This window comes from Castor canadensis, chromosome 12 (assembly GCF_047511655.1).
Source record: "Castor canadensis chromosome 12, mCasCan1.hap1v2, whole genome shotgun sequence".
Taxonomy (NCBI): Eukaryota; Metazoa; Chordata; class Mammalia; order Rodentia; family Castoridae; genus Castor; species Castor canadensis.
Genome location: NC_133397.1, coordinates 114137782 through 114209070, shown reverse-complemented (window position 1 = coordinate 114209070; position 71289 = coordinate 114137782). Strand labels below are relative to the sequence as shown.

Sequence of the window (71289 nt, the reverse complement as noted above, 5' to 3'; positions counted from 1 at the left end):
TTGGAAGGCAGAAATAAGGCGGATTGCCATTCAAAGCCAACCTAGGCAAACAGTTCCCAAGTCCCTATCTTGAAAATACACAACATAAAAAAGAGCTGGTGACTTGAGTGGTAGAACATCTACCTAGCAAGCATGAGGTCCTGAGTTCTACCCCCAGTAACAGTAAAAAAACAAAACAACAAAAATCAGTATGCTTAACTGATCCTGTTAATAAAGAAAAAGAAAAACCCCATGCACCCCATGCACCCCATGCATTCATTTCAGTTGTTACAGAAAAAAAAAAACTGGGTCAAAGCATTAAGACCTGAAACCATGAAACCATAGGAGAAAACAAAGGGGGAACACTTCAGGATATTGGAATAGGCAATTAAAGAGATATGCACACAACTCACAATACGTAAGACATAGAGTCAGTGGAGATGTCCATTGGCAGATGAATGGGTAAAGAAAATGTGGTATATGCATATATACAATAATATTATTCAGTCATAATGATGAAATCTTGTCAGTTGTGGCAAGAGGTATATGACAGGAGGACTTTCTGTTAAAAGAAATGTTAGAGCCGGGTGCTGGTAGCTGAAATCAGGAGGATCATAGTTTGAGAACCGCCTCGGCAGCACCCCAAGATTCCATCTACAAAAGAAGCAGAGCAGAATAGAGTGGAGGTTTGCCTCAAGTGATAGAGCACCTCCTTTGCAAGCACAAAGCCCTGAGTTCAAACTCAGTCTCACCCAAAAAACAACAAAAAAACCCAAAACAAAACAAAAAAACAAAGAAATAAATTAGGTACAGAAGGACAAATATGACATGTTCTCACTTCTATGTAGAAGCTAAAAAACATTCATTTGTGATGCTGAAAGTAGGCTAGTGGTCACTAGATGCTGAGACAGAACAGGAAATAGAGGGAGATCAGATAAAGGAAGGCACGATATATTAGACATGAGAAAGGTGCTCTGATTTCCATTGTACAGTAGAGCGACTAGAGAAAACAATAATGTACTGTACACTTCACAAATTCTAAAAGTAGGATTTTGAAAGTTTTCACCACAAGGAAATGATAAATGTTTGAGGAGATACTTTTGCTTCCTCAAATTTGATCATTTCATATTAGACACATATATCAAACCATCACATGGTGTCCCAGAAACACATACAGTTTTTATGTCAAGAAATAAAATTTATTGTTCAGCCTCATAAATAACACTCAGCAACTTAGATAAACAAGAACAAGCCAAATCTAAAGTTAGTAGGTGGAAAGAAATAATAAACTAATGAAATGGAGACTAAAAAACCAACACAAAGAACCAATGAAACAAAAAAGTGGTTCTTTGAAAAGATAGATGAGGTTGACGAACCCTTAACCACAGTAACTAAAGAGAGTAAGAAGATCCAAATTAATAAAATTAAAGATGAAGAGGAAGAAACTGAGCAGAGATGGCTGGAGGAGGAGAGGGTAAAGATCTCTGAGAAGGCAGCATCTCCAGGACATAACAACACTTCCTTGAAGAATGGAGACCAGGAGGAAGGGAAGGGGAATAAAGGGATTAAGAAATGACCTGGAGCTTCTCAGAGCAGGTCTGCTGGGGAAAGACCTTAAAGAGCTGAAGTGGGTGGGCTGTTCTTGGGTTGGAGAGGGAGGTATGGGGAAGGACACAGCTGTGCTTGCAGGGGGATCAGAGGCCCCATTACAACTTTAGTGTAGTCTTGGTTTGGTCCTGGAAAATAATCCAAGGAGAATGGCTGATTGGACAAAGAGCCACTCTGAGTGGAGAGCAGTACCTTGGAGGTGTGGGAGGAGCAGCAGCTGTGAAGTAGGAAACCAGGACTGAATCCAGCTGGGTGGGGGTCATATACTGTACTGAGATCAGGGACCCTCAGGAAGGTGGGGAGGTAGTGGAAAGGGGATTGTGCGGAGGACTGGATGGGGGATACCCTGCATGGGATTTCTAAAACACGGAAGTATGGGACAAGGCTGAGGAGTCAGGAAAGGGACTGTAAAGTGATACACTGTCACCTGCTGACCACTTCCTGAGGCCTGAGGTCCGAGGTCCCCTGGTCAGGTGTCTACATTGTAGGAGGACCAAGGCAGTGGCCAGAGAGCATCCTCTCAGGTGCTCCAATAACTAGAACTCTGTAAAGGACGCCATGAGCCATTGCCTTGAAAGCTGTGCACAGGCACCCAGGGAGACCTGCCCCACCCCCACCCTCAGTGGGTGGGTGAGGTTGGGGCAGGGGCTGCACCTGTTCTCATTGTGACCCTGCCCATCCCTCACAAACCCTTTCTCCTGCATCTTACTCACCCACCAATGGCGTGCGAGGATTCAGGCCACGCCCACATTCTACATTCCATGCTGCCTAGCATCCCCTGCATCTGCCTCTTCTGGCTCACACCGCTGCGAGCTGTTGGAGTAGGAGGATGCGGTGCTGGCTAGAGGCGGAGGAACGTGGTGCGCTGAGTGTTTCTAGTGATTGTGGTGTGTGTGTGTGTGTGGGAGAAGACTGTTTCTGTGTGTGGGAGTTGATTGTGGTGTGTGTGGGAGTTGATTGTGGTGTGTGTGGGAGTTGATTGTGGTGTGTGTGGGAGTTGATTGTGGCGTGTGTGGGAGGAAGATTGGGGTGTATGGACGATTGAGGTGTGTGGAAGGAAGATTGGGGTTTTGTGGTGGAGACGAAAGATCGTGGTGTGTGAAGACCGTGTTGTGTGTTAGAGGAAGATTGGTGTGAATATTCAAGAAAGATCGTGATAAGAGGTGGAGGAAGATTGTGGAGAGTGGTAGAAACATCGTGATAAGTGGAGGAAGACTGTCGATTGTGGTAGACATATATCGTGATAACTGGTGGAGGAAGATGGTTGTGTGTGGTGGACAAAGATCTTGAGTGTTTGAGAAAGAGCTGGTAGATTGTGTGGTCATGTGGACCCACCACCTTCCTCCTCCTAGACCAGCTATTTCTGAAGAAGTCAGACTTCAGAAACTGGCCTCGGCCAAGAAAATGCTGAGAGCCTTCCAGCTCGGGAACAACCTTAGCGTGCCTGTAGGGGGAAAGAAAAAGCAAAAGATAAAAAATGGTAACCCTGAGCTCCCCACTATTTGTGAGGATGTGCCCCCAAACTGCAGTGCTCCTGCACCAACAGCTTGTGAGGGTGCATTACCTGCCAGTGTCCCTTCACCAGACACTGGCACCAATAGTAGCAAAAAGCTTGCATATGAGGATTTTCCCGTCATAAGCTGGGAGGCCGTGGTCACATCCAGGAAGAATGATGTGGAGCGAGATGCCTTCAACGTGTGCAACAACAAAACCGAAGATCTGAAAGAGAAGAACTTGCAGCTGGAGAAGAAGCTTCAAATCCTCTTGGCAAAAAAAGAAGCCATGCAGCTGAGCAGGGAGGAGCTTGAGAAGAAGCTGGAACTGTCTGAGGCCAGGCTGCTGCAGTCCTCCAGCCAGCTGCAGCAGACCTTAGCAGCTATGCTTATCCTGCAGGAAGAGAAGGAGCGCAGCGCCCAAGAGATTCTCACCCTGAAGACCACCTTGGAGGAACTGAGGGGCCAGCTGGATGAGCCGTCGCCCCCACAGCCCCCAGCTGGGCCCAGTGCAGCAGAACAGCAACTGGAGGAGGAGGCCCGGCAGCTGAGAAAAGAGCTAGAGTGCCTGGAGGGTCAATTAGAGGCCCAAGTGAGGGAGAATGACAGGCTGAGTCGCCTCAAAGAGGACCAGGAGGAGTGGCTCCTGGCGCTGGAGCAGGCAGCCAGAATCCCGGGTGAGCAGGCAGAGGATGAAGAGGAGAATATGAAGAACATGGAGAACCAGGAGACCTTGACTGGCCCGAACCTGGTGCTCAAGGAGCAGCTGGCCCAGCTTCAGCAGGAGAACATGAAGTTGACATCCGCCCTGCTGGCAGAGCAGAATGTGAAGAAGCAGCTTGTCCAGAAGCTGGGCCAGCTGCAGAAAAACCTAGACGACCTCAAGGTTATCATGGAGGTGAATAGCCAGGAGGCTCCCAGCTGGCAGGAGGAGGGAGAGCATGGGTCTGCTGACCCGAACCCAACTGGCGGGACAGAGCCTCCAAAAGACACAGAGGCATCGAAAGACTGCCTCCTGTAGGTGATGGCAGAAGACCTGGAGCCTCAAGGTGTACCAGTGGGGGCCATTGGAGAATGCGTTGCTCTCAATGCACTGTTGAAGGAAATTGAAGACAAGAAGGCGGAGACCATCAGCACACTGGCCAGAGACAACGTGGAATTAACCTGGGAGCTTCAGGATCTGAAGTTCCAGCAAAATGTGGCAAGGCAAGTTCTGACATCACCCACAGCTGTGCTGCTGAGCCCACCTCGGCCCCAGGGCCCCCAGGGGGAATGTTTTTTTCTTTTTTAAATTGTATTCTTTTTAAAATCATATTACTGGTGTACTATGTGTTTATTGTGACACAAAAATTCTTAGTGTTTCATAGTTGAATGCAGTTTCAACACTTTTCATTTTTCCATTTTCATACATGAGTACATAACATTTCTACCATATTCACCCTCCTGCACCCTTTCCTTATGTCCTCCCCCTCCCACTGGAACCAACTCCCCAGACAGCACCTGTTTTACCTTCCTGTTCTCTGTTTTTGAAAAAAAAAGTTTGTTTAATAGAGCTATAAGAGGGAGATTTGCTGTGACATTTCTATGTATATGTGTGTTACAATCCAAATTGGTTCATCTCCTCTATTTTTCTCTTTCTACATTAGTCCCCTTCTTATGGTGGCTTCATAAGATATAAAAATTGTATATTCATTCTTGTAAAGTACATCAGCCATATTCACCTTCTTAACTTCCTTCTTTTACTCTCATGTCCCGTTAGCATGACCTGTTTTCATAATATTGCTTGTATTTGCATTGGATCTGTTTTCCACATATGAGAGAAAATATTTGACCTTTGGCTTTCTGAACCTGGCTATTTTCACTTTTGAAAGTGTGATGAGGGGGAGTTTGAAGACGTCAGCCTCACTGATGACGTGCACGTTGAGGAACGAGACATTGGAGCAACTTTGCCACTGCAAATGCAGCAGAACCTGCGTATGTGGTGCAACTTCCCAAACCAGCAGGAGTGTGTAGAATTGAAGGATGACCTCTGCCTCCCCTTGTTTTACAGGGGTGATAGAAATGGTCAAGTGACCGAAATGTGTGTTTAAAGCAGGGCCGGGGCTCTGCCCCACCTGTGTCCCTGCCACCCCAGTCCCTGCCACTCCTTCCCAATCACCCTTTCATGTTAAGATTCGACCCATTTAAAAAGAGGCCACAAAAATGTGCAAAGACATTGCTGTCTTTGTAAGTTGAGAAAATAGAACAAAATGTAATAAACATCAATATTTTATTAAAGTTGAAAACTTCATTAGAATTTGATGCACTCTTTTCTTTCCACCAATCATCCAAAATGCTAGAGTCCACCACCATGGTGATGAAGGGAGGTATGATGAGATGTACGTGTATGTGAATCTATCACTAAAAAGAATGTTTATCTGCAAGACCCAAATTAAACTACATGAAGGATGCCTACATGGCTGATCATTCACCAAACTTATATTTTTGCATAAACTGCAAGTATTATTTGAGTAGCTAATATAAATTGAACTTTTCTCCTTACAGTATTTGAGAGGAAAACCTAATGTGTAGAAGAACTACTAATAGATTAGAGTCTTAGATATATCTGAATTTCTAAGCCTGAAAGATGCTGTTGACATGTAATTCCCTGGGTTCATCCCCCATTACCCAAAACCAAAACCAAAGGGAGATAGGCCAGGACTGAGCCCTGCAGCTGGACCTGCTCTTGTGTCCCAGGTTGTCTTTGAAAAGCCCAGTAGGTGCATCTGCCAGTGAATTCTTCCCAGTGCTCCCACACTCGTGTCATCCAACTTCCAGGAAGGCTGAGTGGGCTGCTTCTGAGCTAAAATTCCTTAACCTTTTTTTTTTCAATGTAAAATGGGAAGGACAATTTAAAAGCTAAGAAATGACTTTCAGGCTGATTTTAATATTTTTTCTACTCTACTAGATGTAAATAAATGATCTAGTTCCTCCACCCCAGCCTTAGCAACCCTATGCATTCTCAGCTATACTCATTTGTATCAGATATTTTTGGTGGAGGTGGGCTAAAGTATCCTACAATAATTTTAAACAGTATCCACCAGTTTGAGTTTGGGTGAGTTCTGATTTAGGCAAAACAGAAATGTGCAGTTGTGTCAGCCATTCTACTAGCACATGAATATGTTAGAACAGACATACACAGTAATTCGTGAGTAAGTTGTACTTTGCTCCCTCCAGAATTTGTGACCAGGGTCTCACATTTAGAAGATATCTTCTAGTAATGCTTTTCAGCTGGGGAGAATATAGGGCCCAGGCATAGAAAATGTCACAAAATTTTATTTAAATTTAAAGGTACCTTTCTCTTGATTTAGATGGTTGCCATAAGCATTTATATATGTTCCAGGGTCTGAAACAGTAGGTTCTAAAAGTCATTGCTGGATTTTTAGAGCTCCTATAGGAAAGAGGACCTTGGAGATGTCTATTGCACCAATTTGTTGGTGTCACTGCAGAAAAAATTTGCTGAACATAGTAAAGGAGGCAGTAATGGAGGAAAATAATAAGCAAAATGACACAAGATATATAGAAATCAAATAGCAAGCTAACAGACGTAAATCTAATGTCACTAATGCATTTTATATAGTGTTTATACAGTCCAATTAAAAGATTAGCAAAAGAGATCTAAAGCTTGTCCTACTACAAGACGACTAGAAGACATATTCAGTGACACGAGCAGATTGTAAATAATATGAGAGTTAAGACATAACAAAAAAATAAAATAGAGTTGAAAGGGCCATGTTAACTTCAGAAAAAGTGTTCTTTACAACACAAGGACACAGATAATGAAAGTTATCATGGTTCTGGTGCTAGTCCATCCAGAATACATAACAAAGGCTGGCAGAGTGGCTCAAGTGGTAGAGTGCCTGCTTAGCCAACATGAGGCTTTTAGTTCAAACCTCAGTACCATCTAAACAACAACAAAAAAAATACATAGCAGATATAAAAGTACCCCCAAACCCAGCCCCAGATAAATTTTTTTAAAAACTTACAGATCTAAAGAGAGAAAGACAGATTTAGCAATAGAATGTTGTGATGTAATATTTCTCTTCCAGTAACAGACAGAAAATGACACAGAAGACCAAGGAAGCAGAATAAAGAAGCATGGAAAAATGAGCAGATTCATCCATCTACAACACAATCCACAAAACATCCAACTAATAACAGAACCAGCATTCTTCTCAAGTAAGTGTTCATGGAATATCTTTCAGGAAAAACTTTAGGTTTAGCCATGAAATGAGTATCAAAAAACTGAATAAGAATTGAGATCAAAGTATCCTCTCTGCTCACAGTGAGGTGAAATTGGAAATAAATAACTGAAAAAAATATGAAAATGTGTGGTAATTAATGATACTTTTAAATGCTCAAAGAGTCAAAGAAGAAATCCCCAGTAAAATTAGAAACCAATATAAAATAAATTGAACTAAAAATGTCACTGTAGTTATAACAATGGTTAGGGAGAAACTTCTGGTAATAAAATGTGTACTTAAAATATAAAGGTCTAAATCAAACCTAAAATTCTACCTTAAAACTAGATAAATAACAAAACTAGACTGAGTGCAATCAGAAAGTAAGATATGATAAATGTTAAATTTAGAGAATGTCATTTAAGCCAAAATACTTGAGTGAACAGGAAACAAATCTCTAGCTAGTTCAACTAATGAAAAGAAGACTCAGATTACTACAGTGATGAATGAAAGAAGGGCTTCATGACTGATGTTACAAAAATGAAAGGGATTATAAAGGAACTTAATTGCAATTGTATACCAATATATAAAACAGCCTAAATGACACAACAAATATAACCTTCAAAAATACAAACTAACTAGAGGGGACTATAAATGCAAATGAACATATAACAAGTAAAAAGAACTAATAAACAAAAAAAAAAACATACAAAGAAAACATAGAAACAGATGTCTTCACTCAAATATTTAAAGAATTAATGACACTCTTTCGCAAAATCTTCCAAAATAAAAAATGAAAACCGAAACACTTCTCAGCTCATTCTATGAAGTTGGTATTATCTGAATTTCAAAACCAAAGACATCACATTAAAATAAAGCTACAAATCAATATTATTTATTAATACAGATGCAAATATACTCAACACAAGTAGGATTTGTCCTAATAACACAAGTTAGGCTCAACATATGAAGATGAATCAGTAAAACATGTGATATTAGTTAAATAAGACAACAAAGCACATGACAACCACACACACAAATATTTAAGAAGATGCTGTGCTTATTAATCATAGACACACTCAGAGAAGGGAACTGCTGCATGTGACAAAGGGCACTTACGAAAACCTCACAGGTGGCATCACAATTCACGGTTAAAAACTAATTATTAATAGGATACCTATTCTCATCTTTTATATTTACATTTTACATAAAAATTATGAAAGCCACTTAGATGGCAAAGCAAAGACTGACTCTGATTTTATTTGCAAGCAATCATATACAAAAAGTCCCAGGGAGTCAATAACAAAATGATTAGAGTTAATTAAGTTGTGGGGTACAAAACAACATACACCAACAAGTTCTGTTTCTCTGTGCCTGTAATGAACAATCCAAAAATTAAATTCAGAAAATAATTTCATTCATAAGATAAGAAAAATTAAAAATATTAGTGATGGAATAAATTTAACAAACTGCCAATCTCATATACTGATAACCAGAAAACATTACTGAAATAAATGGAAGAGGACCGAAGGAAAGAGGACCTATGGAAAAACATCTCACATTCATCGGGTGGAAAACTTAATATATTAAGGTGGTAATAATCTCCAAATTTTCCTACAGATTCAATTTAATCCCTATTGAAATTCCAGCTGCATTTTATACATATTTGCAGTCTGATTCTAAAATTCATCTGAAAATATAAGAACACAAGAATAGCCAAGATGATCTCATAAAAAAAGAAAAAATGTGAGGATTCATACCTTCCAGTTTAAAAGCTTCATCTTAATATTATAATGGCATAAGGATACACATGTAATTCAATGGAATGGAATTCAAAGACTAGGTATAAATCCACACCGCTCTGTGCAAGTGACTTTCATAAATCTCTCAAGATCATTCAATAGAGAAATGAGAGTGTTTCCAACAATGGCTCTGGGATAAAAGATTATCCGAATACAGCAGAGTGAATTTGTTCTTTTACATCACATCACATGCAAAAATTACTCAAAATGGATCAAAGACTTAAGTGAGGAGGTAAGCCTATAAACCTTGTAGAGGAAAATGTAGGCATTGATCCTCATGAATTTAGATTATTGGCTTCTTAGATATGACACCAAAATCACAAAACAAAACAAGAATTCAGATTTCTGCAGGATGAGAGCAGACATCCCAGCTAGTGACAAGGTTGGCTCACAGAATGGGAGAAAACATGTGTTCCTGCTTAGCAAAGTTTAAAAGTGAAACCTGAAAGAAACAACGTGTTTCTAGGAAATTTAACTGTGTTCCCCAAAAAAGCTCAGGAATATTTATGGGAATGCAAAACATGTCTAGCACCCAAAAAATCACATTGTCTGACTTATAATAAAATAACCCAGCATGCAAAGAAGAAAGAAAATCAGATCCACAAAGAAGACAAAAATCAAACATAAACCCAATCACTTAAAACTAATCCAGAAATAATGTAGGTGATAGAATTAGCAAACAAGAACATTAGCACAGTTATTATAATTGCCTGTGATATGTTCAAGAGCCTAGATGAAGGATTGAGTATGCTACGTATAGGTGAAAGGAAGGAGACTCCAATTAACTTTCACAAATAGAGACTGTAATGTATGAGATGAAAAGTAACATTGATGGGATTAGGAACTAATAGGAATTTATCCTAACTGAATAGGACTGGATAGCAGAATGGACACCACATAGTGAACTTGAAGACATAGCAATAGAAAACATTCAAAATGAAAAAACAGAAAAAAAGAGCAATAAACTAGTGGGTGGGGGGGTGAGGGGTGGGGTGGAGGGGGCTCTTCAAGTTAGAAAAGATTGCTCTTGTCTGACTCCCTCTGAGCTGGGATATTGGTTTTCCCCTGTCATCAGTCTGAAACTGAAATACAATTTCTTCCTGGGTCTTAAACCTGTCGCCTTCCGACTGGGACACATCACCTGCTCTCTTGGGTACCCTGCTTGCTTACACATCCTGTAGATCTTGGGGATTTGCTTTCCTCCATAGTCATGTGAGCCCATTCCTTATTGCAAATATCTTTAAATATATTTCTACCTCTACCTCTATGGATCTCCTGCATGGTTCTGTTTTTCTGAAACAGAGAAACAAGAAACATTTATGGTATCCATTTATGTCTCTTCAATAATACTCAATAATACTTAGTAGTTTCAATGTACCTTTGATATTTTAATTGTTTTGTCCAATTATAAATAACATTTTATGCCATTTTATTTCCAATAGAAATATAAGTATGAAAATATACAATGTGAAATAATATAATGAAATTTAAAATACATATAAAACCAATTAATTTTTATACTGATCTTAGGTTCTGAAACAGTGTGAAGCACATGTATCAAATTTCATAGCTCTTTTTATTCTCCTCAGTCTTTGGAAAGGAATATAGCCCTGTCAAAATTTTGATATTTTTTTATTCCATGAGACCCGTTTCAGACTTCTGACCTCAAGAGAGGTATGATAATAAATATGTGCTGTTTTAAGCTACTAAATTTCAGTCTGTTTACTATGATAGAAATTAGAAACTAATACATTGATATAAAATTTTAATCCACGAAATATGTGTAATTGTCAATGATTAGTAATAAGAATACAAGCATTTCAATAAAAAGTCATCAAAATATTTGGACAGATACTTCAGCAACAAAGGGAACACATGGAGGAATAACCACTTAAGAAGATGTCCCCATCATTAAACATTAAGGAAATGCAAATAAAAATCATAGTAAGACACAACTACATGCCCATTAGAAAGTCTAAAATTAAAAAGAAACAACTGCAACAAATGCTGGCGAGGATGCAGATCAACTGCAATTCTCATTTGCTGCTGGTGGGACTGCAAATGAGTACAACTAGTTCTGAAAATGGTTGGGCAGTTTCACAAAAAGTTGAGTATACACCTATCTCATGACCCAGCTTTTCTATTCCTACATATGTATTCAAGAGAATTAAAAGTATATGCTCACACGAGATCTGAATATTAATAGAAATTTTATTTGTAGTAGTCTAACTAAGAAAAAATCCTATTGCCCCCCATCAAGTGACTGGATAAATAGACCATGGAAATCCATATACGATGACCCAGGTGTGGTGTGAGTGTCCCCGAAGGACCCATTGTTCGTGCAGGCTTGGCTCACAGGGTGGTAATATTAAGAGGTGATGGAAATATTGAGATTTGGGGTCTAGTGGGACTTGGGTCATTGAGAGTGTGCCCTCAGAAGGGATTGTGGGACCTGTCTCTGAATTCCTGTTTGGTAAAGTGACTCTTCCACACACATAAGCCTCAGAACTGAGCTGATGCAGGCACCATCAGGTCTGAACCTCCAAAGCTGTGATATGCTGTATGATTTCATCTTATGAAATTGCAGAAAATGCAAATGTAGCTACAGGGGCAGCAGATTAATGACTGCCAGGTGATAGGAGGGTATGGCGAGATAAATTAAAAACGGTCATGAGAAACTCGAGGACAATGGATATACTGTCTTGATTGAAACTATCAAACTGTACAGTTGAAATACATGCTGCTTATTTTGCAACAATTCTATCTTAATAGAATGGTTAAAATCTAAAGATACAAAATAGTTTAAAAAAGGATGGAATAAGCTGTGCTATGCAACAGTGTTCAAAGCAAGTTGACTTTAGACAGCAAGTAGGAAATGCTGAAGATAAAGGAGTATATTTATCAGGAAGACAAAATCATTCTGCATTTGTGTTTCCTCACACTTAGCCTTGAAGTAAGTACAGAAAAAATTTATAGAACTGTAAAGAAAAAAGGCAAGATGCAGGATTATGTGGTATCTTTTCTTTTCTGGATGCAGGTTCTTGGTATTGTAGCCCAACCAGGCCTGGAACTCATGGTGTGTCTCCACCTTTCAAGTGCTGGCATTACAGGCATGAGCCACCATGCCCCACTTATGTGCGGTGTTTTCGACAGAGTCCAGCTGGTCATTGAGAACTCAATCATTAACTTTATGGAAGATTTTCTTTTCTTGTAGTTCTGGGGATTGAATCCAGGGTCTTGCACATGCCAGGAAGTGCTCTACCACTGAGGTACATCCCAGTCATTTTTAAATTGGAGACAGGGTCTTGATAAGTTGCTCAGGCTGGCCAGGAACTTGAAATCTTCCTGCTTCAGCCTCCTGAGTAGCTGAGATTACAAACGTATGCTGTCATACCTGAGTAAATTTATGGATTATTTGACATGATTTGCAAACTTGCTCTAAAGGTAATATCTCTATCTATCACTCTATAGCATATGCACCAACAAGAGCAGAAGGAAAATTTATTGGAAGTCATCACAGATCATTTACCATTGAGCATGTGTTCTGTCCACAGTGGAGTTAAGCTTGCCATCAATAACAAAGTAATTAGAAAATTATCAGATCTGAGCTGGGGGTACATGTAGCTTAGCGTGGAGCAGTGGCTTATCTTGTGCCAGGCCCTGGGTTCCACCCCAAAGAGTGCAAAACAACAACCAAAACCCCAGAAAGCCAAAATAAAGAAAGAAAACCATTATATTAGAAATTACACAATATGTGTGTACATACCTTTGAGATAATGGAAATACCACACTACAAAGTGAAAATATTTTGATCGAATGACAATGGAAATGCTATATTAAAATATTCGGGATGCAGCAGAAACAGTGCATTGAGTAAAATGTACAGACTCAAATACATTCATTAGAAATTAAGAAAAACTGAAAGCTAGTCATCTTAAAATCCATCTCAAGAACTTACAGTGAAAAGGAAACTCGCAAGGAAAGTAGAATGGAAAAAATGAGACAGGTAAAAAAAGAAATGATGAATAGAAAAGATGTTCTAGAGAACCAGGGACAAATCAAAGTTCAGCTCTTTGATAAGATTTCTAAAGTCAGCAATCCCTATCAATATTTATCAAGGAAAGAAGAGAGAGGACATGTAATATCAGGATAACAAAGAAGAAATCACTAGAGACCCTGTGCTGTCAAGGCGCTATAGAATAATCCAAAACGTTCTTGTTCACAAGCTATTTTAACCAATTTTTTTTGGGCAGGGTTTCACACTGCATCTCAGACTGTCCTGAAACTCACAATCCTCTGCCTCTGCCTCCCACATGCTTGGATTACAGGCATGCAACACCATGCTCTGCAATACTGAGTGGATTTTTACACACCTTCTTTGTGCACAGGCCCATTTTGGTGAGCAGTATGGTAAGCATACTCTCAGCAAGGCCTGTCCTCTGAGGGTAATATCACTGGAATGGGCATGCTTCCTTGGATAAATAGATGAGGGAACCTGAGTGGGACTGGCCGAACCTGAGCCTTTATGCAAATTTTAGAAAGGAACAGCTTCCTTAAGGGGAATGAACAACCAAATATCATTGCCCAAGCTGGTGCTGATAGCCCGGGCTGCACCATCCAGAGCTGCTCCCCCAGGCTCTTGGCTGCACCTCACTCTCAGGAGTCCACTAAGAGCCCGGCTGGAGTCACCTTGGAGGAAGCAGGGCAGCTGGGGCATCTGGTTGTGGTAGGAGAGGGCACTCTGCATGTATGTGTTTCCTGGTGTATGCGTGGCAATGGGTGCCATGTGTTTGGAAGAACACCGACCAAGAAACATCTGTCTCCAACTAGAGCTGTACCCAGGCAGTGGTACCAGCCTCCCATTGGTAATGGGAACCACAGCTGACTGGGACGGGGTGGCATAGCCCTGGAAGGGATGGCTTTGGTCGCCTGAGCTGCAGTCTCACTATACTGCCCAGTTGGCCTCAAACTCTTCAGCCTTCTGAGTAGCTGAGACTACAGGGGTGCACCAGCACACCTCTCCTGGTGAAGAGTTTTTACAGGGAAGGTTCTGTCCTGGACAGCCTAGGGCATTGTCTGGCACAGAGGTGAGAGGCAGGGAGTGGGCAGGGTTGTAAGTTTGTGTGCCCATCTGAGACGCCACACCTGTCCCTGCAGGATTAGCAGGTTAGACTGGAGAGAAATTTGCCTCGCTTACATGTGCGGTCCCATCTCAGGCACTTGAAGTCTCTGGGTTTAGAACTCAATGTGGCTTCTGTTCCAGACACCAACTGGCTCAATCCCAGCTGGGGACCCTGGGATCTTTGGGAGACAAGGATTCAGCTGCCTTTCCTTTTGGAGGTTTTGCTAGGGACATGGCTAAAGTGGTAGAGTGCCTACATAGCTAGCGGGTGGCCATGAGTTCAAACCCCAGTACTGCCAAAACGAAAACAAAATAAAAAACCCTTTGGGAAGTCTTGCTACCTCTCACTGTGCTTGGACTCAAACACCTCTTGCTGTCCTCCACATGCAGAAAATCTTTTTCTTTATCTGGGACACCAATCTCTCTTTTCATACGCTCTACAGACACACTGTGAGAGTCTCTCCACTTCCCTTGCTATGGGATCAGAACACTGAGTGGACTCTTCCAAAACCCCTGGCTCTCAGGGATCCAGTGAGCAGAGTCCAGTGACAGATGTGACTGCACTGGCACAATGCAGATTTACCTGCAAAGAAGGTAAGGGCCGCAAGGTCTGGGGTGGATAGGAGTCCCAGCAAGCCTGCGGTGCCCCTGCACCATGCACACCGAGACCTTTGGTGTGTTTATCTCTGAACGACAGCTCTTCTTGCCATTGGACCTTACAGATAGCACTCACATCCTGCAGGATCCAGTTCTCATGCCTCTACCTATTGGAATCCCCTTCAGTCTTAATCTGCTACCAAATTTTCATCGGATGATGGAACCTTCCCCAAGTGGCCTCCACTGCCAAGGCGCTGGTGCAGTGGCTCCAGGCATCAGGAATGGTTTAGCCAGAACTCAAGTCAGTTCATGGGGTCTGACACCATGCCCTGTGTCTCAGTGACCATGCCCACTGGAACTCGAGCCTGGTGCCAGGGGCGGGCAGGATGAGAAACTGCACAGTTTTCCTCCAGGAAAACATTCATAGTAATTTAATCATGCTCTGAAATCCCAATTTTAACCTAGATACTTGTAAGACACTAGACTCATTTTTAATATTAGTAAATGGCTTCTAAACACCATTCTATACTTAAAAACAAAACCTCCAGTCCCTAGCGACTTGGAGAAGTCTGTTCTTGTTGTGTTTACATACTTCAAGCAACATAAGAGGATAATATGTGTAATGCTCTGTGCCTTGCTTCTTTCTTAAACCTGTCAATGTGTTTTACCAGCTTTTCCATGTTGACACTGATGTGTCTGTCACCTGCTTTAAGTGGCTGTGTTATAATCATTTTGAGCCCCCACATTCAGGTTAACATTTAGTTTTCCCCATTACTACAATGCTGCGAAGAATATCTTTGTATGAACATGTGTGTATGTGTGGCTATTTCTGTAGGAAAGGTATATGTATGAAAACTTGTATCTTATTAAGATTCAATCTGTATTTCCCAAATGATTGGTGATTTTTGAGCTCCTTTTCCTATGTTTATCATCCACTTGCATTTCTTCAAGGACTTTACTTTTTTGGTGGGGGGAATATTTTTCCCTATTAATTTTATAGGAACTGTTTATAAATTCTGGATATTAATCCTTTGGCTTTAAGCACACTGAAAGTAGTTTCTCTCAGTTTTTTTTTATTTTTCTTATAATCCATTTCATCACTCAGAAGATACTAGTCATCTGTCCACAGGTAAGGTAAGAGTTGTCTTTCTTTCCAGTGTGCTTTCTTTCCCTGTCTACTATGATGGAAGTGATGGTGGTGGTGGATATCTTGTCTTGTTCCCACTCCATCAAGAGTACACTTTTAATTGGTGGCATCTGCTGATTGCCTCCATCAAGTTACCTTCCACTTTAGGAAGCTTCTAGTCTTACAGTGTTTTCTTGGCAATGGTTTTTATCAGGAGCAGGTGAGACTTTCATGTCCCTAACGGAAGATCTGTATTTGGTGTGTCTTTTGCTTCCCAAGCCACTGGAACTTGAATCAGATGCTCAGGAATAAGTGAGGTTGCTCATGTCTTCAGCTCTGCCTGGGCATCTTTTCAAGTGGACTTTCATCCTCTCCACACCCTGCTCTCTGTCCCCAGCATGGAGGCAGCTCTAGGCTGGATGTCATTTACTTACAGACATTGGTTGCTTTTCCAACATGTTCCCATAGCATCCTGGGGATAATCTTGTTCAGCTTTGGGCTCTCTTTCCATCCAGAAGCCAAATCACATGTGCTTCTTATTGACCAGGATCCCTCACACATCCCCATTGGAGTTGGAGGGTGGAATTGGCCACATCCAGATGACATGGAATGAGGTTGGGAGAGGGGTGTGTTTCCAAGAGAACTGCTGTGTTTGACAGACAAGCACACAAGTGTTAATGACAGTCTTCTTTCTATTAACAGTCTTGTTGACAACACAGGCTCCTGGACTCTCATGCCCATTTCTCATTTCCTCTTGCAAAGCACTGTCTTTCCTATTATTTATGGACGTCCTCAACGAGAAGCTTACATGTACTCACAAACATGTCCATACTTATTTCTCTTTAGAGCACATGCTGGCGTGTACGAAGAGTAGCCACCTCAGTTCCTGCACAGCTATCATCTGCCAATGCTGGATCTGTCCAGGAATGTACAGAATGGCCCCTTCCTGCTGTGTTGTCTGCCTCAAGAGTAGGTGGCATCACATGGCTGCATGAGTCACCTGTCAGGAAATCAAGAAACCAAATGACCAGTCTTTAAGGCTTTGCTGCCAAAAGTTGTCTTCCCTAATACAAATTCTGAGACCATATGGGCTATGTTCTCCATCATCTTAGGGACTTGAAGACAAAATGCGACAAACTGAAGGATGGTGTCTTTGATGTTAAACTGGACTGGGTAGATGCCAACATTGGTAACTGATGTTAGGGACTTTCCCAGCTACTACCTCCAATCCCTTGTTTGATGTCTAGTTTCTCTCTCTTTATTAATATGGGAGAGGGGGAAGGAGATAATTTGAAGTAGTCACAAAAACTATGTTTGCACTATTAATCTAGGTCCTCCACAGAGACAAAACCAAGAGGAAACAGGTATTATTTACTATAAGGAATTGCTCATGGGATTATGGAGGCTGAAAAATCCCAAGATCTGCAGTTGGAAAGTTGGCAGGAGGGCTGATGATATAGTTCTTATCTGGCTCCAGATCTGCAGGCAGAAAAGCAATGTCCCAGTTTGAAAACAGGCAGAGAGACAGGTTTTTTCCTTAGTCATGCTTTTATTCTACTCAGGTCTTCAACAGATTGGATGAGTCCACTCACATTGAGAGGGCAATCTGCTTGACTTAGTCAACGGATTCAGATATTGATCTCATCCAGAAATACTCTCACGGGAAACCCAGAACTATGGACAAACATATGGGCACCCTGCAACCCAGTCAAATTGACACTGTACCAATCAACCATCACCTGCACCATTCACATTTTTATGTGAGGGGTAAGAGGACGTCCCTTAGCTGCCCCTTAGTAGGTCTGTTTCTCACAGTTCTCCTGACTTCCTCAGACAGCCTTTTTTTTTCCATTTTTCTTTTATTATTCATATGTGCATACAAGGCTTGGTTCATTTCTCCCCCCTGCCCCCACCCCCTCCCTTACCACCCACTCCCCCCCTCCCTCTCCCCCCTCAATACCCAGCAGAAACTATTTTGCCCTTATTTCTAATTTTGTTGTAGAAAGAGTATAAGCAGTAATAGGAAGGAACAAGGGTTTTTGCTGGTTGAGATAAGGATAGCTATACAGGGCATTGACTCACATTGATTTCCTGTGCGTGGGTGTTACCTTCTAGGTTAATTCTTTTTGATCTAACCTTTTCTCTAGTACTTGTTCCCCTTCTCCTATTGGCCTCAGTTGCTTTAAGGTATCTGCTTTAGTTTCTCTGCGTTAAGGGCAACAAATGCTAGCTAGTTTTTTAGGTGTCTTACCTATCCTCATCCCTCCCTTGTGTGCTCTTGCTTTTATCATGTGCTCATAGTCCAATCCCCTTGTTGTGTTTGCCCTTGATCTAATGTCCACATATGAGGGAGAACATACGATTTTTGGTCTTTTGGGCCAGGCTAACCTCACTCAGAATGATGTTCTCCAATTCCATCCATTTACCAGCGAATGATAACATTTCGTTCTTCTTCATGGCTGCATAAAATTCCATTGTGTATAGATACTACATTTTCTTAATCCATTCGTCAGTGCTGGGGCATCTTGGCTGTTTCCATAACTTGGCTATTGTGAATAGTGCTGCAATAAACATGGATGTGCAGGTGCCTCTGGAGTAACAGTCTTTTGGGTACATCCCCAAGAGTGGTATTGCTGGATCAAATGGTAGATCGATGTCCAGCTTTTTAAGTAGCCTCCAAATTTTTTTCCAGAGTGGTTGTACTAGTCTACATTCCCACCAACAGTGTAAGAGGGTTCCCTTTTCCTCGCATCCTCGCCAACACCTGTTGTTGGTGGTGTTGCTGATGATGGCTATTCTAACAGGGGTGAGGTGGAATCTTAGCGTGGTTTTAATTTGCATTTCCTTTATTGCTAGAGATGGTGAGCATTTTTTCATGTGTTTTCTGGCCATTTGAATTTCTTCTTTTGAGAAAGTTCTGTTTAGTTCACATGCCCATTTCTTTATTGGCTCATTAGTTTTGGGAGAATTTAGTTTTTTAAGTTCCCTATATATTCTGGTTATCAGTCCTTTGTCTGATGTATAGTTGGCAAATATTTTCTCCCACTCTGTGGGTGTTCTCTTCAGTTTAGAGACCATTTCTTTTGATGAACAGAAGCTTTTTAGTTTTATGAGGTCCCATTTATCTATGCTATCTCTTAGTTGCTGTGCTGCTGGGGTTTCGTTGAGAAAGTTCTTACCTCTACCTACTAACTCCAGAGTATTTTCTACTCTTTCTTGTATCAACTTAAGAGTTTGGGGTCTGATATTAAGATCCTTGATCCATTTTGAGTTAATCTTGGTATAGGGTGATATACATGGATCTAGTTTCAGTTTTTTGCAGACTGCTAACCAGTTTTCCCAGCAGTTTTTGTTGAAGAGGCTGCTATTTCTCCATCGTATATTTTTAGCTCCTTTGTCAAAGATAAGTTGCTCATAGCTGTGTGGCTTCATATCTGGGTCCTCTATTCTGTTCCACTGGTCTTCATGTCTGTTTTTGTGCCAGTACCATGCTGTTTTTATTGTTATTGCTTTGTAATATAGTTTGAAGTCAGGTATTGTGATACCTCCTGCATTGTTCTTTTGACTGAGTATTGCCTTGGCTATTCGTGGCCTCTTGTGTTTCCATATAAATTTAACAGTAGATTTTTCAATCTCTTTAATGAATGTCATTGGAATTTTGATGGGAATTGCATTAAACATGTAGATTACTTTTGGGAGTATCGACATTTTTACTATGTTGATTCTACCAATCCATGAGCATGGGAGATCTCTCCACTTTCTATAGTCTTCCTCAATCTCTTTCTTCAGAAGTGTATAGTTTTCCTTGTAGAGGTCTTTCACATCTTTTGTTAGGTTTACACCTAGGTATTTGATTTTGTTTGAGGCTATTGTAAATGGAATTGTTTTCATACATTCTTTTTCCGTTTGCTCATTGTTAGTGTATAGAAATGCTAATGATTTTTCTATGTTGATTTTATATCCTGTTACCTTGCTATAGCTATTGATGATGTCTAGAAGCTTCTGAGTAGAGTTTTTTGGGTCTTTAAGGTATAGGATCATGTCGCTCAGACAGCCTTTATAGCCATGGACCACCCTGTGGACATTAGAGCAACTTATTCTAGAACACCTAGATGCCTAGAAACAGAGGGAACAGACTTGTCTGGCTAAATCTAGACAAAACAATACTTAATTGAAGATGAAAGTGAACCATGAAGGAGATTATGTGCATAATTGGAAGACTTGTTAAAAAGATGCCACTTCTCCCTGATTTATCAATGTGGTGGTAATCAAAATATCGACAGGCTTTTGTTAAAGCTAATCCTAAAATTTGATGAAAAAGGTAAAACCCCAATCTAGAGAGGCAATACAAGGAGAACCAGGTGTCAACTTCTTTTTATAAACCTATGTAATTAAGAAACAGGAATAGGAAGTAGCTCAATTAAACAGAAGAGACAGAGCCCAGAAACTCTGTGTGTGTGTGTGTGTGTGTGTGAACTTGCTGAGGAAGAGGCATCTTTGGAAACTGGTTCAGAAGGATGGACTTTCTCCTACAAGATACTAGATCTTATACAGACCAAAAAAATGCAGAAGGTGTTCCTGAGTTTATCTGTGTACCGTAGACCCCTGGCTCCTAAGTGTGTGGCTCCAAGAAGATTATCCTTGAGGAAAGCCTGCAAACGCTCAGGATGCAGAGTTCAATGCAATGGGTGACAACACTCAACTGGGCAGTATAATGCACGCATGGGAATTTTTTTACTGTTTGGCCAAAGCTTTGGGTAATAAATCACAAATAAGGTGGATTGCTTTACTCCTAACCCTCATCCTCAGAATGTGATCTCATTGGGAACAGGGTCTTTACAGAGGAAATCAAGGTATGATGAAGACATGAGGGTGGACCCTAAACTAATGTGACTGTGTTTTTATAAAATGGGCAAATTTTGACACAGACAACATAAAGAGGGAAAAGAATGTGAAGATACAGGGAGACAAAGGCCATGTGGCCAGGGAACAGCAGAAGCTGGGGTAGGTATGTGGGGGAGAAAGTAGGAAGGTCCTTCCCTAGGGCCACCAGAGGGAGCACAGACCTGTTGATGCCTTGATTTCAGACTTTTGACTTACTGAAATGTGAGAATAAATGTGTATTTTTAAACATTGGTGTCAGACAGCTTTCCATCACCATGATGAAAAACCTGAAATCAACAGGTTTATGGCCTGTTTATGGCCGGTTGGCTCACTGCTTTTTAGGCGGGTGATGAGGTAGCACAGCATGTCAGGGAATGTGTAGTGAGCAAAGCTGCTCACCTCACAGTGGCTAGGAAGTGAAGAAAAGACAGGAAGGGACTGTGTTCCTAATATCCCCCTCAAGGATATTTCCCCAATGACCTAACTTTCTTCTACTAGGCCCCACCTCCTAAATGTTCTACCACCTTCCAGTAGCGCCAACCTTAGGACCAAGCCTTCAACACATGGGCCTCTGAGGAACATAATGTTTAAAGTGGTTTCTCGATGTATCCCCCCATGAATATACTTTACTTTGGTCATTTCATCCCCTTCCATTGCTCTCCCTTACCCCTTCCCTCCACCCCCCATTATTCAACAGCCTTCAGTACATATTGTTACATCGTCTACCTGCACAGATGTGAAGTATTAAGATATTGGTGACTCTTTATCATTCTCTTTTTCCCTCTTCCCCCAAGTTCCATAGTGTAGTTCCACCATTACCAACATGTACATGCAGATGTGTATTTGATCATGTTTGTTTTGTGTGTACATCTATCTTTTGGATCTCTGTTCCACATATGAGAGAAAACATGCAGCTTTTGTCTTTCTGAGCCTGGCTTACTTCACTTAACATCATGTCCTCCAATTGCATCCATTTACCTTCAAACCACATGGTAGTACATTTTACTACATTAAAGGAAAAAGTTTTTTTTAATTCAAAGATCACCAAATTGTAAAAAGTCAACCCAAAAAGTGGGAGAAAAATTGCCACTCAACACAGATGTACCCAGGAATGCATAAAATTGGAAAACTTGTGGGATATTCATCCACATACACAGAAATGAAAATGAATAAATGAGACACACACACACTGCATGGGTAAATCTTCAATGTAACATAAAGCCCCAAAAGTCCAGCTTATAGGAAATGTGTTCTCTGACATTTGGTCAAAGTTTAAGACCTTGTGAAATAATGTAATGCTGAGTGTAACCTTTGTAAACACACAGCAAGTAACAGCATGTTTGGGGTGATGGAAATGAAGCTGAGGTTTCTTCTGGGGAGGAAGAGAGGTATGCAATGTCACCTTGATCTGTGACATTTTGTTTATTAGAAAATGTAGAAATACAGACCAAAAATATTTATCTTACTCTCCATGCTCTTTATGCTTAGAATAGTTCAGTGAGCAAGCAATGGACTGTTTTGAATAGGGATGGAAGCAGTTAGCCTGGCTGATCAGGGAAGGAGAGAAAGGGGCTGGGATGCACCTGGACACAAGGCTGCACTTCATCTGGGGAGAGACAGCATCTCCTAGATGCAGCTATGGATCATGGTAGGGGGTGGTAAGGGCTATGGGAATAAATGGAGTGGGAGCAAGAAACTTGTTGGACTTCACCTTTAAAGAGGAGACCAGGTGGGACTTGGTGAAGGTGAGGGAGGAGCTGGATGGAGAGTTGGGAGAAGCCACAGACCTCATGCAGGAGGACCAGGGAACATGATGGAGCAGAGGTCAGAGATCATGGCTACAGGTCTCTGGGGGAAATGGGAGCTGAGGAGGGACATCTATAGACATACATTTTAACACTGTCTCTCTGGCTGCAGCTTTGAGGAAAGACTAAGCACTGAGGGGAGGCCTGCAGCCATCCGAGGGCAAGGATGAGGGGAAGTACTCAATGTCATGGAGGACTCCTGCCAACTGACCTTGTCCATGTGGCAAAAGAGACTCAAAGCCAAGGCAGACACCTCTTATGGATGTGAAGAATGTACCTAACTTGGGCTGTATTCCTTTCTGCCCAATTTGTGCTTCATTTTCTCAAAGACCAGGGTCTGTAGGATAGCATAAGCTGATGGGCTCTGCAACTCCACAGAGTTCTGGAAAATTGCTAGTGGCTTTTTGTGTGGCTGTGGCCAAATGATTCTCTTCAGGATCTTGAGTTTAAGATGAATTTTTACAACACTTAGATTTGAATTTTGGCTCTGCATTATGAAGAGGGCTGAAGGGTGAACTTCTTGCTGGAGTGTTTTCCTATGGAGGTCTGGCTTCTGGCTCCCACAGGACACCTTCCCAAGTTTAGCTGGTGGCAGGGCTCAGGCATAGGGTGCATGTTACCATATACAGTCCCCGAGTTCATTCCCCTCCAGCTTCTGCATGTTTTACAGAAAAGGTTGGTGTAATTTTTAGAACTCGTAAGCATCATTTTTGTCTCTTATTTTTCAGTGGGAGTATCAATAAATTGAGCTTTACTTACATTTTTTATCATATATTAATTGTACAAAGTGATGGTTTTAATTGTACAAAGTGATGGTTTTCATTGTGATATTTCCATACATACACATAATGTACTTTGATCAAATTCAGTCCCACTATTACTCTTCTTAGTCCCTGTTCACCAATCCTTCTTTTAAAATACAAACTTTTTATATGGGTTTCATTATGACCTTTACATATAATGTACTTCAATCATATAATCTCTCCCTCCCTCCCAATTTTTCCCCTCCCACTTCCTGCTGGTTCCCAGCCCCAAATATTTTCCTTTTATGTTCATGTCCTTCTGTTTATTTTCAGAATATAGATTCTGGTATTTGTCTTTCTCAGTCTGGCTTATTTTGCATAGTATGATGATCTCTAGGACCATCCATTTTCTTGAACATGGCATGATTTCATTCTTTAAGGCTGAATAATACTCCATTGTGCATTGGATCCTTCATAGTACTGCAAAAGTACCTTGAACTTAGGAGGTATGCAATCCAAATTTGCCTGGATAATAATTAATTCTACCAATCAAGCAGTAAATACATAAATAAAATTGTTTTTTGGGACATCTACAGTACTACCTTTGTCCTAAGCAAAAAAAATATCTACTGAGACCAACTGACCTTGATCTAGTATTTAAATACCATAGTTATAAAGCTATTTATTAGATTAACACTCATTCTTTTATAAGAAGTTACAATATGCATTAAACCATAACTTTAGTTAAAATTTTATAATAATACAGACCTCTATTGCCGTTGGGTAAATATAGGTCTGGGCAGTTGCACTAGCCTATGAACCATATATAAATCTTTCAAGAATTCTTAAATAAGTACCATCAAAACTAAGCCATTTCTTATACTGCAAAAAAATATTGAAATATATAGTATCACTGAAATATATGTTTTTCCATATGACATAAAATAATGCTATAAAAGTATATTACCAATGGGTGGGAGGAGAGGAAAAGGAGAAGGGTGACAGGGGGTGAATATTATAGAGTAATATATATAATAGCATAATAAAACTCACCAAAAACTGAAAAGTAATATAGATGGGGTGGATTTGATCAAAGTACATTATATGCATGTTGTAAATATCACAATGAAACCTCTTATACAATTACTTCAGGCTAATGAAAATTTTAAATTATATTAAAACATATACCAGATGCCCAGTATTAAATGCACAACCTAGTAACTTTAATTTCTATGTGATGGTACCATAAGTAAAAGCCCTCTATTCAGTCTTCTTTTCCTTACTTGTTTTTTGAAAAGTAAGTTAATAGCAACATTAAATTACTGAAGTCCATTCAAAAATGTGTTATTTCATAAGAGACATGCAAATGAGACAAGGGGGGCAGTAACTATATCTTTTATCTCTTTTTAGCACTATGCCTTACACATGGAAGACAATATTGTTTGGTTACTGGGTAATCAAGAATAGTAACGTAATATAAGAGGCTCTTTTTGTTTCAGGGAGCATGGTAACAGGAACAGAACAATGAAGGCTATGCTGATGAGGTTTCAAATGGACATGCAGACTATATCGGGAATTGTCCAAAAGTCATTCTAGTTAACTGAGGAAAAGAATTTGAAATGCATTTTGTCCATGCCCTAGGACTCTGTGAGGTCAAGCTTAAAGGTAATGAAGCAGTTTACATGGCAGAGGAAATTTCAAACAGCAAATTATTCAAACCAGAGCATGGGTTAGCTGCTTTTAACCAAATTTGTAGTGGGAATTGGAAGCATAAGAGAACAGAGTAAGAGGATGTGGATATTTTACAGATTGGCCAGAAAAGAAGGATGTAGGGAAGTTGCTAAAGAGATCAGTGTTCATCTGTCAGCCCATTGATCGCCAGGGTTGATTCGGCTGATCTGGCTGGCTAGGCCGGTGTCCCCTTCCTCCCTCACCGCTCCATGTGCGTCCCTCCTGAAGGTGCGTGCTCGGTCGAAGAGGACGACCATCCGCGATAGAGGAGGACCGTTCTTCGGTCAAGGGTATAAGAGTAGCTGCGCTCCCCTGCTAGAACCTCCAAACAAGCTCTCAAGAGATCAGCAGTGTTTAAAGAAAGCAAAGAGACTGGGTACAGTGGTACATGCTTGTAATCCCATATACATGGAGGCTAGGCAGGAGGATCATGAGTCCAAGGCCAGCCTACACAGCATAACAAAGCCCTTGTCAAAAAAAAAATGGGAAGCAAGAGAAGACTTAATTAATTAAAACTAGAAACAAAATGGGACATTACAACTAATGTCACAGAAGTAAGTATGATTAGAAAAGAGTACTGTGCATAATTATATGCCCACAAACTAGATAACCTAGAGGAAGTAGGTAAATTCCCAAAAAGATAAATACTAGTTGAATCAAGAGGAGATAGAAAGTCTGACCAGACCAATAACAACAAATAAGGAGCCTGAATCATCATCAAAAGCTTTCCAAAAAAGGAATGCCAATGACCAGATGGCTTCCTGCATGAATTCTACTAAATATTAAAAAAATTAATGTCAATCTTTGTCAAACTCTTTCAAAAAATAGAAAAGGAAGTAGTCCCAAATTCTTTTTATGAGACCAGCATCACACTAATTCCAAACCACAAAGATACCACAAAAAATACAACTACAGACAAATATCCCTAATGATCATAGGAAAAAATCCTCAATAAAATGCCAGCAAACCAAACTCATCAGCACATTAAAAGGATCTACACCATGATCAAATGGTATTTATCTTTGGAGTGCAAAAATGTCTCGATAGACTCAAAGCAATCAAAGTGATATAACACTAAAAAAATGAAAGAAAAACCATTATCATCTCAGTAGATACACAAGTATTCAATAAAATTCAACATGCATTCATGATTAAAACTTTGAAAAAAAACAGGTGTACAAGGAACTTATCTCAGGGCACAGATGAAAAGCTGCAGCTATGGTTTGAGTGTCCCCTCCGACACTCATGTTGAAATTTAATTGCCTTTATAAGACTATCAAGAAGTGGTATCTATAAGAAATGACTAGATCTCTACAGCTATGCAAGATGCTGAAAGGGAAGAAAGCCAAGGGTAGAGAGTGGCCCTATCCCTTGCTATTGTGAAGAAGCAAGAGGCAAGAAGGTGGTGAAGAAGAAGACTAAGAGCTCTAGCTTTGGACAGGATCCAACCTGAAAGACCTCACCTACTTTATCAAATGGCCCGTTACATTTGGCAGCAGCAGCACAAGGCCATCTTCCATAAGCAGCTAATGCCTCCTGGGATTAACCAGTTCACCCAGGCCTTGGGCCACCAAACAGCTACACACATGCTGAAGCTTGCCCACAAGTACAGGGCAGATGAAGCAGAGGTCAGGGCTGAGAAGAAAGCTGCTGGGAAAGATGTCTCCACTAAGACAGCCAGTTCTCCAAGCAGAGGTCAATGCTGTCAATACCTTGGTGGAGAACAAGGCTCAGCTCGTGGTGACTGCACATGACGTGGATCCCATCAAGCTGATTTTATTCCTGACTACCCTGTGTTGCAAAGTAGGGGTCCCCTACTGCATCATCAAGGGAAAAGCTAGGCTGGGACAGCTAGTCCTCAGGAAGATATGCACTACTGTTGCTTTCGTACAGGTAAACTCGGAAGACAGAGGAGCTCTGGCTAAGCTGGTGGAAGCTGTCAGAACCAATTACAATGACAGATATGAAGAGATCTGCCATGACGGATGGCATTGTCCTGGGTCCAAAATCTGTGGCTTGAATAGCTGAGCTAGAAAAGGCAAAAGCTAAAGAGCTTGCCACTAAACTGGATTGAAGGTGTGATGTTGAGTTCTTTGTACTTGAGGAGGAGGAAGAAGATGAAGAGGAGGACAAGTGATTAGGTCATGGGCATTCTGCTTTTATTTGTGGATTAATGTTATTATCACAAAAGTGGGTTCATTATTGCTACAGTGGGTTATAATAGAGTGAGTTCCACCCTTTTGCTTCCTCTTTCACATATGTTCTTTTGTCATTTCACCTTCTACCAAGGCTGTTTGTAGCACGAAAGCCTTCACCAGACACTAGTCCCTTGACCGTGGACCTCACAGCCTCTAGAAATGTGATGAACAAACCCAGTCTGTTAAATTTGCTATACAGCAGAAAATGGATTAAAAGAAACATCATCATCAATGTAGAAAAAGTAAAACATTTCCCTCTAAGATCCAGGTCAACACAAAAATGCCCACTCTTGCTATTTCTGGTCAACATGACACTGGAAGACATAATCAGAGCAATCAGACAAGAAAAACAATAAAAAGCATCAACAAAAGAAAAAGTGAAATTGTCTGTTTCCAGGTGACACGATCATCTATATAGAAAAACCTCAAGACTCATCCTAACCCCCCCAAAAAAAACAAAAAAAAAACCTGTTAGAATAAACAAATTCAGGATAAAATTGCAAGATAAAAAATTAACAACAAAAAAAAACCAGTCACATTTCTGTACACAAGCAACAAACTATCTGGAAAGCAAATTAAGAACAAAATCCCATTCACAACAGCAACAAAAAGAAGAAAATACTGAGAAATAAAACTAACTAGAGGAAAAAGACTTGTACCCTGAAAATCATTAAGTACTGATAAAGGAAATTAAACAAAACAAATAAACAGAAAGACATCCCATATTCATGGACTGGAAGAATTAAAATCGTTCCAATGCTCACACTACTTAAAACTATCTACAGAGTCAATGCAAGCCCTATCAAAATTTTAGTATTATTCTTTATACAAAAATAGAAAAAAGTTTCTAAAATTCATATGGAACCTAAAAAGCCCCTGAATAGCCAAATCAATCTTGAGCAAGAACAAAACTTAAAGCATACTTCCTGATTTCAAAATATATTACAAAGCTACAGTAATCCAATAGTATGATAAAGACAGATCAATGCAACATAATACACAGCCTAGAAATAAACCCATACCTCTTCAGTCAATTGTTCATTGACAAGGGTGCCAAGAACATGCAATTGGAAAAGGATAGTCTCTTCAATAAATGATGCTGAGAAAACAAGATATCCACATGCTGAAAAATGAAACAGCTCTTATCTCAAACCATATACAAGAATCAACTCAAAACTGATTGAAGATGTAAGACCTGAAACTGTAAAATTACTAGAAGAAAACAGAAGAAAAGCTTAACATCCATCAGGGAAATGATTTTCAGATATGACCCAAAAAGCACAGGCAACAAAAACAAAAATAAACAAGTGGGACTTCATCAAACTATAAAGATTCTGCACAGCAAAAGAAACAATTGACAGAGGAGTTTGAGAAAAGTGACCTACACAATGGGAGAAAAATTTGTACACCATTTATCTGATAAAGAGTTAATATTATAGATAATATATGTACATATAGCTCATAAGCAAAAAAGATGTGCAGAAAAGGGAACCCTCACTGTTGATAGATCCATATGGAAAACAAAATGGGATGGTCCTCAAATAGTTAAAAATGATGATTCAGCAATCCCATTTCTGGGCATATATCCAAAAGAAAACAAAATCAATATTTCAAAAAGATATCTGTACTCCTCTGTTTATTTCAGCATTATTCACAAGAGCCAAGATATGAAAACAGCCTAAATGTCTATTGATGGATGATGAATGGCTAAAGAAAATGTGGCATATGTATGCACAATTATATGATCTTATTTGGTCTTTAAAAAGAAGTAAATCCTGCCTTTTTCAACAATACAGATGAGCCTAGAGACACCATGCTAATTAACATAAGCCAAATGTAGAAGGACAATACTGCATGATCTCATTTACATGTGGAATCTACGATGGTCAAATTTATAGTTGCAGAAACTAGAATGTAAACTAGAATGGTGGCTGCAAAGGAGGAGGGAGAAATGGGGAGAGATTAACAAGGGGATAAGAAGTTTCAGATAATGTATAACACTGTAAATATAATTAATAGTACTATATTGTACACTTGATAAGGATAGATCTTAAGGGTTCTCTTCTCTCCTCTCAAAAGAAGATGGTAAATATTGAAAGATGATCATTAATTAGATTGACTGTGCACTGATCAAGCCTCTACCTTGGAGAAACCAGTAGAAAGCTGAAACTAACAGCTTCCCTACAGAAGAGCTTTTGACCAAACAGCTCAACTCCAGCCCCCAGGCTTGGCCAGCAGGCAGGAGGGGCTGGTCACTACTCACAGATCAGCTCCTTACAGGACTACTTTGGAGAACCTGCTTACTTAAACAAGCTGACCCCTGACTGTCCACCCCACCCCCAAGAGGAGCCTGGATTTAAATATCTTAAGTGGATACCCTCCCATTAACCTGTCCAGTAGAGAGAGGCACCAGTGATTGCCACCCAGCCCAATATATCAATCCTAAGGAGGGGCAGGAACCCAGAGAAAGCCCTTTCAAGAGGGACAGCACCTAGATTAGAAATCATAGGGAAGCACACAGTGCCCTCATTGAACTCAAAGAAAACCCACTTCTCTCATAACAAGGAAGAAATTTGAATTATAAATACATTTTTTCTTTTAGGATTTTTTACTTATCTTTTTTCATTCTGTTTGAATTTTATTTTGCTCAGCCCACTTTTGTTCCATTTTCTTTTCTTTCCTCTGTTTTCTTTTCTCCTTTTTTCTTTCTTCCCATCCTTTCCTCCCCTTCCTTTTGTTCCCATTATCCCAATCTCCTCCACACTAACCATTCACTCAATAGTCTATTACACCAACTTTACACATTACTACCATTCTTCCTATATGTCTGCAATCCCTCCACAATGACTGAACTATACATTAGGTCTTTATTACCTCATAGCTCACACACCTCATACCTCTCTTCTGCCCCTTTCCCTACTGCCATTCCTCCCCATCTCCTCTTCTATCCCAATCATTGTTATTACTTAAGTTTAATCTCTATGCAAACAATTTTTATTTCACCAATAACCACTGTTTATAGATAATACTGCCAAGGGTTTTATATACTATGTAAATAACTGGTTCAGCATTGATTCTGTGAATTTGTTATTGCTAAGTTATACCTCCAGGTCAGTGAATGGAAACAATACAATAACCTAGCTAACAACCAAGCTAGCCAGAGCACAGAAGTTAAGGCAAGAGAAAAGATAACCGGTGATTAAAACCCCCAACCAACTATCAATAACACATAAGCAAATCTCAAAATAGAAACATGGGGAATAAAAGAAGACAGGGAATATGATTCCTCAAAAGGATAACAATACATAATAGAGTATTCAGTGGACAGTGAAGGGGAAAAATCCTTAGTTGCTGAGGTCAGAAGAATGATAACAAGACTGTTTAAGGAGCTTAAACAGGACTTACAAAAATAAATTGAGAATACCGAGATACAAATAAAAAACTTGAGATGACACAGAAACAACTAAATGAACTCAAAGAGGATTTCAACAAACACTGGAACAAAACCAAGGAAATTATTTTAAAAAAAGAGATAAATGAAATAAAGATGTGAAAGAAGAACTTAACAAAGACATGGAAAGTCTAAAGAAAAAAAAAGAAAAAAGAACAGAAGTCTTGGAGGAAAAAAAGTTCCTTAAATAAAAAAAAACAGTTGAAAGTCACTGCAGCAGACTCGAACAAATGGAAGACAGAATTGCAGGGCTCAAAGACAAAATAGACATTAAAAAACAAAACCAGAAGAATACTTACAGAGAAGACAGAAGAGTTGTAAGAGGAATATGCAGGAACCCTGTGACTCCATCAAAAAAACCAAACCTGAGACTCACAGGCATCAAAGAAGAAGAGATGCAAGTCAAATGTATAGGAAACATAATCAACAAAATAGTAGCAGAAATCTTCCCAAATCTCAAGGAAGAGTTGCCCATCCAGGTACAGGAAACCTCCAGGAAACCAAACAGACATGACCAAAATAGAACCTCTCCATGGCATATTATAGTTAAAACAATTAGCACAGAGAACAAGGAAAGAATATTGGAGGCTGTGAGAGAGAAAAATCAAATAACTTAATGAAAATGAAAGTACAACTTACCAGAACCTACAGGACACAGCAAAGGCAGTGCTAAGGGGAAAGTTTATAGCTATGACTGTATACATTAAAAACACAGAAAGTTCTCAAATAAACAACCTAATGCTACATCTCAAATTCCTAGAAGAACAAGAACAAGCTAAACCCAAAATCAGCAGGAGAGAGATAATAAAATTAAGGACCAAAAACAATGAAATAGAGACAAAAAAAAAAAAACCCATAAAAAATACAAAGAATCAACAAAACAAAAAAGTAGGCTCTTTTAAAAGATAAAGAAGATTGAAAAACCCCTAGCAAATCTGACTAATATGACTATGGAGGCTCCTCAAAAAACTAAAAATGGAACTGCCATATGATCCAGCAATTCCACTCCTAGGGATATACCTAGGAGTAACTCAGATTACAACAAAGGCACCTGCACACCCATGTTTACTGCAGCATTACTTACAAAAGCTAAGTTATGGTAACAGCCAGGATGCCCCACAATTGATGAACGGATTAAGAAAATGTGATATTTATATACAATGGAATTTTATTCAGCCATAAAGAAGAATGAAATTTTGTCATTTTCAGGTGAATGGATGGAACTGGACAACATCATCTTAAGTGAAGTTAGCCAGGTTCAGAAAGCCAAAGGCCACATGTTTTCTTTCATACAAGGAATATAGGCCCAATACAAATACAAGCACTATTATATATGCAGAATATGTATCCCAAAGTGTGACTGGTAGAGGAGACCAAGGGAAGAGGAAAGGAAGGAGAGGAAGACAGTGAGTAATAATGAAGTTACATCACATTTGTGTAGGAACAGGACACAAGGCAACATGCTGAAAACTGTTAAATGACACAGGATGGGGAAAAAGGGCTGGGAAGTACAGTGGAGTAGGGTTACATTGACCTAAGTACAATGCATGTACAGGTATAATACCAAGGCAAAAATCTCACTGAAGAATGAACAGACACCTAAACAACAGAGTGGAAAAATATAAAACAGGCCACTTTAGGGGGAAGGGGCCTAATGGAAGGGGGAGGGTAAAAGAAGGAAGTAAAGAAGGTGAGTATTGTTTATGTACTTTTTATACAAGAATGAATATAGAATTTTTAAACTTGTTGAAATCACCAAAAGAAGAGGACTAAGGTAGACTGGAGAAAAATGGAGGGGATGAATCAATTTGGGATACAATACATATATACATGGAAATATCATGATAAAACTCTGTATAGATATCTTAAACAAACAAAAATGTGTAGAGAACAAGAAGGTAAAACAGGTCCTGTCTGGGGGGTGGTACCAGTGGGAGGGAGGAGGATATAAAAGGGTATAGGAGGGTCAATATGGTGGAAATATAATATACCACGTATGAAAATGAAAAAAATGGGATCTGCTGAAACTATTCTAAGAATGGGGCAGAATGATGGAAGGGGTGAATTTACTTAAAATATATTGTAAGCACTTTTTAAAATGTCACGATGTATTCCAAGTACAACAATAATATGATAATAAAAAAAATAAAGTTACAGAGATGGGCCAGCCACTACCACATGGTAACTGAAGACTAGGAGGCAGAAAGCTAGAGGGGCCCTTCCTAATGGAGTCAGAATAAGTCTTCCTGTAAACACTAACTGTCACACTCCTTACAATCATATATGACTTTTCTCAACTGAGTCACATGTGGGGCAGCCCATAGATCCCCTTCCCCGACCAGAGCACAGGGCTACCTAAGAGGCCTGACAGCCCCCTGCATTTTTTTGCCCTCCTCTGATTCTCCTCTCATTAAAAACATAATTTTGGAAGGAAGCTGAGAAGGTTTCCATCACAGTGCAAAAACAGTATCTGTTAGTATAATTGGAAACATCTTACCATAGAAGATAAAATATGGACCTATCTAATAATTCTAATTTTCCTTCAAATTTCTAACACAACAGAAAGATTATCCTGCTTGTTCTATTATTACATAAAAACCAGTGGAAACACCTCCTACTTATAACACAGCAGCACTTACCTATTGAAAAGTCAAATACTCACATCCATCTAATCTTTTCTTCTGGATTTCAGTCCTACAAGTCACTGTAATTATGTCCACTGGAAACCCTGCTAAGAGCATTGAGTCCATCCCGGTTAGTTTTCAAAATGATTTCATTCCAATATGACATTAGCAAGAAGTGAGCCAGACTTGTGTAAAATAACCACTCCAGGGTGTCAGAGCTCTTCACAGTTCCTTCCTGAACTTGAACTTTGGTCTGAACTTCAAACACTTCTACCTGAACTATCTATTTGTGTTAAGAACAAGGCATTCCTGAAGTATTGTGTCTTTTAACCAGAACAGAGAGAACTTTAGAAGTTCCTTGAGGCCCTTAAGCACTTACCTCAAATGCTTCTCTTTTCCTTCCCATTCTCATTACCTAGTGGTGAGTGCCTGCTTTGTTCCCAGACTGTATGCAAACTGCTACATAGGAACATTACCATAAGACAGTTCCTGCTCTCAGGCAACTTATAGTTTAGTGGCAGAAACATCTAAATAAGCAATTAGTGTGCTCAGCAATTAGTGTTCACTGTGCTCAGGGCTAATCCAGGAAACCACCCAAACCTGCAGAAATGGAGATTTAAAATAAGTGCATTTAAATCAGCTTGATGTCAGGATAACCAAATCTAAGTGGCTCAATATGCATGCATTTCTTATATCTCATATCCAGATTTGGTCCATGGGAGCCCTACCTTTCACAGTCTGTCAAAGGCCTGGACTGGCAGAGGTTTCCACTTGGCCCAGGTTTCTAGAATGATGCCCACACACCGTAGGAGGACCACATTGCAACTTACATGCTGGCTTTTGAAGCTCCTGCTTGGAAAATGCGTGCAATTGCCGTTTGTGTTTAGTTTGCTGAACTTGAGAGGGTGGTGGAAGAAATCAGAAATCTTTGGTGGCTGTCAATCACTAACAAGGCAATGTCATATATGACTTCTAGGCTTGGATTAGAAGATGGATGGCATTACACAGAACAAGAGGATTGGCGGGGGAAGTGGGGAGAGCGAAAGACTGTGGGAACAGCAAGTACCAAAGCATGGAAATAAAGAGAACAAGGTGCTTTGGGATAGTTTAGATTTATCAATCTATGCAACATTGCTCTGTCCCAAGTGTTCTCAAAACATTGACTTGATTGACTTGAGACACCGCACATGGGAGCTGACTGCTGACTGGGGGCAGAGCCAGGATCAGGCCCAGGGAGCTGGACTCCACAGTCCACACCTGGCTGCTTTTTAAGGCACAGAGAAAAGGTGAACCCAGTGCTCCAGAATGGGGGTCCAGATGGGGAACACACACCAGAAGATGCAGCTGGAAAGAAAGCAGAGATTGTTATGAAGGCAACTGGCGGCAAACTCATTTTCCTGAGTCCTCCAAATGTGGTTAAGCAGGGGAGTGGCATGAGCAAATTTGCACAGTAGAAAAAACACTGGCTAAAATTTAATCCTTCACTCCACCTCACTGTCCATCTGAACTCTTTAAGTCCCTCTTTGTCAGCAGGGCTCATTTGAGCCACCTATCCTGCAACTGAGGGGGAAGGAATGTGTAATTTCTATACAAAGGCGAGGTGTTCCCATAAATCCCTCTTTAATCTGTCTTTCAAGACAGTTCCTTATCTACAGGTATCAGTGTCCCTGTTCCGCCCACTGTGTCAGTGAACCAACCCTACAATGAATTTTCTTTTAATCCTGTAAACTATTTCCTTCTGTCTGGGAAATGCTTTAACTCGGCTGCTCACCTTCGACAAATATGAGTTTCCAACATACTTTTGGGGAACTGGTCCATTTGATTTAATGTGCCTAATGTACCTATTGCAAGGATTTTTTTTTTGAGGCAACTGTTATAAACCCATCACTAGTATAGTAATTTCTCTGTGTTTGTTGGGACTCTGTGTTTATGGGATGATAAGCTGTCCCCTTCTATCCTCCCTGGACCTACCTCTTGCTTGAAGGTAGCCATTGTGGCAATTTTTTCTTGGCCTGTGTTATAATTAGAGTAGGGGACTGGCTGGGGCCTGGGAAGCCATTTCCCTTGTGGAAAGGACCTGCTCTTCTCAGTGTCCGTCCCTGCTTCCCTGGTACTCCCATTCTTGTGCAATCCCCTCCCGAAGTGAGGGGAGGATCCATGATTTGCCTTTGATAGGTTAGTCAGTTTTCCATTGCTGCAAGAAATACCAGAGATAATCAACTTAAAAGGAGGAAAGGTTTATTTTGGCTCTTGGTTTCAGAGGGTTCTGTCCATGGTTATTTGGCCTTGTTTTAGACCTGTGGTATCATAGTACATCATGGTGGGAACACATGTTAGACGAGGCCTGATTAATTCATGACACTGGGGAAGTGAAGAGAAAGAAAGGAAATGATCCCCTTCAAGGGCATGCCCTGAATACCTAACTTCCTCCCACTGGGCCCCACTCCCCAGTAGATGGGACCAAGCCTTCAACACCATGTCCACAGGAAGGACATTCAAGGTCCAATCTATAACAGGTAGGACAGGGTGATAAGATGTCACTGCCATGGTTACATTACATAGGATTGAAGTGACTCTAGAAGACTCCTTTACTGGCTTTGATGAAGCCAGTGGCCATATTGGGAAGGCCTCTTTTGTAAGGAATGAAACATAGCCTCTGGCTGCCAAGGGAGGCTCTCTGTCCAGCAGGGCACAAAGAACTGAATTCTGTCAATAATCACATGAATTTGGAAGCTGCTCCTCATCCAATTGAGCCCTGAGATGAGATCATAGTCCTGGGCTGGCACACTGAGTACAATTTTCAAATGAGAACTGAACTAAGCCCAGACTCCCGATCCATGGAAACTGAGATAATGAATGTATTGATTTAAGCTGCTAAACTTATGTTAATATTGATACTATTACTTAATACACTACATTAAGTAACACAGTCCTTTTTGGCTTCAATATATTTTCATTATTTTTATTTTATAAATGGTTCACAGATTTTGCCCATTTTTACAAACTAATTTATAGTTGAGTCCTTTGTTGTCTCACTTGTCATTTGTTCACTTTTTTGTGCCTTATCATGAAAGTTTAATTTACTTTCCTCTTACCTTTTAAAAATTTTTTTTTGTATCTTAGAGAAACTTCTCCTATCCCCTGATCACATGTGCATCAAGACATGTAAGCTTTGGGTTTAATGTTGAGCCTTAAATTCCAGACAAATTGTGAATGGTATGAGGTATAAGGCTCAACTGTCCTACCTCTACTGGCTAGCCCACCAGTTTGAAATACTGCCTTTATCACACTAAATTCCCCAGTATACATGGGTCTACTTCTGATCTCCACTTCTGTTAAGTGTATCAGTAAAACATGTTTAACTGTGTAAACTGTGTTTTATCACACAGTTTATTTGGTATCTTTACTAGGTCTTCATTGTGGCTCCAGGTCCATTTGAAACACTGCTCTCTCCAGCTGTGCAACGTCTTTATTTCCAGTACTCACTCTCAAGGCTTGGGAAGGAGCTTCTAGACCTTGACCTCAGCTGGAGAGTAAGGGAACACCAATGTTGCAGTAACTGAATTCAGATCTTGATCGTTCTCAACATATCCTTACTCCCTTTTGGCCTTTACACCCAAGAGAAATTCAGGTGGACACTAGTAACATACATGCCATTTATTGAAAGGAGCAAACAAGGTAAAAGTACAGGGCCCCTAAAGACAGGATGGAACAAAATAAGCAGTCAAGTCTGCCTCTTGCTCAGCATATACACTTGTTTCCCCACTTGGCCATCTTGTTATTGATGGGCATCTTGAAGAAGCGATCAGATTGCATGTAGGCAGCTATTTTCTCCAAAGCCTGAAGAGAAAGCACACCAAACTATTATTAGGCTCCTAGTCCTGCCCAATAGCTCCATGCAACACAATAGCAGCATTCACATGCTGTCTCTGCCACCTTCCTCTCATTTCTTATAGACAATGTCTTTGGGGTGTAGAGGCCAGCCCCTTCCCAGGAAATAAAGGTCCAGGTGTTCAACCATTGATCTCGTTAAGCAAAAACTGGTGTTGCATAACAATCTACCATAATGGGGCCCCTTGGACCTGTGAATGTTTGTAAAAGAAAGGGGCAGGGAGCATCACCTCAAAGCGGCACATGAAAGCCTTCAGATTTGGGAACTCATCCAGGCACTTGGGCTCAAACATACGGTTCTGGTCTAAGACATCATAGGTCAGAAAGTCCACAAAGGTGAGCTAGGAGGAGGAGAGTAAGATGGTCAGGTGTATGAAGTTCTGCAGAGACAGGTATCCTCTCCCTTTCCCTTCTTCCTACCTTTTCCCCTGCAAACCAGGAGTATTTCCCCAGGAACAAGGAGAATTGTTTCAGTTGTCCAGGTAGCTGTTCCAGGTACTGAGGCTTCAGTTTTTCCTGGGAGGGAAAAAATGAGCAAGAATAGCCATCATCATCTACATAGCTTATCAGGGGACAGGCCAGTGATGGACAATTATTACTTCTTCTCCAAGTGCCATCTTCTCTCTGCCTTCATTGGGGGGAGGGGGAGTGGCAGGCAGGATAGGGAAAAAGAGCTTTGGAAAGGAGGAGAGCTAACACCAGAATTACATGCCTAAACAATAAAAAAAAAAAAATGAGTTGTTTCATATTCTTGGGTTGGTGGGAAGGTAGCAACAGAAGGGAATAGAAATAACCCTTAGATTCCTAAGTGCTTCTTTTCTTGATACCCCAACTCTGCTGATGCCTGCTAAGGAAACTCACATGGTCAGAGTTGTAGCAGATCTGCACCAGCTGCATGCGGAAATCCATTATCTGGTTCTCCATGATGTCCACTCGAATCTTTTCTTCTTCACTGTCACCACCTATTGGCCAAATGGCAACAAATGACTCTTGGGATCATCCACTTCCAATTGAGCAAACAGGCTGGTCTCCTTTATTGGCTCTACCCCACTCACACATGTTGTGCTTGCGAGCGATGTAGCGTAAGATGGCGTTACTCTGGGTGATCTTGTTCTGCCCATCCAGGAGATAGGGCAGCTGGAAGGAAAAGGACAGTGGACATGAAAAGCCTAGCTCTCTCTTGTTACCTTCCCTCTCCTGGGAAAGAGGAAACTTGCAAGGTGAAACTTGCAAGAGAGAGAGAAGCTGCAAGGGGAAAGGAAGAAAATAAGTAGAAAGTAGCAATGGGTCCCCACCTGATTCTAGACAAAGGTTCTTAAATCTGTATGTGTGTGCCATACAGCCTTACTCAGAATAGGGTTTTTTAAATACAAATTACAAAACTATAGAACATTTAAAAGCAAAATTATAACATGTACTTATTAACGTGATTCATACATTAAAAAGCAAGCAGATGTAGTAACCATAATTTCACAAGTAGTGAGGAATGTAACATTTACAATACCTGCAACACATTTAACAGACCATGAAAATACCTCATTTCCTCTAGTGACAAAGTCACAGGCATGCTAGTAATTAATGTCGCTCATTGCTTGTTCACTATTGAAGGAAATGTTAACTTTTGTTAGTGGAAATGAAAATGTGATTTTTTTCCCCCCTCCAGTTCAAGAACCTTTGAATTTTATCTATTCTAAACATGCTAAGATCCCATGTTCTAGATCCTGTCAAACCAGGGAGGGGAAAAAGCAACACTAGATATACTTGAAGACTTTTCCTTCTGCTTCTTCCTCTCCTAAAAACCACCTACGTTAGGAAAATCCAGGTCTAGCTTGAACTTCACATCCAGCCATTGACTCCGATCATAGTCAGGAGCTGTAAGAGAGAGAAGCCAGACCCATCCTCCTTACTAATCCACCTGACTCAAGGACCTAAAGAAATACCTTAGTCCAAATTCCTCAAATTCCCAGCCCTCCAAAGTTTAACCATTTAGTCTTTGCGGCCTATTTGGCTAAGTATTAAGATAGGATTGGGCCACGGCAGAGGGGAACCCCCAGCTCCAGGAAAAGGATGCGCCTCCCCTCACACAGGATACAGCAGGAAGCTCCCAGGTGATTGGTGCGATGCCACCCCCCCGGGCACAAGCTAGGGACAACTGGATGCCAACTCGGCCTAGGGGAGGCAGGGCGCAGCACCCACTGCAGCTTTACCTTCCCCGCACGTGTAGCGTTTCTCCTCATACGATGTGTCGGTGAACTCCAAGAGCAGGCGGATGGCGTGGGCCAGCTGGGGTGGTGGGGCGGGGGGGGGGAGACAACCCTGACCCGGCGCCTGCGCGGTTCCCACGGTCCCCACCCCACCCCCGCCCGCCAACGTCCCCCGGCCCAGCACTGCCAAGCCCCCGCATCATGCTGGGGTGGTCGTTAAGCAGTCCAGCAGCCCCACAGCCCGGCCCCGACACCATGCAGCCTTCAGGCCCTCCCGGCGGGGCTTGGAGACCCCAGAGGCTGGGCAGGGGTCGGCTCCCCATACAAGGCCCCCCACCACCACGTACAGCAGCTGCTAAAGGAGACCGCCTCCGCGTCTGTCTCCCGGACCGAGCGGCTCCGACCTTGAGAGGGCACTCACCCCGCGAATATCCCAGTAACCCAGAACCATCGACGACTTGGACGACATGACGAAGACGTGTGCGAGCCTTCGAGGACCAGCGATGGACTGCGAGCGGCCGGGCCTTATACTCTGGTGGTGGGCGGGGCCAACGCGGGTTGTCTGGCTCCGCCTCCAGCCTGCCCTGCCACTCACGCGCCCACCGGGTCACACGCATGCGCGGCTTCTCTCTCGCCCCCCTCCGTACCCCTCCCCTCCGCCCCCCTCCCCTCCGCCCCCCTCCCCTCCGCCCCCAGTGCGCAGGCGTGATAGCTCCCGAAGTTAGTTGAAGTACCCCGTTTCCCCATGCGTGGGAAGTGCCCTTCAGTCATTTACGGTGCCAGTCAGGGCAGAAGATGCACCAACACTCAAAAAGTAGGGACCTTAAGTTACCTAGGGAGGGTGAGATTCATGCGTAGTTTTACTGTACCGGGGCTGGGGTGGGGGGAGTGGGCAGTCCACGAGAGTTGGGCGGGACTCCAGCCACCAGGGAATAGCTAGCTGACTATGCCATCTTTCGCTCCAGAATTGGGGAGTGAAAAGAGCCACGGAAGGATGGCATAATGATAAGAAAGCCATAAATTGCTTGAGCCCATAAAACTGAGTTAGGAGTGATCCAGGAGTGAGGCATCACCTAAGCGCTCCGGCCGAGAGAGGCTGTTAATGGGAAGGCCTCAAGGCCAAGGTGGGCCCTGAGCAAGGCCACTGAGGCGTTGGCAGTGCTGCAAAGGACATTCCCGGCAGGAGGAGGATAGAGCAGATGCTGGAAGAGGAGAAATACAAGTGTGTAGGAGGAACAGCAAGTACTGTTGGGCTAGGCTTGTTTATGAAGTTGTGCTGGGCCCTAGGGAGAGACACAGTGGGAAAAGCATGTGGAGGGCAGGTTGCATAAGAAGGCCTTGACTTGCAAAGAGGGGAGTTCGGGCATTTTTTTCTCTGGTCTGTGAGTAGTGTCTAGATCACTGTGTCCAATAGAAATGTAATCCCAAGCTATGGGTGTGATTCAAAATGTTTTGTTTCTAGTAAAAAGAAACAGGTGAATTAATAATAATTTTATTTAGTTTATCATATCCCAAAATACTATAATTTCAGAGTGTAACTAATATCAAAATGATTGAGATATTTCCTACTCCTTGTTTTTGTATTGTCTTCAAAATGCAGTGTGTATTGTATACTTAGAAAACTAGGCACATGCTGCAGATTTGGATGTTTTGCTGAGGTGAGTGATGTTGTCAGGTTCTCCTTTAGGGAAGCTAGCTTCTTTGTGTAGAGTAGATTAGGGAAGGGAAAATAACTGCCATTTTTCATTTTCTGATTCATTCGGCTATCCAGCAGTGTTTATGCCTATTAGGGGCAGGCACTGTGTTAGGTGCTGGGGATACAGAACTGAAATCAGCAAACGCCCCTGCCCTCAGGAAACATATTCTAATGAAGAGAGGCAGGAATAAATGAATATAGTAACTCAGAGAATGATACACATACTGTGGAGAGAAAGAAAACAGAGAAAAGGGGTGGGGGTAGGGGGGAAAAATTAAAAAAAAAAACAAGAAAACAGAGAAGAGGGATAGGAAGTGGGTTTATGGGGGTGGGAGAGCCCCCAGAAGGAAGGAGATTTGTGTTTTTAAAGAATGTGTGCATGGGAGATCTCACTGAGATAATAACCTCTAAGCAAAGACCTGACGCAGGCGCAGAATCCGGCATTGTGCTGCAGAGGCCATGTGTGCAGGAGGCAGGGAGAACGCCACACAGAGGGAACGTAAGTACAGGAAGCTATGGCTGTACAGAGGGCATTTAAAACCAGGTGAGGTCAACATAGAAGTAAGAGCAGCAGAGAAGAAATAAGGTCTACAGCTTTAGAGTGTTCTGGCACAACGTTTAGAAGTTTGGGGATGAGGAAGAACCAGGAAAGGTGTCTGAAAAAAGAATGGCCAGTGTGCTGGTGTGTTGGGAGGAAGACCAGGTGCCTGAAAACCAAGTGAAGACATTCGAAGGTGGGAGTGAGCAAGTACATCAAATGTGGCTGATAGGTCCAGTGAGATGAAACCTGAGAATTAGCAGTTAGCTTTACCATCATGGGCATGATAGTGACCTTGATAGAGCAAGAGGTCTGTAGGAGGCCCTAACAGTCCTGTGAAGAACTGTTCAGTGTTTATGGAGAGCCCATGAGAATGGAAAATGGGTACAGATTTATAACAGTGTTACCACTGGGCAGGAGAGATAGGATTTGTGAGCTGACTTTGGAGGAGTGGAGAGGGGAGACCAGAGCTGCTCTGCCCAGTCTCCATAGCACAGCTCAGTATGGCTCCCATCCCCTTCTCCTCTAGCCTGAGTGTGGGAAATCACATTGCCATTAGTTCAACTGAAACAAACTTGGAGTTTCTTAAAAAGGACACTTTGCTAAAAAGAAGAAAGAAAAAAAGTGCAAACATGGGGACACATGAATTTATAATGCTTAGTTTCTCCTTCCAAGATAACAAAAAGCCAGTCACAAGTTAACTTGAGGTATATACTTATTGAGTACTTATGACCTGTCTGGTAATAGACTACGTATTTCATATGTTAGCTAAATTATTAAACTTAACAACTTTGTGAAGTAGGCATAATACCCATTTTATGGAAAAAGGAACTGAAGCCTGGAATGGTTGGGTGAGTCACTCAAGTTCTCATGAGTGGTCTTGGGTTCTGATCAAGCTCTACTACTTCAGCTGGGCTAATTCTTCTGTGCTTGGCCATCCTGACAGCCTCTCACCTTACTTTACCTCACCTCAGTCTTTTCTGTGAAGTCTGAGGAACACTGGGATGAATCACTTTTTTTTTTTTTTCTTTTTGGTGCTGTAAGGTTTTCCTGCTTCTAGGTCCTCTTCAGTTCTGAGAGGCCCAGTGGGTAATGGGCCTCCCTCCATTCTGAGAAATTTACATTTCTGGTTATATTTACCCTTGTCAACTCAGACCATTAAAGGTCCACTTTTTCTCTTTTGTGAGGAAAATTTTTTGCTTTCTTAGTCTCTGCTCCCAGCTCAAGAGATGATTTTCTGAGGCCAGGGAGCCAAGAATGACAGAGAAGTTCTAAAAATAGCTCATTGAGTTCCACACAATGTTAGGGTCATTACAAATTCAGCTAAGAGAGACACTTAAGGGAACTTCTTAAGAACCCTCAAGGGCCCTTGAATCCCTAAGTACATCATACTTTATCTGTAGATTAAATCAATAAAAGTATGGCTTGGTCTTATGTGGAGACAGGAGTTTATTCCACAACAGTTTTGAGATAAAGGTTGACTACTTCTGCTAAAAGACATAGAAGCCACAGACGGTCCAAAGTCTTCACTTAATCTTAGAGATAACAGGGACCTGGAGAGTGGAATGACTTGCTACAGGTAACACAGCTGACTAGGAGACTTCCATCTTCCTGTGCAATGCCACTGAAGAAACAAGCTGGAAGGGAACTCAAGGTTGGCTCACCTAACAGCAGGAGACAAAAAAAAAAAAAGAGGAAGTTCCCAAGTAGGGTAGGCCTGGTGCGCTGGACTGGCTTGTTAATGCTCTTCTGGCTCTTTGGCCAGTGTGACAATCAAGCTGTGAGCTGCTCTCTTTGCTGCTGTGAAGTGCTGTGCCCTCAGCTGTGCTGGGTGCCTTGAGCTATACTGTAAGACATGTACAGGGAAGGACAGAGGGATAAGCATAGCTCCATTTTGGAGTTTGTTTAGAAAGAGAATAGGGAGAGCATGGACAGTAATTATCCAGTGCTGATTCTCTGCACCAGGTTGCAGTGTGAATTGCCTTTCCCAATCAGTCTGGCATGTGATGGATGAACTGTTACTACTGTTTCATGCCCAGTGTCCCAGCCCTTCCTTCCCCCTACCTTTGGCTCCCATCAGGCCCAGGAAGAAGCTGCAAGGGACACACATGACAGGCTTGAAGGTTCTTTTTATTGGAGAGAAGAGGGACTGAACTGACCCCTGACAAGCCGAGGCATAAGTGTGCCAGGAGTAGGAAAGGGGCAAAATAAATAGGTAGTAACCAGCGAGGGCTCCCAGCACAGCAAGAAGTGAAGTGTACCATTTGCCACAACATCTGGCCTGTTCTTCCTCAGCTGTGTGAGTGGGGGTGGGTGGTTTGTCACAAACTGGGGAGCTGGAAGAGGAATTCCCAGGGCTCTGAAGGACACCAAATGCTCCATCTTGCATATGAGAGGTCCTTGGACTTGGAGGCATCTGAGCCGGTGCCTAAGGGCTTATCTGAGAGAAGAAATGGATTCAGACAGGGCTGGTGCCAGCTGAGGGAGCCCCAGAACTCATGCCTCTATTAAGATTGGAGCTTCAAGGCATACCAGAATACCTGAAGCCAAATCCCTGGAGAAATATTTTGTGCCCAGCACTGCCACACTCAGTTCCACACGGGGCTGGGGCCACTGGCTTATCCTCCCAACAATCTTACTCTCACCACGGGAGGACCAGCCTCTTCCAGTGGCAGTCAGGACCCCAGGGCATCCTCACCCCCAGTGTCCTTCTGACAGCCTCCAGCCGGGCCAAGATCCGTGGGGCTTCATGTGGACATAGCATTTGTAGCTCCCCAGGTCTCATGCGAAGTAACTGGCTCCCTAACAAGGACCCGAGGGTCCTCACCGTGCTGTGAACAAAAGCAGCAATAGGGTAAAAGGATGCTGAGCCTGAGCACTGGGTAGAGAAGAGACTGTTTGGGTTTGGAAATTGGAGTTCCAGAAATATTTGTGGAATGAGGTATTTGAAAGTGCAGGAGTTCAGCCAATTTCAGGATTTGAAGGAAGAAGTGCTTCTAAAGACAATGTTCTGGAAGGGAGGGGTGACTGAGCTGGCAGCCAAGGTTATTTCTAATTTCACTACCCTGACCCTTCCTCCCTTCACCCTGGCAGGGGTTTTCCAGTTGATGCCCTACCCTAGGCTTAGGGCAACCCCCTTCTCTGTCCTGTCATTCGGTAGAGACAGCCCGGGATGCAGTTGTCATGTGCAATGGAGGCCAGAACTCACGTTCTACGGTTATCATATGACCCTTTTACAAGGCTCTCCCTCCACACCCCAGGGGCCTGGGCACTCACAGAGTGGAGAAGTTCTCTGCCTGCAGCCATGCTGTGACCTCCTCAGGTTTTGAGCTAAGTCGAAGCATTGGCGCCTAGAATGGGGGATGGGGTCAGAGGCCATCTTATTTCATAGCCATGCATAGCTCACCACATTGGGTCCTTTCTCTGGGCTCCCATCAAATCACTTATCTCACCCCCCCAGTTTTCTGGCCTGGCAGGCATCCTGACTTGTTCCCTGTTCTAGCCCTATCAGTCCACTTGGCACCCTGTGAAGATGCAATGATACTGATTACGTTGAACCAGGACTACCTCTTCCACTTGTCATCTAATCCTGTCTGCCCCACTCTGACTTAGGACTTAGAGCTTCTGGATAGCCTTGGTTAGGTAGTACCCGAGGAGGCAACTGGCCCTGGCTCCCAGGGGCCCTGGACTGCAGGGGCTCCAGGATGTTGCTGGGAATGTAGCCACTCTTTCCTGCCTCGTTCTTCACCAGCCACCACCGCTTGCTGTGGTCCAGCACCTGCCAAGAGTCATCACCTCAGTCACAAGAGGCTTCATCCTCCAAGTCTCCTCTGCCCCACAAGGCTTTGTCCCTCCCAACCAATTCCAGCTTTCCTTCTCAGTCACCCACTCTGCAGCCCCATAGCCAGATCACCAGGTTAACTGTAGCTCCCACCAACCACCATGCCTTTTCTAGCTTCAAACCCAGGCCTCACCTCCAGCACCTCTCCCTGGATCACAGTCAGTTCCTGTGGGTTCCTTGCTTCAAACTCATACAGCACTTGCATTTTTAGAATTGGCTCAGCAGACTTGGGACTGGAGGGTTGGAAGTTGGGGTCCCCAGGCTGAGGGCTGTAGTTGTTTGTCTCCTCTTGAGCAAAGCGTGAGGTGCTTCCTAACCTAGGGCTTCTGCCATGAGAGAGAGTCAGGATTGCTGTAGAAGAGGGCTCAGAAACTGTGCTCCTGTCTCAGCCCTAAGGACTCCAGATAACTCCTGGCTTCAATCTGGTGGTGACTTTTAGGTTCCTGTAGAATTTGATGGTGGCAGCCTGAGGAGGGGTGGGCGGGGTGTGTGTGTGGGGGGGGAGTTTCTGCAGACAGGAGTGGTCTGAAATCTCTCTGGTCTCCGGATACATTTCCAGTCGCTGACTTTTCTACCTCTGAGCTCTGGGAAATCAGAGGCATGTGTGGGTAGTGTGATGAGAGGGAATTAGAGCCTAGGAGGTGAACAGCCGCCCTCTCACCAGGTAGCATTAGGGTATCTTTGTGTGTGTCTGAGTCTGGCTAAAAGCACAGAGAGTCTCTGAGATATAGAGATCCACAGGTCCAAAGTCTTTGTCCCCCACCCCATGATGGTGCAGTCCCACTAAGCTCAAGGCTTACCTGAGGGACACAGAGTCCTGGTGTCTTAAGGGTGCCTGTAAAGGGCAGAAACAGTGAGTAAGAGCTGTATGGCCACTAGGGAGTGGGTAATCAGACCACAGGCCTACACAGTCACCTCCTGTCTCCTTCCCACAGTGATGGACCCACATAAAACTACCAGCCACTTAGCTGCCATGGGACAGAGATTTGGACTGGAAGAGCTCTGTGTTGAGCATCCCTTACCGGAGAGGAGGGCTGCCAGCCATCATAGAATATGGGTTGGTAGGGCGGGGGCTCGGTGCCTGTCCAGTTGTCCCTGGGGAGAGAACAAAGCTAAGTCCATGGCCCCTGTGTGCCAGGCTGTGGGATGTGGAAAGGGAATAGCCAAGAAGGCCCAGGCTTAGGGGTCTTCTGGATAATGGGGTCACCGCCTGTGTGCCTAGATCACGCCAACAAAGAAGCAAACAGTTAAGCATGAACAGGTCCTCTGGTGCAGGTGTCTGTGGGCCTGCCTCACTCTGTCCTCAAAGTACAGCTGTAAGACCTCCTTGGAACACAGTGGACACTTTATCACCATCACTGGGGCTTAGGATTAAAAGTGGTGGGACCTGGAATGTTGGGCCAAAGAGCTCTTTGGAGTGTTTTTCTAACCTGTTTGTAGTGCAACTAGTCTTCGTCTTTCTAGCTGAATAATGTGTGGAACTCCGTCTTATAGGACCCATCACAATGGGGCTGCTCTGGCTGATGCCAGGATGGGACTAGTACTTGCCTTGCAGGGTCCCCTCACCCCCTTGTGATTTCCAGGTTTGCTCTGCTTGGATAGCTTCTACCTGCCCCTAGGGGAATATCCCCTCACCTCCTGGGGGAAGTTTCTTCCTGCCTCATTGGGGCAGAAGCAAATATTCACTCTGAACATGGTCCACCCCTGGATTATTGCTCCTGTCACGCTCTGTTGAACACAATTCATGCATGTCTGGTTCTTACTATATTGAACTCTTTAGAGGCTGTTTCACTAGTACTGTGGCTAGCACCTAGGCAGCTGCTAATGAATGTTTATTCACAAGGAATGGACAAACTATTTCCTCTTCCAAATCTTCTTCATTCTTTCTCTTTGCCCTGGAAATCGATCAATGCTTCCTTGACTGGTTTTTTAATCCTGTTAAGCTGATGTCCTATGACATTCTTACCATATTTCCTGAGAATGTCCTTGTGTGCCAGGCCTATGCTTTCTCACCTCTGCTTCTTTCATTATTCCTGTCACCTGAGTTTTACTTCTGACACTGCTTTGTTCAGACTAGTTCATTTAAAATCCTGATAATCTCCTGATAGCAAAATGCAATGGCCCTGCATGTTCTCTACCTGCTGAGTTACCACAGCATTCAGTGTTACTTACAGCTTTGGTTTATTTTGTCTATAATCCAAATCATCTAAATATAGTTTGCCAGAAACTCTAGTCTTTTGAGGGCTTTTACATCTCTCTTGTTATTCTAGTGTTACATTAATTTATCACTTCTGGTTATTTTAAGAAATTAGAAAACATCTAAGGGCATATCTGACTTAATATTATTTAGTAAATGTATTTCATTTTATGAATATTAGAGTTGATTTGCTTGTTTGTGGGTATTTTTTTGAAATTGTACCTGCTGATTCATTTTCTAATGTTTAAATTCTTAAAGTAAAGCTGGGTTATTATTATTATTATTATTATTTTGGTGGTACTGGAGTTTGAACTCAGGGCTTTGTACTTGGTAGGCCAAGGCTGGGATTTTTATTTTTGTCTTTTTTGTGGTACTGGGATTTGAACTCAGAGCTTTTGCATTGGAAAGCAGGTGCTCTACCACTTGAGCCACATGTTCAGTCCTTGAGGCTGGGTTTTGAAACATAAAATGTAGCTACTCAATGTTAAAGTAGGTGAATAAAAGTCTTTGAGGACTTTTTGTTTGAATCCATTGCAGAAGCTCTGCTTTTCTCTCTTGCTAGTGGTAGACAGAAATCAGGGCTATCCCCATACACAATGTGATCCCACCATAACATGGGAGCCAGTGGGTTCCAAGACTGGCTTAAACAGTGTTCTGAACAACTGAACACTGTTATTAGATGTCCAGAATCCATAAATTATTGCATTTTGTGATTAAATCAAGAGAGTACATAGAAACAAATCATTTGGGTTATAAATGAAACAAGTGTCCATTGATGAATAAGTGAATAAAGTGTGGCACATCTATACTGTGGAATATTAATCAGTCATAAAAAGGAAGGAAATTCTGACACGTGCTACAACATGGATAAACCTTGAGGATATACTGAGTGAAATAAGCCAGCCACAAAAGCACAAATAGTGTCTGATTCCATGCATATGAGTTACCCAGAACAGACAAATTTTAGAGGCAGAAAGTAGAATAGAGGTAACCAGGGGCTGGGGAGAAGGGGGAGATGGATGGGGAGTTATTGTTCAATGGGTACAGATTTTCTGTTTGGGATGATGGAATACAGAATGGCTGTTGGGGCTGGTGGAGTAGCTCAAGTGGTAGAGTACCTGCCCCGCAAGTGTGAGACCCTGAGTTCAAATTCTAGTACCACCAAAACAGAAAAAAAGCACATCCATAATGGTTGTTGGTTACAAAACGCTAATGTACTTATTCTACTAACCATATACTTTCAATGGTAAATCTTTGTTATGTGTGTTCTCTCGCCACAATAAATAGGTTGTTCGGAGCTAACTCATGTTTTTAAGCAAACTGGACAAAAACTCCTTTAAATGGGACTAAACGAGAAAAAACTGGCTTCTTTCCCAATCTTGCTAATACCCCCTTCTCCCTTGGTTTTCCTCCCTCAGCATCTTTGGTTCTCCTTCCAGTTCTCTGGGAATTCTTTTAGTCTTAACTGTTTTTCCTTTCCCCACCTCCATGTAACAGTTTTCCAAGGCCCCAGCCTCTTCTCTCACGGAACAGAACAAACTGTGAATGCTGGGCTTTCCACTTGAGCACTCGTGTCACACCATGTTCCTGTGACACTGTTTCACCACGTGGCCAGGCTGGACCTCTCATCTGTGGGCTGTTCCCCTCCTCCTTCAGCTCAGCTTTCCAAGTGAGATTCATTCATGCCCACTTCCCATTAGTTTGGCCTCCTTTCCTGCTGCCTACTGCACATATACACCAACTTGGGTTTCTCTCAGTCTCTCTCTCTCTCTCTCTCTCTAATCAGTTACAGAATGTAACTTATTGATGTTACTTGCAGCACCTCCTATGTCAGTAATTTTTAATTCTGGGCTGGATTGAAACAAAGTTTTCACTTGGTCCTTAACAAAAATGAGAAGATATTTTAGCAGAGGGTTGGCATTTCTTCTTTCTTTGGAAGAATTGTTCTTTTTTCTGACACAATGCCTTTCCTTCAGCAGTGGGTAATAAGGATAAAAGGTTTTTTGTTTTGTTTTTAACAGATCACATTTAGCTTAATAGAAAGTTGGGAGCTCCAAGTAGTATCCCCCAAATTGTGTTGAAATGTTTCTGGTTTGTGACAGCATAATGCCTGGCTACCTCTCCCCCGCACCCCTCATCTTCACTCACTGGCTGGTGGTCCAGGCCATGCCAAGCCCCTTCCAGAAGTTATTCTCAGATGGGCTTAGACAGGACTGCAGCAGGTCAATGGCTTTGCGGGTGAGCAAGGGTGAGATTACTTGGGCTGCCAGGCCAGTGTCGGGGCACTGGGACAGGATCTGGGGGAGACAAGAAAGGTATCAGGAGGTCTAGGCCATCTCTGCAATGTTGCCTTCCTCTCCCTCACAGCCCTGATATCCTCAGCTCTGACACCACCCTATCCACCTGCTGAGCATGCTGTGCACACCAGGGATGGTGTCCGGGCATCAAGGAGGAGGGTGTGTTGGGGCAGGCTCCACAGTCTCTATCTGTCCCTGTGATCCCCTGCTTCCTCCCCTAGCCTCCTCCTCTGCCCTCCACCACCTTTTTTTCCTTCTGCCATGTTGGGGATGGAATCCAAGGTCTTGTGTATGCTGGGCAAACACTCTACTACAGAGTACACACCCAGCCCTCCTGGTCTTTCTTGACTTTGCTTGTCCCTCTTTGCCACCCTGTCCTTCCCCACTCACGTAGTTCAGAGTTTGGAAGATGATGTGTATGAACTCAGGGGCACTTGTCTCCTGTAACCTGATGGCCAGATTCCCCTGGGGACAGAGGGCAATGTCTATCACCACCCTTCAACCCACACCAACTTCACCAGGGCCCCAGTCCCCCAGAAGTGTTTTGCATCTTCAAAAAATCCCAAGGGGTGGGGAGAAACTGGAGAAGTGAAAGGCTTGAGATGGCTGAGGTCAGAGAGCAGAGGGTGGAGGGTGGGGAAGAGGGATTGGGAATTGGTGGGGACCACAGACCAGGAGGTTGAAGCTGAGCTTGATCTTCTGGAAGCAGTCAATGTACTGTGCCTCTGTGATCCCTGTTGGAGAGGGGCAAAGTGGTGGGGGAGGTTGGTCCCAGGTCATCCAGAGACACTCCTGCTCCTCTGCCCCTCAGAACTCACCCCCCTGAGCCTTGTTCTTTTTTTTCCCAAGCCTTCTCTTCTTCTTATGGCTGGTCTTTGCCTGGACATCCTTCAGCTTTCCTGTGAACAGCTCGATGTCCCCTAGGACATGGTTCAGCATATCCTGGGCCCCAAACAACCCACAGGCAGTTAGGCTGACCCTGGAATTCCCAACCCTGCCAGCTGACCTCTCCCAACCCCCCACAAGCCCCATCCTCAATCCCAGCCTGGGGTCCGACCAAGCCTGCCCTGTCCACCCTGGGGAGGACCCTGGCCTCCTGTTGGGGTGTCCTCCATTCTTCCAAGCCCCAGAAGTCTTGATAAGTTCAGGACCATCTGTAGTACCTCATCCCTCTCTGGGTTCTCAGGGGATGAGGACAGTCTTCGAGGAGGCGGAGTGAAGGCACTTTGTTCTTGGGAACTGTGATAGCGTACCAGGGGCCTTGGGGATGGCGGGAGGCCTGCAATGTAGGGAATCAAGGTCCTAGAACTTCTTCGACTTTGAACTAAGCCTTCTCCACTTGCCCTCATGCCCCCAAACGTACTGTGCTCTGAGGTTCTCTTGTAGGATTGTTCTGGAGAGGACCCCTGCTCCACAGGGGGTACCTGATTTATAGGGAGTGGCCTTTCTAGAGAAGTTTCCCTCCATCTCTTCTGGCCTGGATGATGGCCTCCAAATTGAGGTCTGCTGAGGACATGGCGAGGGACACATGTTTGCTAAAGCTTTGAGACAGAAGCCCTGCCCACACCTCTGTGCAAGGATCCATGCACACCGCACCTCTCTCTAGGAGCCCCACCCCTGCTCCTTGGTCTCCTTTGACTTCACTCTGTCTCATCTGTCTGGTACCCAGGCCCTCCTGTGTCTATAGCAGTCTTTAAGGATAGTCACCAGTGCCTCTTGGGCCTTCCCCTGCTCATCTCTGCCCTGGCCCTTTCTCAGTTCTAGGCCCTGGTTGGTTGGACCACAGGTTTCTGAGCTTCCCAAGATGTGAGGTGAGGGTCTGGGTGGGCTGCCTACCTTTGTTCCAGCTCTTCCTCCAGGGCCTTCTGCAGGCTGGTCCTCAACTTCTCTGCCTGGAGGAAACAGCAGTCAGGCTATGTGTGTGTGTGTGTGTGGGTGTGTGTGTGTGTGATGGTCATTGGACCCCACCCTTGGCCACTCACCCCCACTTCCTGGCACTGGAAAAGCAGAGTGCTGGTGCTTGGCAGGCCAGACTCCTGCACAGTAATGGACAACACAGAGTTGTAGGAGCAGGTGTTCAGCGCCACATCCATGACCTTGATGTTGTCCAGGTGGTAAGAGTCCAGCTCCTCCTGGCCAGGCAGAAAGGTCAAGTGAGAGGCCACAGAGAGGCGGGCTTTGCTCTTGAGAGTCTCTGATAGGGTTGCCTATACCCTCTCATGGCTTGAAGTTGGGGTGTCATCCCAGCTCCTGTTCCCTGTCTCTTCCTAGGCCTAGATGAACATTGCACATGGGAAGGAATGGAGGGGTGCGTGGAAGGGCTTGGTGCGTGCTCTTCCACAGTCTGGGTTAGCCAGGGCCCAAGGCTGAGTTTGGTGAGAGGGCTGACCTTGGTCTCAATGTCCAGCAGCTGGAGCCAGCCATCTCTGACCTGCAGAATCAGGTCTTGGCTCCACACCCGGCCCTGTGCATCCAGCTCCTGAAGCTTCTGCAGGGCATCCTTGGGCTCCTGGACTCTCTGTGTCCCCAGCTTACATGTCATCAGGTGCTAAGGGGAGAGGAGGAGGATGGATGAGGAGAAGATTTGGAGCAGGGTCCCAGCTGGTGGCAGGCAGAGGAAAGGCAGCAGAGGAGGAAAGTATGTCCTTATTCCCCTTGTGGGAGAAGTCGACCTTCAAGGGCAATGTGAGGGCCAGTGTAGAAGCAGTTAGGCTAGAAAGGCACTTCCAGGTCTAAGACGGGCTACATGAGAGGTTCTAGGACTCCAAGGGAAGGACAGGGATGAGGCAGCTGACTGGTGGTACATGTGGGCTTCAGTCACCCAACAAATAACTTCAGAGGGCCTTTGCATGGGCTGCAGGACCTTCAGATTCTGTCCCTCACTTCCTCTGCTGCATTTGGGAGCTCGCCTTCCAGCCTGGTCTTTCTTCTCACTGACCCAGAATTCCTGTCCCTGTGCCATTGCTCCCACAATTCCTGGTACCAAGGTGCCTTTCCCACCTCTGCCAATCCAGTGCCTTGGGTCTCTCAGGAAGACCAAGCTCACCTTCTGATTCTTGCAGTGATCTGTAATATTCTGTCTTCACTAAAGTCCTAGCCTGATCATTTGGTGGGCTTTGTCCTTATCCACTCTCTTCTAGGGGACGCTTCTTCCCCAGCCAAACATTGCCTCTGACACCTCCTGTGGGGAGATGCAATCTGCCTCTCGCCCCTGGATCTGCCACCCCTCACCCCTGCCTGTATCCAGCTCTTCTCCCTGTGTTCACACTGCCCACAAAGAAACAGAGTACTCTTGGCCTCTGCCCACCTGACTGGGGAGTCCTGTGTCCACTACCCTGGGGTTTCCTGCTTCATCTCTATAAGAACCTGATTTGTACCCCACACACTGTGTCCCCCACTGTGCTTTCGGCAGTGCATGCTCTTCTGGCCACGCCTTTGCAGTCTGCCTTTTGCTTTCCCTGTGATGTTGGCAGCCCTTCAGGTAGCTGGATCTCAAAATGCCAGCCATCGCTTGGGCAAGGATAGAGGCTCTATTCCAGCAGCTCAGCCTGGTCTGGGAGCTCAGGCTGACTCTCCCCTCTGCGACAGAGGCCCTCTCAAGGCCTCATGAGCTGCTGCTCTTCACCTTCTTTCCTCCAGCCATGAACAATCCTGAGCAACTCCCTGGAGATGGTGTGACCGGAGGTGGGTTGGAAAACAAGTGTGCTGGTTCTAGGTGCTTTCTGACCTATCCTTCTACTTCTCCTTCCTGTCTGGGAACAGGACATCTACTCCTTCAACCTCTAGGTGGGCCTGCTCTGCCCACTCCTGACCACCCCCTCATCCTCCCCAGCACTTAGTAGATGCTCAGGTAGGCTTTAGGCTTCAGGGATTTGACCAGGCAGGGCCATGACTTTCACAGTGGAGCCATGTGTGAGGTGTCTGTGTTTGTGCAGGGGAGGGAACACATGGGAACCCTTGGCTTTAGTTGGAAACCACCTGGGGCCCAGAGGTACCAGAGGTACTCACCTCCACCCTGTGCTGCAGGAGAGTGGGCTCTGAGGTCAGGTTCTGGGAGTATTCCTTCCGGTGCACTGTGGGGTACCAGCCAGGGCAGGAAGCACCAGAAAGTGCAGTGAGGCTCAGGCAATGGCAAGCAGTTATGAGGAGGGTGAGGGCAGAGGATGGGGACTGTAGGGAGCTCATCTCAGGTGGGGTGGGGTTGGGAGTGGAGTGGGGAGAGCTTACAGTAAATGGCTCTGCTGCTAGGCCGGGACATGTTGACGTTGCTGAGCACGGCTCCCTAGAACTCAAGAGAACCAGAGACAGCCGTCAGAGCTGGGAAGAGAAGTACCAGGCACAGAAGGGCAGAGGGCTGCTACTGCTCCGACCTGGGGCCTCTGGGATCAGACCCAGAGCCCTTGGCTTCAGTCAGCGTCTTCCCCTAGGAGCCCTCCATCCTGGTTGGGCTTGTAGGCCCTGGGCTAAGAAGGAAGGGCTTGAGCGACTACCAAATGGCTGGCCTTCCATTCTTTGGCTCTGGGACTGGATTCTACCCTGGGCCTGGATGTGAAAGATGCTACATGAATGAGCTGCACCCACTTCTGCAGGAACGGCAAAGGCTCAGTGGCTTTCCTTGCCACTGTAAAACTCTCTTATCTGGTCTATTTCAGTTTTGCAAATTGAGAGAAAGCTCCTGTTACCTGGTAAGAAGGGGACCCTTCCAGGAGGAAGGGGTGTGTGTGTGAGACAGAGAGAGAGAGAGAGAGAGAGAGAGAGAGAGAGAGAGAGAGAGATGGATTCTAGAGGACTTGTTATTGATCTGCACTTGCCAGAAGGTCTGACTAACACCCCTGTCTCTTTGCCTTTGGTACTCCACATCCTCTCCCAGAGCCCATCCCCTTCTCAAATCCAGCTCACAGATCACCTCCCTGGTGAAGCCCTCCTTGACCACCACTCTGCCTGAGTGCCACCCAAATGCCATGCTGTGACTTGTATGTTCCTCTCTGATAACTATTGTCCCAGCAGTCCTGATGTTTAGTGCCCTGCGCCTGTTGCTGGGCTCCTCATGAACCCGCATCATTCAGTCTTTACCACCACCCAGCTTGTACTTGGCCCTAAGTTCTGGGCACTGTTCTTTACTTTCAGTAACATAATCATGGACTGGGTACCTTACCAGGTGAGGACTCCAGCAGTCAAAGAGGCTAACAGGCCTGGGGTTAAACAAGTGACTATTTAATAAAGAATGGACCCGGGCCTGGCTGACGACACTCCATGTTTTCATTGCTTATAAATGTGTCCCTTTCACTAGGCTGGCACTACAGCACAAATCTGTTTAGATGGAAGGGAATTAGATGTGGCAAGTGTGTATGTTGGGGTGGGGTAGGGGTCAGTTATGTGTGTGCGTCAAGGGTGTGTGTTATCTGGGTGAACTGTGATGCATCACGGGTCTCTGTGTATCTGCGCGGTATGCCTGAGCTGTACAGAACCCTGGAATATCCCGGGCAAAGTGTAAGAGAGCACCCACACCCATTTATTAGGACTGTTAGGAAAATGACTGAAGATGAGTCGGGATGAGAAAATGAGTCACTAGTGAACAAGGAGAGGAGATGTAGGAGGTGGCTGGATCTCTGTTTGGGAGTGTACCTCCTCCCCAAGGGGAAGGAGTAATAGAAACCTGCCCCCCCACCCAGGCTGTGGGACTCACTTCCTGCTTCTAGATGCGGAAGAGAAAGGAATCCTATTCTGCTAGGCCCCTGTCTGCTCCCCGACACTAGGGTGATCCCTGTGGGTGAGTAGAGATGGGAAATCAGATGCCGCTGAAGACCCTGGACCCAGAAGAGGCAAGGTGGGGCAGCTGAGTTTGGTCTTCCTGGTCCCTTGGGCATGGAAAGCAGTGGCAGACCCCATTTTCCACCTAAATGTACGGGTTTGACAGAGGGAAGGGGAATTTATGTCACAGACACATGATCATCTGCCTCTGGGTGCAGCACACATGCCAACCCTCAGCTTCCTGAAAGCTCACCTGGCCCCTGACCACAGAACCCTGGCTCTCTGTGCCAGGGGCACGGAGAGATTGCCAGAACCCCTTACTACCCACTGGCCAGCCAGTGGCTAAGTCCTAAGCCCTTCTCTGGGGTTCATCCTCCTGAATCTGGAAAGGGGCTGGGCCAGGCCCTGATCTTCCCTGCGGACAGGCCCTTACCTGGGTACCAGTGAGGCCTGGTGAGTGGTCCCCCGAGGGGGCTGGTGTCTGAGCCTGTGGTCTGGTGGTCCGGTAGTCCAGTGGTGGTGGCCAGAGGGCAGCTGCTTGGCTTTCTTTGCCAGGTGCCTCAGGCAGAGTCCTGCTGGCAGTCAGGCAGGCTCTGAGGTGGTGCGGCTATGAAGGCAGCCACACCTGTGCCCTTTGGACTTAGGTAAATCAGGAGGCCTCCCAGGCCACCACCCACCCAACACTGAACTAGGCCTGAGGAAGTGTCTGTGCCGCCGCAAGCCTCTGCTTCCCAGCTTCCTCCTTGCTAGTCTTTTGCCTTGGGGGTGACCCCTGTTCCTCTGCTTTTGGGTACCTCCTCTGGGTCCTAGGGTCAACATCAGGCACGGGATTGCAGAGCAGGAAAAGGTGCCCATGCCATGGAGAGCCGGGCTTGGTGGTCAGGGGACAGGTCAGCTGGAGGTGGAACTGAACTTGCGGAAAGGTTGGTGTACATGCCATTTGTGCTGCACCCTTAGGCATGTGATCGTGTGTCAGGTTGTCTTTGTGAGCTGGACATGAGCCTGTCAGAGAAGAGGGGACCGTGCCAAAGACCACATGGGCATGGCACGGAGGGCTGAGGCTTTTCTCTCACAGGGCTGCTTTATTCTATCCTGTTTTCTGTCCCCTTCTGTCCCCTTCCACCCAGCAGGAAGCCCTCCCACCCATTCTCTTCACCCCCCATCTCCCCCCCCATCCCTGGTGGATGCCCAGTTGCCTTTAGCAAAGATGGGAGACCAGACTTCCCTCTGATCCTATTCAAGAACCTACCCAGGTGACCAGGTGCTGGTGGCTCACACCTGTAATCCCAGCTATTTGAGAGGCTGAGATAGTAAGGATCAAATTTCCAGACCCACCTGGGGAAATAGCAGAGCTGTGACTCAAGTGTAGAGCGCCTGCTTTGCAAGCATGAAGTCCTGAGTTCAAACCTCAGTCCCACCAAAACAAACAAACAAACAAATAAACAAAAAAACCCTACGCAGTCCCTATTTAGAAGCCTCCTTTTACACCCAGGGCACGTCAGGCTCCTTGCCTTCTGGGAACTCACAGCCTAATGAGGGAGGTTGGGCATAAACAGAAAGCAAAGGAACAAGTTGAGTAGGGGAGGAGAGGGGAAATACCTGTGTGGGCATTGATTCTGGGGCATAGAGGTTTAGGCCCTGCTTTTACTAGGATCTGTGATGGACAGTCCTGCAGAATCAACAACAGCCTGCCCTCCCATCCTTGGCTTTGCTGAGACCAGTTAGGGAATCTTGGCCTGCTTTTCCACCCCCACTCAGTCAACACTGCTCTGATGGCCTGGAGTACCCAGTGCAGGGTCTCCCCCACCTGAGTTGGTATAGGCCCCTGGGAGAGTCCATCAAGCAGCCAACTTGTGGGGCCCAGAGGTCAGGTGCCTGTTGTGCCCACGCCTAGCTATAACCCCGTGGGAACCAGCCCTCTTGTTCTCCCTGGATGTCCTGTTCCCTGGATCTCAGCCTGTTGGACCTCCTTTTGGGGTAGGACAGTCTGAACTTTGTTGCCTCCCCCAGTCTCAGCCCCAACTCTATCTAGGCCATAGCCACATTCTACTCTTAGCTTGGGCCTGGGTGTCCAGCCAAGATCTCATTTCTGCCCAGCTCAGGTCAGGCCCCAACCTTCCCTCAGGCCTCTCCCCAAGGTAGTGGGAGCATAGCAGGGAATCTCACGGGGCAGGATGGGGACAGGGCTCAACCCACTGCAGAGATCCACCTTTGGATAGAGAAACAGTGAGTGCCACCTGGCACTCTTCACATCTTGTTCTCTGCAGTGTCCCTGTGTGCCCTGGAGCCTGAGGCCCTCAGGCAGGAGCCCTTTGTAGCAGAGTGGACAGGGGGATAGGGCTTTTTGGACAGGCATTGTGGATGTCTGCTGGAGTGAAGCCTCCCTAGGGAAGAGGGGTGTTAGGGAGGATGGAGAGGCCAGGCCACTCACACTTGAGGGGTTGGCAATAGATACTTCTGCTCTACAACAGCTCCAGGTACCCAAGCGATTCCTGCTGAAGCATGAGACTGGGACTAGGGTCAGAGAGACAGGGAGCAGAAATCAGAGAGGAAGTTCCTGAAATTGCTGAGCACCTCATTCCTCCCTTCCTCCCTCCCTCCCTTCCTTCCCCAGCTTCCTGTGCAGTTCAGGGCTTCCTCCTGAGAGGTATTGTATTAGATGTTACGATACACCTGAAGGACCACAGTCATCTGAGAATGCAGCCTGAGTTCATTATCTCCCTCCAAATAACTCCAGTCCTTCTTCTACGTTCCTGTCTCAGTGAAGGAACTACCCAACAGCATGTCTCACTGTGAGTGTGTGTGGGGGGGGTGGGAATGGCAGAACAGGTCTCCATGTCCAATCCATCACCCCGCTGTGGGTCCCACTGTCTCAGCACCTTATATTACAGATCTACCCTTTTGCCCCCTGTGACTGCCTTCTTCGGGCTCTGTCCAGCTCTCTGCCTATGCATGCACAATGGTCCCCTAACCCATCTCTCTACCTTCACCTTTGATTTTATTAATCCTCCCTCTTGGCTTTGGATGGGGGTCTTCCTTGACTGAAAATTCATCCACTCCTCTGCCATTGGCCCTCGGGATGAAATCCCAACTCCCATCATGACAGGCGAGGTCCTTCATCAACTCCTGGCTTCTGCCTCTGAAACTGCCTTATCTTCCTCCACTCCCTGTCCGTTGTACTTTACACTCAGCTTAGAGGTTGACGTAATTCCATTCAAGCCATTCCTTGGCACCTGGCCAGCCACTCTCTGTACTTCAAGTCTTCATATCCACTCTGTCTCCTTTGAAGTCTTCCTGCTGTCCAGGGCTGTGGGGACTCTGGCCTTTGGCTTCCAGACAAACATCTACTTCCCATGTCCCTCCATTACTGCCTGCATCACATTGTCCCCATCCTGAGATGTCCCCATCCCTGGGGACCCGGATGGTTTTTGCCACTCTCTGGAGAAGAGAAAGACTTGTAAACAAATAAATACACCATGATATTACTGGCACAAAGAGTCATGCTCTCCTTGGGGGCATCAGGGAAGACATCCCAAAAGGTTCTGGGACCAGCCCTGTCCAGCCAAGACAGGAAGTGGAAAGGGAATGTCAGAGGTAGTAGCAATTCTTTTGGAGGGAGTGGTGAAGTGGCATGGTGAGGAGTTGGGTATGTCTGAGCCTGAACGCCATGTGTGTGTGTGTGTGTGTGTGTGTGTGTGTGTGTGTGTGGTGACAGGATACGTGTGTCTCTATCACTGTTTGTGAGCAGAGACTTTGAATGGTTTTGCATGAGGTATGACAAGAAGGTTGCTCAGTTGGCTGACTGCCTGAAAGGGAAGCTCTGTCACTTGGCAGTTCTTACCATGAAGATGGGCTGCTGGAGGAGGAGCAGGCACAAGGGCCAAGTTGCCCTGGCCTTGCCCAGAAAGCAGATCTGGGTCCTTCAGGAGCTCCAGAAAGGTCCTGGTCAGGAACTGGGGCACTTTGTGTGTGTGTGGGGGGGGTGGGCAGAGATCATTCACACCCTTGCCAAGGCACGTCAGGGCAAGTCAGTTCTCTGAGCAAGGCAGAGGCGTTGACGAGAGGAGGCCCCTCCCCCTGGAGTTTCCATTCCAGAAGTAAAAGAAACAAATACACCTAGGTTAGCAGAACGTGGGGTCCCACCACTACAACAAGCCAGAGCCTTCCTTCCTTTGGAGAGCTCCCATAATTCATACAACCTGCTCCCCAAGCACTATCTGGAGACAAAGATAGCTTCTCAACTGTGCTTCGCTCTTTCTGAAAGTCCACACAGGGTTCAGTACATTGGAGAAAAGCCAAATGAGTTTCTGAGCACTTCAGCCAGCATCTCCAGGACACGGCTGTTGACAACTGGACAGAAGTGATCACCGGGTAATATATTCAACAAAATAATAACGGAAAATTTCCCAAATCTAGAGAAAGATATTCCCATACAAATGCAAGAGGCCTCCAGGACACCAAACAGACCAGATCAAAATAGAACTACTCCACGACATATCATCATTAAAACAACAAGTTCAGAAACTAAGGAAAGAATATTGAAGGCTGTAAGAGAGAAAAAACAAGTAACATACAAAGGTAAACCCATCAAAATAACAGCAGACTTCTCAACAGAAACATTAAAAGCAAGAAGAGCGTGGGGTGAGATCTTCCGGGCACTGAATGAAAATAACTTCAACCCCAGGATACTCTACCCAGCAAAGCTATCATTCAAAATAGATGGAGCAATAAAAGTCTTCCATGATAAGCAGAAACTAAAACAATACGTGACCACAAAGCCACCATTACAAAAGATTCTGCAAGGGATCCTGCACACAGAAAGTGACACCCAACTTAACCATGAAAAGGCAGGCAGCACCAAACCACAGGATAAGAAAAAGCAAGACAGTAGAGAGTAACATCAAGTTAGGTACACACAATCAAACCTTCAAACAACTAAGATAACTAAATGGCAGGAATCACCACATACCTATCAGTACTAACACTTAATGTTAATGGACTTAATTCACCCATCAAAAGACACCGTTTGACAAAATGGATTAAAAAAGAAGATCCAACAATTTGTTGCTTACAGGAGACTCATCTCACTGACAGAAATAAGCATATGCTTAGGATGAAAGGCTGGAAGAAGATTTACCAAGCCAATGGTCCCTGAAAACAAGCAGGAGTAGCAATACTTATCTCTGACAAAGTAGACTTCAAACCTACATTGATCAAACGAGATAAAGAAGGACATTCCATACTAATAAAAGGGGAAATAGACCAAAAGGAAGTAATAATCATCAATCTGTACGCACCCAATGTCAACGTACCCAATTTCATCAAACATACCCTGAAAGACCTAAAAGCATATATAAACGCCAACACAGTGGTTGTGGGAGACTTTAACACTCCATTATCATCAATAGATAGGTCATCCAAACAAAAACTCAATAAAGAAATCCAAGATCTAAAATATGCAATAGATCAAGTGGACCTAGTAGATGTCTACAGAACATTTCATCCAACCTCTACACAATATACATTCTTCTCAGCAGCCCATGGAACCTTCTCCAAAATAGATCATATCCTAGGGCACAAAGCAAGCCTCAGCAAATATAAGAAAATAGAAATAATACCATGCATACTATCTGACCACAATGCAGTAAAAGTAGAACTCAACAACAAAAGTAAAGACAAAAAACATGCAAACAGCTGGAAACTAAATAACTCATTACTTAATGAAGAATGGATCATCGATGAAATAAAAGAGGAAATTAAAAAGTTCCTAGAAGTCAATGAAAATGAAAACACAACCTACCGGAACCTATGGGACACAGCTAAGGCAGTCTTGAGAGGAAAGTTTATAGCCATGAGTGCATATATTAAAAAGATTGAAAGATCCCAAATCAACGACCTAATGATACATCTCAAACTCCTAGAAAAACAAGAACAAGCAAATCCCAAAACAAATAGAAGGAGAGAAATAATAAAAATAAGAGCTGAAATCAACGAAATAGAAACCAAAAAAACCATACAAAGAATTAATGAAACAAAAAGTTGGTTCTTTGAAAAAATAAACAAGATCGATAGACCCCTGGCAAACCTAACTAAAATGAGGAGAGAAAAAACCCAAATTAGTAGAATTAGGAATGCAAAAGGGGAAATAACAACAAACACCATGGAAGTCCAGGAAATCATCAGAGACTACTTTGAGAACCTATATTCAAATAAATTTGAAAATCTAAAAGAAATGGACAGATTTCTAGATACATATGATCATCCAAAACTTAACCAAGAGGAAATTAATCACCTGAATAGACCTATAACACAAAATGAAATTGAAGCAGCAATCAAGAGTCTCCCCAAAAAGAAAAGTCCAGGACCTGATGGATTCTCTGCTGAATTCTATCAGACCTTTAAAGAAGAACTGATACCAACCCTCCTTAAACTGTTCCATGAAATAGAAAGGGAAGGAAAACTGCCAAACACATTTTATGAAGCCAGTATTACACTTATCCCAAAACCAGGCAAAGACACCTCCAAAAAGGAGAACTATAGGCCAATCTCCTTAATGAACATTGATGCAAAAATCCTCAACAAAATAATGGCAAATCGAATTCAGCAACACATCAAAAAGATTATTCACCACGACCAGGTAGGCTTCATCCCAGGGATGCAGGGGTGGTTCAACATACGAAAATCAATAAACGTAATAAACCACATTAACAGAAGCAAAGACAAAAACCACTTGATCATCTCAATAGATGCAGAAAAAGCCTTTGATAAGATCCAACATCATTTCATGATAAAAGCTCTAAGAAAACTAGGAATAGAAGGAAAGTTCCTCAACATTATAAAAGCTATATATGACAAACCTACAGCCAGCATTATACTTAACGGAGAAAAATTAAAACCATTCCCTCTAAAATCAGGAACCAGACAAGGATGCCCACTATCTCCACTCCTATTCAACATAGTACTGGAATTCCTAGCCAGAGCAATTAGGCAAGAAGAAGGAATAAAAGGAATACAAATAGGTAAAGAAACTGTCAAAATATCCCTATTTGCAGACGACATGATCCTATACCTTAAAGACCCAAAAACCTCTACTCAGAAGCTTCTAGATATCATCAATAGCTATAGCAAGGTAGCAGGATATAAAATCAACATAGAAAAATCATTAGCATTTCTATACACTAACAATGAGCAAATGGAAAAAGAATGTATGAAAACAATTCCATTTACAATAGCCTCAAACAAAATCAAATACCTAGGTGTAAACCTAACAAAAGATGTGAAAGACCTCTACAAGGAAAACTATACACTTCTGAAGAAAGAGATTGAGGAAGACTATAGAAAGTGGACAGATCTCCCATGCTCATGGATTGGTAGAATCAACATAGTAAAAATGTCGATACTCCCCAAAGTAACCTACATGTTTAATGCAATTCCCATCAAAATTCCAATGACATTCATTAAAGAGATTGAAAAATCTACTGTGAAATTTATATGGAAACACAAGAGGCCACGAATAGCCAAGGCAATACTCAGTCAAAAGAACAATGCAGGAGGTATCACAATACCTGACTTCAAACTGTATTACAAAGCAATAACAATAAAAACAGCATGGTACTGGCACAAAAACAGACATGAAGACCAGTGGAACAGAATAGAGGATCCAGATATGAAGCCACACAACTATGAGCAACTTATCTTTGACAAAGGAGCTAAAAATATACGATGGAGAAATAGCAGCCTCTTCAACAAAACCTGCTGGGAAAACTGGTTAGCAGTCTGCAAAAAACTGAAACTAGATCCATGTATATCACCCTATACCAAGATTAACTCAAAATGGATCAAGGATCTTAATATCAGACCCCAAACTCTTAAGTTGATACAAGAAAGAGTAGGAAATACTCTGGAGTTAGTAGGTATAGGCAAGAACTTTCTCAATGAAACCCCAGCAGCACAGCAACTAAGAGATAGCATAGATAAATGGGACCTCATAAAACTAAAAAGCTTCTGTACATCAAAAGAAATGGTCTCTAAACTGAAGAGAACACCCACAGAGTGGGAGAAAATATTTGCCAATTATACATCAGACAAAGGACTGATAACCAGAATATACAGGGAACTTAAAAAACTAAATTCTCCCAAAACTAATGAACCAATAAAGAAATGGGCATGTGAACTAAACAGAACTTTCTCAAAAGAAGAAATTCAAATGGCCAGAAAACACATGAAAAAATGCTCACCATCTCTAGCAATAAAGGAAATGCAAATTAAAACCACACTAAGATTCTGCCTCACCCCTGTTAGAATAGCCATCATCAGCAACACCACCACCAACAGGTGTTGGCGAGGATGCAGGGAAAAAGGAACCCTCTTACACTGTTGGTGGGAATGTAGACTAGTACAACCACTCTGGAAAAAAATTTGGAGGCTACTTAAAAAGCTGGACATCAATCTACCATTTGATCCAGCAATACCACTCTTGGGGATATACCCAAAAGACTGTTACTCCAGAGGCACCTGCACATCCATGTTTATTGCAGCACTATTCACAATAGCCAAGTTATGGAAACAGCCAAGATGCCCCAGCACTGACGAATGGATTAAGAAAATGTAGTATCTATACACAATGGAATTTTATGCAGCCATGAAGAAGAACGAAATGTTATCATTCGCTGGTAAATGGATGGAATTGGAGAACATCATTCTGAGTGAGGTTAGCCTGGCCCAAAAGACCAAAAATCGTATGTTCTCCCTCATATGTGGACATTAGATCAAGGGCAAACACAACAAGGGCATTGGACTATGAGCACATGATAAAAGCGAGAGCACACAAGGGAGGGATGAGGATAGGTAAGACACCTAAAAAACTAGGTAGCATTTGTTGCCCTTAATGCAGAGAAACTAAAGCAGATACCTTAAAGCAACTGAGGCCAATAGGAGAAGGGGAACAAGTACTAGAGAAAAGGTTAGATCAAAAAGAATTAACCTAGAAGGTAACACCCACGCACAGGAAATCAATGTGAGTCAATGCCCTGTATAGCTATCCTGATCTCAACCAGCAAAACCCCTTGTTCCTTCCTATTAATGCTTATACTGTCTCTACAACAAAATTAGAGATAAGGGCAAAATAGTTTCTGCTGGGTATTGAGGGGGGGAGCGGGAGCGGGTGGAGTGGGTGGTAAGGGAGGGGGTGGGGGCAGGGGGGAGAAATGAACCAAGCCTTGTATGCACATATGAATAATAAAAGAAAAATGAAAAAAAAAAAAAAAAAAGAAGTGATCACCGGGATGAGACTAGGCTTTGCAGCTGTGTGATCTTGGGCAAGGTCTTTAACCTCTCCTCTGCTAAGCTCTGTTTCTTCATCAGTAGAAGGATGTAAGAACACCTGCTCCCTTGGACCAGTGTGTGAAATGTGCAGCCTGAAAACAGTTTCATAATAAATGAAAGCCGCTACTCTGACACCTGAAAGAATAGAGGGGAGGGGATATTTAAATGACTATTCAAAGGAATGGCGTCTTATACTTCAAGGCATTGCTAATATATTTTATAAATACATTATAAAAATGTACAATTATATTTGAGAGATGAGCAAAAAACCTAACAAATACATCTAGCAATAATCAGGGACCTGATAAGTGACAAAAAGGTGAAAGAGAAAAGGATGACAGCAGAGGTGAGGGTGCTTTGGACACATTGATGTCAGAGAAGACCCCTGGGAGGAGGGCACCTCCATCTGAGTCAGGGATGGGAAGGAGCCAGGAAAGGGAACAGCAAGGTAAAGGGTCCATAGCTGGGAAGAAAACCAGGGCGGCTGGAAGGGAACGAGTGGGGGAAGGTGACCTGAGATGGGTGGGCCATGGCCAGAGCACTTGGGATTCTGCAGGCCTTGTAGGAGTCTGGTGTGGTTGAAAGACACTGAAGTTTTAGACAGAGCAGTAGTGTGGTCTGATCTATGTTTTAGATAGTCACAGGGACAGGGTACTGTAGGGGGCATGGGGTTAGAAAAGGGAAATCCAGGAGCAGCTGCTGTGGCAATCAGAGCATCCCTGGGTGGATGGCTCTGGGCAGTGAGGATGGAGAGTTGCTGCAGGTGGGCTGGTCAGAGGCTCAGTGGGGAGACCAGAGTGTTGTGACGGGTACAGGGGACTTCTGGAGGGCTTTGACGTGAATGACTGTCTGAGTTATGTGATATTGGGTAAGAAGAAGGTTTGGGAGATGAAGAGGCACAAATCATTTCAGTTCCACCAAGATGGCAGAGAGGTTCGTTAAGCCTCAGAGTGGAAGTGTTAGGAAAGTAGGAACAAGCTTGAATTAGGAGCTCAGAGGAGGGGTTACAAAGAAGCTATCCTAAACCACCAGGTAAACTCTTCAGTGATGGGGGAAGGTTTGTTATATAGACAAATAGTAGATACCTAGCAGTTTTAGGTACATAAATAATATCCAGAGGCCAAGGGCTAGATGACAGCATGTGTGTACATGAAGAGACCTGAGCCAGGGCTGCCCACAAAAGAGACTGGAAGGGTGGGGAGGAACTGGCTTAGACAGAGGGTTGACTGGGAGAGGAGAGAGCTCAAAGAAAGAGAGAGGCTGGGCATGGTGGTACACATCTTTAATTCCAGCTACTCAGGAGGTAGAGGCTATCTTAAGCAAAAGTGCAAGACCCCATCTGAACAATAACCAAAAGCAGAGACTGTGACTGTGGCTCAAGTGGTAAGTGCATGTCTAGCAAGCACAAGGCCCTGAGTTCAATCCTCAGTACCGAGAGACAGAGAGAGAGGCCTGAGGGAGAGTGTTCCTTGGAGGTGATGCAAGCAGGGTGATGGAGAGGACCTGAGGAGGAGATGGTGGCCTGTGAATAGTGGGTACAAGAGGCTTTGCAGCAAATGGGGTGGTGGGGTCAGGGGCAAGGTATGGAGACTTGGTCAGAAGTGTTTAAAGTGGAAGACAGGACATGTGTTTGCGAGCCAGGCCAATGAAACAGCAGAGATCTGGGAGAGAGATGGCTGGAGTATGGGTAGAGGAGCCAGCCTCTGTGGGAGGGCAGGAGAGAAGCAGGCTCATCTGTCCCTGTCCTTGGGCGAGACTCTGCCCTTCCCATGAAGGCAGCAGAAGCAGGGACGGGAGGACGATCTGATGGCAGGTGGCCAATTGTCTGGGTCAGGCTTGTGTGGAGGCCTGAGTTTTCAGAAAAGAAGGCCAGACCTGTAACTGAGAGGAGACCTAAATAAACCCTCCAGCTTTTCTTGCTTTTAGTTGATTTCAAAGATCACTCATTTTAGCTGGCTGCTGGTGACTCATGCCTATAATCTTAGCTACTTAGGAGGCAGAGATCAGGAGGACCGTAGGTCAATGCCAGTCTGAGGCAATTAGTTCTCAAAACCCTATCTCAAAAATACCCAAAACAACAAAGGGCTGATGGAGTGGCTCAAGTACTAGAGCACCTGTCTAGCAAGCATGAGGCCCTGAGTTCAAGTGCCAGTACAGTAAAAAAAAAAGTCACTCATTTTGGAGGTCACACAGCTGAGCAATACATTATCAATCTCCCGCTAGCATTGCCTCTGTCATGTGGGGTGTGATGATAACTGTTGCCTTGGTTACTGTTCACAGACTCAAAGGCCAGTTTTGTCAAAAGCACTGACTCCTGGGCCTGCTCATGTCCCACAGGTAATGAACACCGAGCATACGACTTGACATCTCTGTCCTGATATTGCGTATGTCTCCTTTGCTATCTTATCTTTTGGTTCGGATCGTTTCTGCTCAATTCTGTACATAGACATGTTAGTCCCCTAGAGAATGTTAGTCCAGAACTGGTAGTTCAAGGCTTTGTTTTCTGAAGCTTCCCTAATCAATCTCTCCCAAGGCTGAGACTGAAGTCATCAGTGTAAGATTAATGGGATATTTTCAAGATTTACAGGAACATAACCACCAACACATTACTAACCCCCAGGTTTTACAACCAGAGCACCATTCCAGACCACCAGAGCAGCACCCAGAAGTCTCCGATCATCAACCTTTCCTAGCCTAAGCCTCCTTCTCCCCCCTTGCCTAAAGAAGCTAAAAACTAGGCTCTAGTGCTCTGTCTACTTGGTTTTGCTGGGTTACAAATAAATCCTTTTCTTTGTTCCAACTTGTCTCCACTCACTGGGCCCCTTTTTGGGTAGAGTGAGTGGACTTGTGTTCACTAAGAGGCTGTCATGCTCCTGGAAGCCATTCTGTCCTGGGGACAGGAGGTTGGAGTCTGGATCTCAGGCCCACCTCAGTTCACCTGAGTTCCTCAGTCCTAAACCTTGAAGCAAATGTTAAGGACCAGTTCTCCCTTTTTCTAACTGCCCTGATGGCTGGAGAGCACTTCAGATATTTTTCAGTGCCCCCCTTCCCCATGATTCCATATGTGTGGCTTGGGCCTCCTCAGCTTGGGTCCGTAGAGTAATTCTTATACATGCCCCCTCCTGCCCTCCTCTGCCCTGAATCTTACCCTCATCTAGGTAGGTGGGACTGGGCCTCGATCCCCCCAGCCCTCACCTTGACAGTCCTGGAGGAAAGTCCTTCATAGAGACCTGAACTTTGGACTGTGATTCAGAGCAGGCTCCTCGGGACAGCTGTGCTGGAGAGGACCCAAAGCCAGGCTAGGAAAGGGCTGCCTCTGGGGAGGAAATACCCTTGGTAACCTCAAGGGTGGAGCCTGGCCTGGGCCTGGCTTATGTTGGAGGGACAGGCGGGGAGAGAAGGGGAGGGATGGTCTCATCACCCTGCAGAGAGCACCCTGGGGCTGCCTAGGTGGGGATGGGAGGGATAGAGCTTGGCCAACGCTGTACCCTGGCTCATACACTTCTGCTCCTTCCCCCACTTCACATCACTGGCCAAGTTGGGCACAATGCAGCCATTCAAATCCATGTGGTGAAAGAATATTCAGTGATGTGGGAAAAGTTCACCCGGTAACATTAAATGAAAAGGACAAGCTATAAATGTCAGATTCTACTTTTATAAAACAAATAAGCAAGCAAAGTGAAACAGAAAAAAAAAACTAAATGAAACTTGTTCTCATATAAATCTAAACAAAATACTGCAATTATGTAAATTTAAACATAGAAAACATTTGTGATGTATTATATGAGGTGAAAAATGCTTGCTACAAAATGGTAATACTCAGAGGGTCACCAGTGGCTCATGCCTGTAATCCTAGCTACTTAGAAGAGAGCAGTCCGAGGCCAGCCCTGGCAAATAAGATCCTGTCTCCAAAATAAAATGGACAGACGGTATTTCTCAAGCAGTACAACATCTGCTTTGCAAACATGAAACCTGATTTCCAAACCCCAGTCCCTCCAAAACTCAAAATGGTCATACTCGATATTGCAAAAAGAAGTTGTAAAGATGAAATCTAAACAAAGAAAAAATTGTAACCATGTGAATCTAAGCACTCATTCAGTGACACTTACCCATCCAAGTGTTTTAGATCATATGCCTGTGACCCTTTGGAATGGGCACTCTGATTTTCATCTTCAGTTTACATATGAAGAAATGGAGGAACAAAGAGAGGTTAAGTAACTAGTACCAAAGCACACAGCTAGTAAGCGGCAGAAGTGCAGTTTGAACTTCAGTTTCCTCATCTGTGGCCTGGAGGCAACCACAGCTACTATTTATCCAATGTGTGACCTGGTCAGGCTCTTCACTAAACTGGTCACAAGCCTGGCATAGTAGCGGTTTCCTGACTCTTAACTGACCTGTGTACAGAGAGATGTGGGCTCCCCCTGCTGGAAAACAGGTGAACTGCAGCCAGGAAAGGCAAGGTACAAGGTGGGAATTGCACTGTCAGGTGGGCAGGACCTCAGAGGTGACCTGGCCTACCCTGGCATTTTACAGATGAGGAAACTGAGGTCGAGGCCAGCCGCTTCATTGGATGGCCTCCTTGAAGTTTTCCTCGGTGGCTCCAAGATTGGGGAGCTCCCCCTGCAGAGGGGAGCAAGTCAGTTCTGTTCCAATAGGCTTCCTGACCAAACCCACCTCTCTTACTGATCTCATCCCCTCTCTGTAGAGTGGGCAGAGCCAGTATCATGGGAAGGACACCACCAGACTCTGGTACAGCTGCATTTTGAGGACAGGTCCTGAGGATGAGGCAGGGATCAGGAGGGCTGGACTGTGTGTCTATCTCTGGGAAGTCCAGAGGCCCAGAGAGCTGGGGTCTCCCAGCCTGTGCCATTCGGGGAAGCTAGCAAGAGCTACAGAGACCTCTAAGTTATGTTTGAGTTTACTCCTCCAGCTGGTAATAAAATTGGTGGGTAGAAGCCAAAAGGGGCTTCTAGTGGGGAGCACTAGCTGGCTTGGTAGATTCTGGTGCCTTTGTAATTCTCTATGCTTGCCCAGGAGCTGTGGTGTGCTTTGTGGGTATTATTTCTTTTATTTTCAACAATACTACAACTAAGAAATGGAATTAGGTCAGTATCATGAATAGGGAAACTGAGACTTAAAGCGACAGTCCTGGATCTAGAGGAGGTGCAATATGACCAGGTCATGTGACATGAGTGCCTCCCACTACCCTCCCTGCCTTGGGTTTGTTCTTATTTCTTTGTCTTCTCAGCAATTGGTCACAAGACCCCTAAAAAGAACAGGGACTTCTTGACCTCCCTCCTTGCCAGTACCCACTGTCCTTGGGCGAGTATTTCAAGCACAGGCTGGTAGCTGAAGGTGCTGGCTAGTGGCTCCAGTCCCTCTGTGCTCCTCTGACCTCCAAACATGGCCATGTCATTTTTTTTTTTTTGGTGGTGCTGGGGTTTGAACTCAGGACCTTAAGCTTGCTAGGCAAGCACTCTACCACTTGAGCCTTGCCCCAGACCTTGGTCACCATCTCTTAGTCACATTTAGCTAGTGTCCTCCAGACATTTCAAGCTCACCATATTCTAAGTTGAGGCTGCCCTCCTACAGCCTCCCATCCCCAGCTCTCACTCCACCTTCCTGCCTCAGTGTGTGCTCCCACCATCCGCTCCCCACTTTATCACTGAGTCTTGGATGTTTCTTCCTAAATCTTCAGTCTGCCCAGTTTCACTTCCTACTGTTACTGCCTTCATGCAGATATTCCCGCCATATTCCTTCTCCCATCACAGCCTTCCAGACCTCCCCTGTCTGGGGATTCTCTCTTCTGCTCCTTCCCCACAGAACTTTCTACACTTCAGTTCTGTACCTGCCACTGCCCTGCTTATCAGCCTTTCCATTGTTTACATTTCTTTTCAGAACATCAAAACCTTTACTTTGACCACAAACTCGAGGTTTGCCTTTGCCCCCAAGGCAGTTCACACCCTTTCCTCCTAAACCCAGCCACAAAGACAGATGAATCTCCCCACTGTTCCTTCTGCCTCCCTAGCCTTCTCTGCTTAGCTAATAGCTATTTCTCCTTTCATCTCACCTCCAACACCTTCTAGAAGGCTCCCTGGACAGCACCCATCCCTCAGCTGGGTGGTGAGTTGAGATCTGAGATAGTGTGCCTTTTCTTTTCTCTGTCC

The 71289-nt window shown here is 44.0% G+C and overlaps 2 protein-coding genes and 1 pseudogene across 10 annotated transcripts; 1 reads left to right on the top strand and 2 right to left on the bottom strand.

Moving 5' to 3' along the window:
• The first annotated feature begins 26430 nt into the window (after positions 1-26430).
• Positions 26431-27358, top strand: LOC109694804 (large ribosomal subunit protein eL8 pseudogene; annotated as a pseudogene).
• A 9667-nt stretch (positions 27359-37025) lies between these two features.
• Positions 37026-40054, bottom strand: Gstm3 (glutathione S-transferase mu 3). The gene is made up of 8 exons (XM_020176958.2): positions 39900-40054; positions 39482-39557; positions 39082-39146; positions 38330-38411; positions 38136-38236; positions 37695-37790; positions 37505-37615; positions 37026-37223 (listed from the first exon to the last, which is right to left on the bottom strand). The coding sequence occupies exons 1-8, from the start codon at positions 39945-39947 to the stop codon at positions 37125-37127; spliced, it is 678 nt and encodes a 225-aa protein (XP_020032547.1). The 5' UTR covers positions 39948-40054; the 3' UTR covers positions 37026-37124.
• Positions 40055-43823: 3769 nt separating this feature from the next.
• Positions 43824-68457, bottom strand: Eps8l3 (EPS8 signaling adaptor L3). 9 transcript variants are annotated; one of them, XM_074050804.1, is made up of 22 exons: positions 68318-68432; positions 58230-59236; positions 56593-56800; positions 56232-56370; positions 54275-54329; positions 54056-54120; positions 52437-52595; positions 52030-52179; positions 51884-51939; positions 51411-51553; positions 51211-51326; positions 50866-50989; positions 50720-50781; positions 50438-50512; positions 49899-50047; positions 46576-46648; positions 46354-46388; positions 45687-45879; positions 45362-45490; positions 44989-45062; positions 44411-44543; positions 43824-44152 (listed from the first exon to the last, which is right to left on the bottom strand). In XM_074050804.1, the coding sequence occupies exons 3-22, from the start codon at positions 56757-56759 to the stop codon at positions 44141-44143; spliced, it is 2109 nt and encodes a 702-aa protein (XP_073906905.1). In that variant the 5' UTR covers positions 56760-56800; positions 58230-59236; positions 68318-68432; the 3' UTR covers positions 43824-44140. The 9 variants fall into 9 exon arrangements, with proteins under 9 accessions (XP_073906905.1, XP_073906903.1, XP_020032550.2 ...); XM_074050802.1 differs by lacking the exon at positions 58230-59236 and having other exon boundaries at positions 68318-68457; XM_020176961.2 differs by lacking the exon at positions 58230-59236 and having other exon boundaries at positions 51411-51550; positions 68318-68457.
• Positions 68458-71289: the final 2832 nt, after the last annotated feature.

Excerpts from the sequence above, each read along its gene's own strand:
- Gstm3 (XM_020176958.2), bottom strand. The coding sequence starts at position 39,947 with ATGTCGTCCAAGTCGTCGATGGTTCTGGGTTACTGGGATATTCGCGGG. Across the intron at positions 39,147-39,481 it reads ACGCTACACGTGCGGGGAAG|CTCCTGACTATGATCGGAGT; the intron begins GTAAAGCTGCAG and ends TCTCTCTTACAG. Across the intron at positions 37,224-37,504 it reads CTTTCATGTGCCGCTTTGAG|GCTTTGGAGAAAATAGCTGC; the intron begins GTGATGCTCCCT and ends CTTTCTCTTCAG.
- Eps8l3 (XM_074050802.1), bottom strand. The coding sequence starts at position 56,759 with ATGCCTAAGGGTGCAGCACAAATGGCATGTACACCAACCTTTCCGCAA. Across the intron at positions 52,596-54,055 it reads TCCTGCAGCACAGGGTGGAG|CACCTGATGACATGTAAGCT; the intron begins GTGAGTACCTCT and ends CTCTCCCCTTAG. Across the intron at positions 50,048-50,437 it reads TCTTCCAAACTCTGAACTAC|ATCCTGTCCCAGTGCCCCGA; the intron begins GTGAGTGGGGAA and ends TGTCTCCCCCAG.